At 34.3% G+C, this 72,089-nt stretch overlaps 2 protein-coding genes and 1 long non-coding RNA gene across 3 annotated transcripts in view; all 3 read right to left on the minus strand.

The window, feature by feature from the left end:
* Positions 1-60, minus strand: part of LOC143226971 (natterin-4-like) — a 3,939-nt gene extending 3,879 nt beyond the window's left edge. Inside the window, exon 1 of the mRNA XM_076458554.1 lies at positions 1-60. This exon is cut by the window's left edge and continues 97 nt beyond it. The gene's annotated coding sequence lies outside the window, so the exon portion shown is untranslated.
* Positions 61-22,796: 22,736 nt separating this feature from the next.
* On the minus strand, positions 22,797-27,307 carry LOC143227289 (uncharacterized). The gene is made up of 2 exons (XR_013014989.1): positions 26,978-27,307; positions 22,797-22,847 (listed from the first exon to the last, which is right to left on the minus strand). It is a non-coding gene; the product is annotated as an uncharacterized LOC143227289 (long non-coding RNA).
* Positions 27,308-37,602: 10,295 nt separating this feature from the next.
* Positions 37,603-51,290, minus strand: LOC143226150 (uncharacterized). Its single transcript, XM_076457118.1, has 2 exons — positions 51,181-51,290; positions 37,603-39,092 (listed from the first exon to the last, which is right to left on the minus strand). The coding sequence occupies exon 2, from the start codon at positions 39,075-39,077 to the stop codon at positions 38,649-38,651; it is 429 nt and encodes a 142-aa protein (XP_076313233.1). The 5' UTR covers positions 39,078-39,092; positions 51,181-51,290; the 3' UTR covers positions 37,603-38,648.
* Between the last annotated feature and the right edge of the window lie 20,799 nt (positions 51,291-72,089).

A 72,089-nucleotide genomic window follows, 5' to 3' on the forward strand; every position in this document is an offset into this window, starting at 1 on the left:
ACTACTCGTCTTATGTAATAATTAATGTGTTTCTTATCTTTATCTGTAGTTGAGAATGAACAGACTCCAAAGTTCAAGAATGTCGACCTTTTCAAGTTATCTGTAGATCCAGCATACAACCTTATCAGTATCTGTACATATTGAGCATGTGAGGGTAATGTATGGAATACTGAGCATGTAAGGGTAAGGTATGGAATAAAGTGTTAGGATAAATATAAATAAGTACCAACTGCAAGTAATTACAAAGTTTTAATATACAGTAATATGAACGTGTGTAAAACAACGTGTAAAGTTGTGTAAAAATGGACAAGTAATTACAAAGTTTTGATATAGAGTAATATGAATGTGCGTAAAACAACCTGTAACGTTGTGTAAAATGGACAAGTAATTAGAAAGTTTTAATGTAGAGTAACATGAACGTGTGTAAAACAACCTGTAAAGTTGTGTAAAAATGGACAAGTAATTACAAAGTTTTAATATAGAGTAACATGAACGTGTGTAAAACAACCTGTAAAGTTGTGTAAAAATGGACAAGTAATTAGAAAGATTTAATATAGAGTAACATGAACGTGTGTAAAACAACCTGTAAAGTTGTGTAAAAATGGACAAGTAATTAGAAAGTTTTAATATAGAGTAACATGAACGTGTGTAAAACAACCTGTAAAGTTGTGTAAAAATGGACAAGTAATTACAAAGTATTAATATAGAGTAACATGAACGTGTGTAAAACAACGTGTAAAGTTGTGTAAAAATGGACAAGTAATTACAAAGTTTTAATATAGAGTAACATGAACATGTGTAAAACAACCTGTTAAGTTGTGTAAAATGGACAGGTAATTACAAAGTTTTAATATAGAGTAATATGAACGTCGTAAAACAACCTGTAAAGTTGTGTAAAAATGGACAAGTAATTAGAAAGTTTTAATATAGAGTAACATGAACGTGTGTAAAACAACCTGTAAAGTTGTGTAAAAATTGACAGGTAATTACAAAGTTTTAATATACAGTAATATGAACGTGTGTAAAACAACGTGTAAAGTTGTGTAAAAATGGACAAGTAATTACAAAGTTTTAATATAGAGTAACATGAACATGTGTAAAACAACCTGTTAAGTTGTGTAAAAATGGACAGGTAATTACAAAGTTTTAATATAGAGTAATATGAATGTGCGTAAAACAACCTGTAAAGTTGTGTAAAAATGGACAAGTAATTACAAAGTTTTAATATAGAGTAACATGAACATGTGTAAAACAACCTGTTAAGTTGTGTAAAAATGGACAGGTAATTACAAAGTTTTAATATAGAGTAATATGAATGTGCGTAAAACAACCTGTAAAGTTGTGTAAAAATGGACAAGTAATTAGAAAGTTTTAATATAGAGTAACATGAACGTGTGTAAAACAACCTGTAAAGTTGTGTAAAAATGGACAGGTAATTACAAAGTTTTAATATACAGTAATATGAACGTGTGTAAAACAATCTGTAAAGTTGTGTAAAAATGGACAAGTAATTACAAAGTTTTAATATAGAGTAACATGAACGTGTGTAAAACAACCTGTTAAGTTGTGTAAAAATGGACAGGTAATTACAAAGTTTTAATATACAGTAATATGAACGTGCGTAAAACAACCTGTAAAGTTGTGTAAAAATGGACAGGTAATTATAAATTTTAAATATAGAGTAATATGAACGTCTGTAAAACAACCTGTAAAGTTGTGTAAAAATGGACAGGTAATTACAAAGTTTTAATATACAGTAATATGAACGTGTGTAAAACAACGTCTAAAGTTGTGTAAAAATGGACAAGTAATTACAAAGTTTTGATATAGAGTAATATGAATGTGCGTAAAACAACCTGTAAAGTTGTGTAAAAATGGACAAGTAATTACAAAGTATTAATATAGAGTAATATGAACGTGTGTAAAACAACCTGTAAAGTTGTGTAAAAATGGACAGGTAATTTCAAAGTTTTAATATAGAGTAACATGAACGTGCATAAAACAACGTGTAAAGTTGTGTAAAAATGGACAAGTACAAAGTTTTGATATAGAGTAATATGAACGTGTGTAAAACAACCTTTAAAGTTGTGTAAAAATGGACAAGTAATTACAAAGTTTTAATATAGAGTAATATGAACGTGTGTAAAACAACCTGTTAAGTTGTGTAAAAAATGGACAGGTAATTACAAAGTTTTGATATACAGTAATATGAACGTGTGTAAAACAACCTGTGAAGTTGTGTAAAAATGGACAAGTAATTATAAAGTTTTTATATACAGTAATATGAACGTGTGTAAAACAACCTGTAAAGTTGTGTAAAAATGGACAAGTAATTACAAAGTTTAGATATAGAGTAATATGAACGTGTGTAAAACAACCTGTAAAGTTGTGTAAAAATGGACAAGTAATTACAAAGTTTTGATATACAGTAATATGAACGTGTATAAAACAACCTGTAAAGTTGTGTAAAAATGGATAAGTAATTATAAAGTTTTGATATACAGTAATATGAACGTGTGTAAAACAACCTGTAAAGTTGTGTGAAAATGGACAAGTAATTATAAAGTTTTGATATACAGTAATATGAACGTGTGTAAAACAACCTGTAAAGTTGTGTAAAAATGGACAAGTAATTAGAAAGTATATACTTATGATAAAATATACAGGTATATAACAATCTGTAAAATTAAAGTAAAAATAATCAAATAAAGTATAAGTACATAATTATGGTAAAGTGTTATATAAGTAAAGAAAGACAAGTAAAAAAATAAGGAACAGTAAGGGACAGAATAAACAGTTACATGGTAAAGATGGACAGGAAAAAAAAATAAGGAAAAGTAAGAGACAGAATAAACAGTTACATGGTAAAGATGGTAGGCAAAAAAAAAATAGAGAAAAGTAAAAGACAGAATAAAGATTTACATGGTAAAATGGACAAGAAAAGAATAAGGAAAAGTAAGGGACAGAATAAGCAGTTACATGGTAAAGATGGACAGGTAAAATAAATAAGGAAAAGTAAGTGACAGAATAAACAGCTTCATGGTAAAGATGGACAGGTAAAAAAATAATGAAAGTAAGATACAGAATAAACAGTTATGGTAAAGATGGACAAGAAAAAAAAATAAAGAAAGTAAAGGACAGAATAAACAGTTACATGGTAAAGATGGACAAGGAAAAAATAAGGAAAAAGTAAGGGACAGAATAAACAGTTACATGGTAAAGATGGACAAGAAAAAAATAAGGAAAAGTAAAGACAGAATAAACAGTTATGGTAAAGATGGTAAGGTAAAAAAAATAGAAAAGTAAGAACAGAATAAAGTTACATGGTAAAATGGACAAAGAAAAAAAAATAAGAAAGTAAGGGACAGAATAAACAGTTACATGGTAAAGATGGACAAGAAAAAAATAATGAAAAGTAAGGGACAGAATAAACAGTTACATGGTAAAGATGGACAGGTAAAAAAAAATAAGGAAAAGTAAGTGACAGAATAAACAGCTTCATGGTAAAGATGGACAGGTAAAAAAAATAATGAAAGTAAGATACAGAATAAACAGTTACATGGTAAAGATGGACAAGAAAAAAAAAAAAGGAAAGTAAGGGACAGAATAAACAGTTACATGGTAAAGATGGACAAGTAAAAAATAAGGAACAGTAAGGGACAGAATAAACAGTTACATGGTAAAGATGGACAAGAAAAAAAGAATAACCATTGCAGTTGTCAAAATAGAGAAGTAAAGGATTTTTCTCACCTTTATAAAAAAGATTAAAAATGTTCTAAACTTATAATAAAATTAACAATGAATTGTTTGTTTGTTTAGAATTTCGCGCAAAGCTACACGAGGGCTATCTGTGCTAGCCGTCCCTAATTTAGCAGTGTAAGACTAGAAGGAAGGCAGCTGGTCATCACCACCCACAACCAACTCTTGGACTACTCTTTTACCAACGAATAGTGGGATTGACCGCCACATTATAACTCCCCTACGACTGAAAGGGCGGGCATGTTTGGCGCGACCGTGATTCGATCCCGCGACCCTTGGATTACGAGTCGAACGCCTTAACACGCTTGGCCATACCGGGCCCTTGAACAATCAAAGAATAGTCTTAATCCTTTTAACAAAATGGACAATGTTTGTTTTTTTTAATTTCGGGCAAAGCTTTTGAGAGCTATCTGATCTAACCATCCCTAATTTAACAGTGTAAGACTAGAAGAAAGGCAGCTAGTCATCACCACCCACCGCCAACTCTTGGGCTACTCTTTTACCAACGAAAAGTGGGATTGACCGTAACATTATGACGCCCCCACTCCTGAAAGGGCGAGCATGTTTGGTGCGACCGAAAAATGGACAATAAAAGAATAGTCTACAAACATTAATAAAATGGACACTGAAAAGATTGTCTCCACACTTATAATAAAACAGACAGTAAAGAATTTCTTTACTCACTTATAATAAAATGGACAGTGAAAGAATTGTCTTCACACTTACAATTAAACGGACAATCTTAGGATAATCTTCACACTTATAAAAATGAAAACAAAAGAATTGTATTCATATTCAATAAAACAGACAAGTAAAGGATTGTTTTCACACTTATAATAAAATAGGCAGCAAAAGGATTGTATTCAAACTTATAATAAAATGGACAACAAAAGGGTTGTATTCAAACTTATAATAAAATGGACAACAAAAGGATTGTATTCATTTTTATAACAAAACAGACAAAGGATAGTCTACCCACATTTTATTAATTGGACACTGAAAGAATAGTCCACTCACTTATAATAAAACGAATAATGAAAGAACAGTGTTTCAGTGATATCGAGAAAAACCACTTGTAGAGAAATATATATATAAAAATATATATGTTTACTGAAGACTTGTCTACATCTAATGTCTCTGTGGTAATGTATAATGATGACTCATCTACGTGTAAAACATCTGTGGTAATGTATACTGATAACTTGTCTATATGTAAAACATCTGTGGTAATGTATACTGATAACTTGTCTATATGTAAAACATCTGTGGTAATGTATAGTGATGACTCATCTACGTGTAAAACATCTGTTGTAATGTATAGTGATGACTCATCTACGTGTAAAACATCTGTGGTAATGTATAGTGATGACTCATCTACGTGTAAAACATCTGTGGTAATGTATAGTGATGACTCATCTACATGTAAAACATCTGTGGTAATGTATAGTGAAGACTCATCTATATGTAAAACATCTGTGGTAATGTATACTGATAACTTGTCTATATGTAAAGGAACTGTGTTAATATATAAATGTAAAAACGGCTCGTTTGGGTTGAGAAAATATTTTACGTAGAAGAGCGAACAACGTTTCGACCTTCTTCGATCATCGTCAGGTTCACAAAGAAAGAAAGAGGTAACTGACCGGAAGCTGACCAAATGTTTGAAAGGGGTTGTGTAACTGAGTGTCGGAATCTAGAGGGCGGTGTTAGATGTTTGAATTTTATTTTATTATATTTAATATAGGTATAAAGGCGTCTCTTTATATTGGTTTATTTTGGGTTTAAGTTGTTGTATAAGTAAGGCTTCTTTAATTTTGCGTTTGTTTATGTTTGTTTCTTTATTTGGTATTTGAGTGTTTTCTATAGTTATGTTGTGTTTATTTGCCTTGCAGTGTTCGAAAACGTGTGAAGGTGACTTTTATGTTCTTTGAATCTGGTTTCCATTTTTCTACTTGCTTCTCCAATATAGAAGTCGTGTAGTTATCACATTGTATTTTATAAATAATGTTGGTGTGGTGTTTGTCAGTGTAGTTTTTACATAGTATAGACCTCAGTTTTGTGCCGGGTTTTTGAATAAATTTGGTATTAACTGGAATGTCATATTTTGTTACTAATTTTTGCCAAATGTTGGTTATTTTTCTGCTGATGTCGGGAATATATGGTATGCAGCAGTATATGGTTTCGTGATTTTTTGATTCGTGAGATATATTTACTTTTGTTGGTTGATTTTGCTTTCTGTCTAGGTATGTGCGTATAATGTTTTCTACGGTTCGTGGAGGAAACTTATTGATGTTGATGAAGTATTGTTTTATTTTGTCTAATTCATCGTTAATTTTACCTGGTGAGCATAGTTTTATGGCTGTGTTTATTTGGTTTCTTAGTATGTTGAGTTTTTGTTTTGTTTCGTGTGCTGAGTCCCAAGGAATGTGTAGTCCAGTATGGGTGTTTTTTCGGTGGATTTCTGTTTTAAATTGTGTATCGGTTCTTGTAATTTTAAGGTTAAGAAATGATATTTGATTGCTTTCTTCCTCTTCACATGTGAAGTTAATGTTGGGATGTATAGCATTAATGCGATTGAAAAAATTAAGTGTCTGTTCTGTATATGTGAAACCTGCAATTGTGTCGTCTACGTATCTGTACCAATATAGTGGTGGATGTAATGCTGTGTTAATTGCTTATGTTTCAACTTGTGTCATAAAAAATATTGGCTAGAACTGGTGATACTGAGTTGCCCATGCTTAGGCCATTTGTTTGTGTATAGTTGTGGTTGTTGAACATGAAGTTTGCCTTTATCGTAGTGAATTCTATGAGGGTTGCTAATTGGTTGCTGGGAATGTCTGTAGTTGGGTTAGGGTCTCGGATATAGGGTCCTAAGGCTATCTTGCAGGCTTCAGTTGTTGGAACTTCTGTAAAGAGGGATATAACATCGAAACTGGCCATTAATGCTTTATGATTAAGTTGATTTAGATTAGACTTGAAATTAAAAGAGTCTTTGAGCTGGCTGATGTTGCATCCTAAAATTTGTCTAACCTCGGTTTTTTGATGATAAATAACATATTTCTCCAACATCGTAACTGAGGCGATATTTTATTACAATATATCAATTTTCTGGTGATTGAAATTCATTTCACCAACTATTGTTTATCATTGTAAAATCAATAACAAATGGGACACAATAGGCACGAGTATAATCCTATGAAATTCATTTCATCAGCTGTTGTTTATCATTGTAAAATCAATAACAAATGGGACACAATAGGCACGAGTATAATCCTATGAAATTCATTTCATCAGCTGTTGTTTATCATTGTAAAATCAATAACAAATGGGACACAATAGGCACGAGTATAATCCTATGCAACCAACACAAAACACAGATCTTTAACTTAATAAACTTACCACATATAATACTTCTGTAAAGCATTTTTGTTGTGTAATTAAGAAGAAATTAATGGTGGTTTGTATTTTATTCGATACAAACATTATTTTCTGAAAGAAGAACGATAAGTACAAACGTGTACTTCGATTAGACCCAGCTAGACAACATCTGACAGCATTTTTAGTAAATAGCTTTTATTACTTGAGTTGTAAAGGTGAATATATATTAAAATAAAAATATTACATAGGTTAACAAATACAGAGTGTAGAGTACTTTATAATAAAGCGATCTGGAAGATGTAACTCAATCGGCAACTCTAGGACTATTATACCTAAAACACGTAATGTTCTACTCGTGATAAGAAAAATTAAAATTGACTAATACATTGATTAGAAGCTAAAGCAGACCACGTGTCTCAAGCGAGAAAAAGTAAAAAAAATGTATCTCTGGAAGTGACAGAAAGTAATAAATATCTCTAGGGAAGCTACAGTAAATAATAAATATATCTTAGAAAGGGATAGTAAGAAATAAATATCTTTTTTAAAGCGACAGTAAGTAATAAAATATTTATGGAAAGAACAGTAAGTAATAAATATATCTGAAGAGGGCAGTAAGTACAGGGAAGCGACAGTTGGAATAAATATATCTCTGGAAGCTACACTAAGTAATAAATATCTCTAGGGAAACTACAGTAAATAATAAATATATGTCTGGAAACGAAAGTAAGTAATAAATATTTGTTTGAAAGCTATAGTAAATAATAAATAGCTCTCTGGAAGCAACAGTTGGTAATATATGAGTCTCTGGAAGCGACAATAAGTAGTAAAAATCTCTCTAGAAGCTGCAATAAATAATAAATATCTCTCTGAAAGCGACATTGAGGAATAAATAAGTGTCTGAGAGCAACAGTAAGTGCAAACATCTCTCTGGAAGCTACAGTAAATGATAAATGTCTCCCTGAAAGCGACAGTAAGTAATAGACATATCTCTGGAAGAGATCGTAAATAATAAATATTTCTCTGGAAGTGACAATTAGTAATAAATAAGATTCTCGAAGCGATAATAAGTAGTACATATCTCTCTAGAATTAACACTAAGTAACAAATGTCACTCTGAAAGCGACTGTATGAAATAAATATATCTGAAATCGAAAGTAAGTTATACGTATCTTTCTGGAAGCAACGGTTGGTGATATATAAGTCTCGGGAAGTGACAGTAAGTAGTATACATATCTCTGGAAGCTACAATAAGTTATAAATATCTCTCTGAAAGCGATATTAAGCAAAAATATCTCACTGGGGGTGACAGTTGGTAATAAGTACCTCTATGGAAGAGACAGTAAGTAATAAATATCTCTCTAGAAGCGACAATAAGTAGTAAACATTTCTTTGGAATGGATAATAAGTAATATATATCTCTTTGGAAACGACAGAAAGTAATAAAATATTTCTGGAAAGGAGATAAAATAATAAATATTTCTCTGTAAGCACAGCTGGAAGAAATATCTCTCTGGAAGTTAGAGTAAGTAATAAATATATGTTTGGAGGGTAGGATAAATAATACATATCTCTCTGAGAGCGACAATAAGTAATAAATATCTCTATCGAAGCTACAGTTGGTAATAAATACATCTCTGAAAGCGACAGTAAGTAATAAATATATCTCTAGAAGCGACAGTAAGTATAAACATCTCTGTGGAAACTACAGTAAATAACAAATATCTCTCTGAAAGCGACTGTAGGTAGTAAATATATCTCTAGAAGCGACAGTAAGTAGCAAATAAATCTCTGGAAGAGAAAATAAATAGTAAACATCTCTCTCAAAGTTACAGTAAGCAATAAATATCACTTTGAAAGCGATTGTATGTAATACATATATCTCTAAAAGCGACTGTATGCAATAGATGTATCTCTAAAAGTGACTGTAAGTTATAAATATCTTTCTGGAAGCAATAGTCGGTAATAAATAAGTCTCTGAAAGGTATAGTTAGTAATAAATATCTCTCTGGAAACAACAGTAAGTAGTTAATATTTCGTTGGAAGTGGCAATTGGTAATAAATAAATCTCTGAGAGCGACAGTAAGTAATAGATATATGTCATGAAACGACGGTAAGTAGTAAACATGTTTCTGGAAGCTGTTGTTTTGAATTAAGCTACACAATGGGCTATCTGTGCTCTGCCCACCACTGATATCGAAACCTGGGTTTTAGCGTTGTAAGTCCACAGACATACCGCTGAGCCACTTGGGGCCTTTCTGAAAGCTACAGTAAATAATAAATATCTTACTGATAGCGATTTGCATACATCTCTGGACGCGACAGTTGGTAATAAATAAGTCTCTGGAGCGATAATATGTAGTAAATACCTCTCTGCAAGTTACCTGTAAATAATAGATATCTCTCTGAAAGCGACTGTAGGAAATAAATATATCTCTAGCAGCTACAGTAAGTAATAGTTACCTCTCTGGAAGACATGGTAACTAATAATTATCTTTGTGGAAGCGACAGTTCATAATAAATATCTCTATGGAAGCTACTGTAAAATGACAAATATCTCTTTGAAAACGAAATTTGGTAATAAATATCTATCTGGAAGCTGCAATAAATAATAAATGTCTCCCTGGAAGCGATAGTTGGAAATATATATTGGTCTGGAAGCGACAGTTAGTAATACATAAGTCTCTAGAAATGATAATAGGTAGTAAACATCTTTGTGCAAGTTACAGTAAGTAATAAATATCTCTCTGAAAGCGTCAATAAGTGATAAATATATCTCTGGAAGCGATAGTAAGTTATAGATATTTCTCTTGAAGAGATAGTAAGTAATAAATATCTTTCTGTAAGTGACAGTTGGTAATAAATATTTATCTGGAAGCGATAGTAAACAATAAATATGTTTTTGGAAACGACAGAAACTAATAAATATAGCTCTGGAAGCGACTATTGGTAATAAATAAGCTTCTGGAAGCGCCAGAAAATAATAAATATATCTCTTGAAGCTACAGTAAATAATAAATATCTTTCTGAAAGTGACAGTTGGTAATAAATTGGTCTGTTGAAGCTTATAGTAAGAAATACATATGTCTCTGTAAGCTAAAGTGAATAATAAATATCTTTCTTGAAGCTGCAGTTGGTAATAGAGAAGTGTCTTGAAGCAACAGTAAGTAATAAATATTTCTCTTGAAGCTAAAGTGAGACTATGGAGGCTACATTAAATAACAAATATCTCTCTGGAAACTACAGTAACAAATAAATATATCTCTGGAAGCGACAGTTGGTAATAAATATTTCTCTTGAAACGACAGAAAGTAATAAAGATATCACGGGAAGCGAAAGTAAATAATAAATGCCTCTCTGGAAGCGACAGTAAGTAATTAATATCTTTCTGAAAGCGACAGTGGGTGAGAAATGTCTCTTTGGAAGGGATATTAAGTAATAAATATCTCTTTGCAAAAGACAGTAAGTAATAAAATATTTCTGTGGAAACGACAGTTGGAATAAATATCTCTCAGGAAGCGACAGTGTAATAAATATCTCCCTGGAAGCTAGAATAAATTATAGATATCTCCCTGGAAGCTAGAATAAATTATAGATATCTCCCTGGAAGCTAGAATAAATTATAGATATCTCCCTGGAAGCTAGAACAAATTATAAATATCTCCCTGGAAGCGACTGTTGGAAATAAATATCTTTCTGGAAGCTACAAAGAGTATTAACTAACTCTCTGAAAGTGACAGTTGATAATAACTCTGTCGATGTACGCGACAGTAAAGAATAAATATTTCTCTGGAAGCGACAGTAAGTAGTAAATATCACTCTGAAAGCAAAAATAAATAATAAGTATCACTCTCGGAATGACACTTGGTAATAAATATGTCTCTATAAGCTAAAGTAAATAATAAATATCGCTCTGAAAGCGAAAATAAATAATAAGTATCACTCTCGGAATGACACTTGGTAATAAATATGTCTCTGTAAGCTAAAGAAAATAATAAATATCGCTCTAAAGCAATATTTGGTAACAAACAAGTTTCTAGAAGCAAAAGTAAGTAATGAATATTTTTCTGGACGCTACAGTAAGTAGTAAATAAGTCTCTGGAAGCCACTTTAATAATAAATATCTCTGTGGAAACTACAGTAGGTATTAAATATCTCTGTGGAAGCGACAGTAGGTATTAAATATCTCTCTGGAAACTACAGTAGGTATTAAATATCTCTCTGGAAACTACAGTAGGTATTAAATATCTCTCTGGAAACTACAGTAGGTATTAAATATCTCTGTGGAAGCGACAGTAGGTATTAAATATCTCTCTGGAAACTACAGTAGGTATTAAATATCTCTCTGGAAACTACAGTAGGTATTAAATATCTCTGTGGAAGCGACAGTAGGTATTAAATATCTCTCTGGAAACTACAGTAGGTATTAAATATCTCTCTGGAAACTACAGTAGGTATTAAATATCTCTGTGGAAGCGACAGTAGGTATTAAATATCTCTCTGGAAACTACAGTAGGTATTAAATATCTCTATGGAAGCAACAGTAAAAAATGTTTCCTAAAGCAATAATTGGGAATAAATAAATCTCTTGAAGCGACAGTAAGTAATAAATGTTTTTCAGGAAGCGACAGTTGGAATTAAATAAGTCTCATGAATCGTAAGTAAGTTATAAATATCTCTCTGGAATTGACAATAAGTAATAAATACAGTCCTGACTTTTTCCTCAGTTAGAATATGCATTTTTGTAGAATTACATATACAAAAGATCTTGAAAAGTCTTTTCTTCAGTTTTAATTGTTTAGTTATATTCCTATAATCTTTCAGTATTGTTAAAATTGAGATTAAATATCTATATATCCAAAAACGTTACAAAAATACACAGGCTTTCCTAGGGTGTCCTAACTTTTTCACATGACTGTATATCTCTGGAAGAGATTGAAAGTAAGAAATGTATCTCTGGAAGCGACTGGAAGTAATAAATATTTTTGGAAACTCCAGAAAATAATAAATATGAGTGAGGAAGCGACAGTAAATAATAAATAACTTTCTGGAAACGACAGTTGGTAATAAACAAGTTTCTGAAAGCGACAGTAAATAATAAATATCTGTCTGGAAGCTACAGTAAGTAATAAATAAATGTCTCGAAGCTACATTAAATAATAAATATATCTCTGGAAGTTACAGTAAGTAATAGATATCTCTCTGGAAGTGACAGTTGGTAATAAACATGTCTATTGAAGCGACAGTAAGTAATAAATAACTCTCTGAAAGCGACAGTTGGTAATAAATATCTCTCTGGAAGCGTCTGTAAATTATAAATATATTTCTGGAAGCGACGGTTGGTAATAGATATCTCTCACGAAGCTACAGCAAATAACAAATATCTCTCTGGAAACTACAGTAAAAAAATAAATATCTCTCTGGAAGACCATTTAGCAATAAATAAATCTCTGGAAGCGATAGTAAGAAATAAATATCCCTGTGGAATCTACAGTAAATAATAGCTATATTTCTGGAAGTGATAGTTGGTAATAAATAAATCTCTTGAAGCGATAGTAAGAAATAAATATCTCTGTGGAAGCGACAGTTGGAAAGAAATAAGTCGCTCTAAGCGATTGTTGGTAAAATATATCTCTCTGGAAGCGATAATAAGTAATAAATATCATTAAGGAAGTAACAGTGGTAATAAATATCTCTCAAAAAATAAATGTCTATCTGCTGTGGCAATATATAATAAATATCTCTCATGACGCAAATATAAGTAATAAAATATTTTTGTAAGCTACAGCAAAAAATAAATGTCTATCTGCTGTGGCAATATATAACAAATATCTCTCTGGAAACGACAACTGGTAATTAATAACTCGGTGAAAGCGACAGTAAGTAATAAATATCTTGCTGGAAGTGACAGCAAATAAGAATTTGTTTCAAGAAGCAAAAGTTGGTAATAAATAAGCCTCTTCAAGCGACAGTAAATTATAAATGTGTCACTGGAATCGATAGTGAGTAATAAATATCTCTGTGGAAGCGACAATTTCTAATAAGTAACTCTCTAGAAGCGTCAGTAAATAATAATTATATATTTGGAAGAGATATTCAGTAGTAAATATCTCTCTGGAAGCCGCAGTAAGTATAAATATCTCTCTAGAAGCGACAGTAAGCAATCGACATCTCTCTAGAAGCGACAGTAAGTAACCGACATCTCTCTGGAAACAGGGCTAAGCATGACATACCACCCATATCCGTCAGATAACTCAACAGCTATAGAATGCAATGGATATTTATACTGTTTCATACCTCAACAGCTATGGAATGCAATGGGTATTTATACTGTTCCATACAAATATGTTCAGGTGGTCTAGTCGCCGGACGCAGTGCAATCAGTTTATTGAAACTGGTACTGAAACCAGTATTTAATATTCACTAGATGAAATATGGAAACCATGTTGGAGAGTGGCATACTTTAAACATGGTATTCTAACGAGGACCATTTGGTAATAGAAATTTCGCCGCAGGGAGATATTGTCAATAAACACGGTAGTCAGACAGAATATGACTAGACAAGAGCTGTGACAACATGAAAGGACTCCAAAGTTCTATCTGTACAACCGTGAATGACTTATTTCAAAATATGTTTTATAATAGACAAACTGAAAATGTTATTACTAATATTAATTTCAGATACGATTTATAATCAACCTTTAATAATGACCGATGAAATATTCCTCACAGATTTCAAAACAGTCTCATAAATAAAGAAAGAAGCAGAAGTCCATTCCTCTATGCGGTGACCCTAATTTGTAAATTATTTAACTATGAGAAACCTAAACATATTTTTCAATTATTTTCCAAATGAATATCATATACGTGAAGAAAAAAGTTTCAAAGATAACTGAATTTACTAATTAAGAGAGAAAACAACACACTCCTTTCTTAACTTGGACATCAAAACAACACACTCCTTTCTTAACTTGGACATCAAAACAACACACACCTTTCTTAACTTGGACATCAAAACAACTCACTCCTTTCTTAACTTGGACATCAAAACAACACACTCCTTTCTTAACTTGGACATCAAAACAACACACACCTTTCTTAATTTGGACATCAAAACAACACACTCCTTTCTTAACTTGGACATCAAAACAACGCACACCTTTCTTAACTTGGACATCAAAACAACACACACCTTTCTTAACTTGGACATCAAAACAACTCACTCCTTTCTTAACTTGGACATCAAAACAACTCACTCCTTTCTTAACTTGGACATCAAAACAACACACTTCTTTCTTAACTTGGACATCAAAACAACACACTTCTTTCTTAACTTGGACATCAAAACAACACACACCTTTCTTAACTTGGACATCAAAACAACACACTTCTTTCTTAACTTGGACATCAAAACAACACACTTCTTTCTTAACTTGGACATCAAAACAACACACACCTTTCTTAACTTGGACATCAAAACAACACACTTCTTTCTTAACTTGGACATCAAAACAACACACACCTTTCTTAACTTAGACATCAAAACAACACACTCCTTTCTTAACTTGGACATCAAAACAACTCACTCCTTTCTTAACTTGGACATCAAAACAGCACACTCCTTTCTTAACTTGGACATCAAAACAACACACACCTTTCTTAATTTGGACATCAAAACAACACACTCCTTTCTTAACTTGGACATCAAAACAACGCACACCTTTCTTAACTTGGACATCAAAACAACACACACCTTTCTTAACTTGGACATCAAAACAACTCATTCCTTTCTTAATTTGGACATCAAAACAACACACTCCTTTCTTAACTTGGACATCAAAACAACACACACCTTTCTTAACTTGGACATCAAAACAACACACTTCTTTCTTAACTTGGACATCAAAACAACACACACCTTTCTTAACTTGGACATCAAAACAACACACTTCTTTCTTAACTTGGACATCAAAACAACACACTTCTTTCTTAACTTGGACATCAAAACAACACACTTCTTTCTTAACTTGGACATCAAAACAACACACACCTTTCTTAACTTGGACATCAAAACAACACACACCTTTCTTAACTTGGACATCAAAACAACACACACCTTTCTTAACTTGGACATCAAAACAACTCACTCCTTTCTTAACTTGGACGTCAAAACAACTCACTCCTTTCTTAACTTGGACATCAAAACAACACACTCCTTTCTTAACTTGGACATCATCGGTTGTTAACAGTTAGTTTTGAATATGCAGGAATTCAGAACTTCGTAATAAAACTCATGGAACAGCACGTGGTATGTCCCCAAAAGATAAATCATAACCCATGGAACAGAATTTAGTATGTAATCAGAAGATAAAACATAACCCGTGGAACAGCATTTTGTATTTCCCCAGGAAATGACTTGATTTCAATCAAAATAAACCAAGAAACAGCTAATTACCAGCTGGTGAGGTTATGTTTATTTGTTTAAGATAAGGGAAGTTAATAGCTGGTTAGGTTATGTTTTGTTGTATTAGAATCAACAAGTACTTACAATAGCAAACATATTTTATTTTACACTTAAAAACACGTCTCTTATAAAATCTAGTTTTTATAACTACCACCTGATGGATTAGCATTCTAATCTCTGTTGAGGCTTCTTCAAAACGCTGACTCTCTTTGTCCTGAGAGAAAACTTCAATACAAGACACTAATCAGTCACTATCATTATGTTGTCAATTCAAGTATGATTTACATTTGATGATAAAAGTTCCACAATCAGAAGACGATGTGCAATGAGGGTCGTTACATTATCTAAAGCATTACTTTGTATTACACACGTATTACAAACATAAAAAAATTTAAAACTGTTCTTCTGGTCTTGAGAAACTTAATCTTCTTCATGGGTTACGTCTTTAAACAGACGTTTCTTCTCTTCAGATGAATCTGCCACAAATAAGAATTTTATTCTACAATAAATGACGGACGTTTTACCTTGGTAACAATTAGAAACTTCAGTTAAATCATAGTTTTACAATAAAATAAATACACAACTTTCTAAACTTTATAACTTCTTTTAAAGCAGAAAAATCTTTATTCATCTTGTAAATTAATCTCGCTTAAGATCACTGAATCAAGTAAGAATACAGACTACTTGATCAAGTAAAAATACAGACTAGTAGATCGTAAAGACTATTAGATAAAGCCAGGATACAGACTAGTAGATCATAAAGACTATTAGATAAAGCCAGGATACAGACTAGTAGATCATACAGACTATTAGATAAAGCCAGGATACAGACTAGTAGATCATAAAGACTATTAGATAAAGCCAGGATACAGACTAGTAGATAAAGCCAGGATACAGACTAGTAGATCATACAGACTATTAGATAAAGCCAGGATACAGACTAGTAGATCATAAAGACTATTAGATAAAGCCAGGATACAGACTAGTAGATCATAAAGACTATTAGATAAAGCCAGGATACAGACTAGTAGATCATACAGACTACTAGATAAAGCCAGGATACAGACTAGTAGATCATACAGACTATTAGATAAAGCCAGAATACAGACTGGTAGATCATACAGACTACTAGATCCAGTAAGAATACAAGCTACTGGATCAAGTAAAAATACAGACTAGTAGATCATACAGATTATTAGATTAAGCTAGGATATAGGCTAGTATATTATACAGACTACTCGATCAAGCCAAGATACAGACTATTAGATCAAACCAGAATACAGACTACTAGATCAAGCCACATTACAGACTACTAGTTCAAGCCAGGATACAGGCAACTAGATCAAGCCATGATAGCGACAAATATATTAAGCCAGGATACAGGCTACTAGATCAAGCAAGAGTACAAACTACTAGATCAAGTAAAGATACAGACTACTAGATCAAGTAAAGATACAGACTACTAGATCAAGCAAGAGTACAAACTACTAGATCAAGTAAAAATACAGACTACTAGATCAAACCAAATACAGACTAGTAGATAAAGCCAGGATACAGACTACTAAATCAAGCCAGGATACAGACTAGTAGATAAAGCCAGGATACAGACTACTAGATCAAGCCAAAATACAGACTACTAGATCAAGCCAAGATACAGACTATTAGATCAAACCAGAATACAGACTACTAGATCAAGCCACATTACAGACTACTAGTTCAAGCCAGGATACAGGCAACTAGATCAAGCCATGATAGAGACAAATATATTAAGCCAGGATACAGGCTACTAGATCAAGCAAGAGTACAAACTACTAGATCAAGTAAAGATACAGACTACTAGATCAAGCAAGAGTACAAACTACTGGATCAAGTAAAAATACAGACTACTAGATCAAACCAAATACAGACTAGTAGATAAAGCCAGGATACAGACTACTAGATCAAGCCAGGATACAGACTAGTAGATAAAGCCAGGATACAGACTACTAGATCAAGCCAAAATACAGACTACTAGATCAAGCCAGGATACAGACTACAAGATCAAGCCAGGATACAGACTACTAAATCCAGTAAGGATACAGACTACTAGATCAAGTAAAGATACAGATTACTACATCAAGCCAGGATACAGACTACTAGATCAAGCAAGAGTACAAACTACTACATCAAGCCAGGATACAGACTACTAGATCAAGCCAAAATACAGACTAGTAGATAAAGCCAGGATACAGACTACTAGATCAAGCCAAGATACAGACTACTAAATCCAGCCAGGATACAGACTACTAGATCAAGCCAGGATACAGACTACTAGATCAAGCCAGGATACAGATTACTAGATCAAGCCAGGATACAGATTACTAGATCAAGCCAAAATACAGACTAGTAGATATAGCCAGGATACAGACTACCAGATCAAGCCAAAATACAGACTAGTAAATAAAGCCAGGATACAGACTACTAGATCAAGCCAAAATACAGACTAGTAGATAAAGCCAGGATACAGACTACTAGATCAAGCCAAGATACAGACTACTAGATCAAGCCAGGATACAGACTACTAGATCAAGCCAGGATACAGATTACTAGATCAAGCCAAAATACAGACTAGTAGATAAAGCCAGGATACAGACTACCAGATCAAGCCAAAATACAGACTAGTAAATAAAGCCAGGATACAGACTACTAGATCAGGCCAGGATACAGACTACTAAATCCAGCCAGGATACAGACTACTAGATCAAGCCAAAATACAGACTAGTAGATAAAGCCAGGATACAGACGACTAGATCAAGCCATGTTACAGACTACTAGATCAAGCCAGGATACAGACTACTCGATCAAGCCAAGATACAGACTATTAGATCAAACCAGAATACAGACTACTAGATCAAGCCACATTACAGACTACTAGTTCAAGCCAGGATACAGGCAACTAGATCAAGCCATGATAGAGACAAATATATTAAGCCAGGATACAGGCTACTAGATCAAGCAAGAGTACAAACTACTAGATCAAGTAAAGATACAGACTACTAGATCAAGCAAGAGTACAAACTACTAGATCAAGTAAAAATACAGACTACTAGATCAAACCAAATACAGACTAGTAGATAAAGCCAGGATACAGACTACTAGATCAAGCCAGGATACAGACTAGTAGATAAAGCCAGGATACAGACTACTAGATCAAGCCAAAATACAGACTACTAGATCAAGCCAGGATACAGACTACAAGATCAAGCCAGGATACAGACTACTAAATCCAGTAAGGATACAGACTACTAGATCAAGTAAAGATACAGATTACTACATCAAGCCAGGATACAGACTACTAGATCAAGCAAGAGTACAAACTACTACATCAAGCCAGGATACAGACTACTAGATCAAGCCAAAATACAGACTAGTAGATAAAGCCAGGATACAGACTACTAGATCAAGCCAAGATACAGACTACTAAATCCAGCCAGGATACAGACTACTAGATCAAGCCAGGATACAGACTACTAGATCAAGCCAGGATACAGATTACTAGATCAAGCCAGGATACAGATTACTAGATCAAGCCAAAATACAGACTAGTAGATATAGCCAGGATACAGACTACCAGATCAAGCCAAAATACAGACTAGTAAATAAAGCCAGGATACAGACTACTAGATCAGGCCAGGATACAGACTACTAGATCAAGCCAAAATACAGACTAGTAGATAAAGCCAGGATACAGACTACTAGATCAAGCCAAGATACAGACTACTAGATCAAGCCAGGATACAGACTACTAGATCAAGCCAGGATACAGATTACTAGATCAAGCCAAAATACAGACTAGTAGATAAAGCCAGGATACAGACTACCAGATCAAGCCAAAATACAGACTAGTAAATAAAGCCAGGATACAGACTACTAGATCAGGCCAGGATACAGACTACTAAATCCAGCCAGGATACAGACTACAAGATCAAGCCAAAATACAGACTAGTAGATAAAGCCAGGATACAGACGACTAGATCAAGCCATGTTACAGACTACTAGATCAAGCCAGGATACAGACTACTCGATCAAGCCAAGATACAGACTATTAGATCAAACCAGAATACAGACTACTAGATCAAGCCACATTACAGACTACTAATTCAAGCCAGGATACAGGCAACTAGATCAAGCCATGATAGAGACAAATATATTAAGCCAGGATACAGGCTACTAGATCAAGCAAGAGTACAAACTACTAGATCAAGTAAAGATACAGACTACTAGATCAAGCAAGAGTACAAACTACTAGATCAAGTAAAAATACAGACTACTAGATCAAACCAAATACAAACTAGTAGATAAAGCCAGGATACAGACTACTAGATCAAGCCAGGATACAGACTAGTAGATAAAGCCAGGATACAGACTACTAGATCAAGCCAAAATACAGACTAGTAGATAAAGCCAGGATACAGACGACTAGATCAAGCCATGTTACAGACTACTAGATCAAGCCAGGATACAGACTACTCGATCAAGCCAAGATACAGACTATTAGATCAAACCAGAATACAGACTACAAGATCAAGCCACATTACAGACTACTAGTTCAAGCCAGGATACAGGCAACTAGATCAAGCCATGATAGAGACAAATATATTAAGCCAGGATACAGGCTACTAGATTAAGCAAGAGTACAAACTACTAGATCAAGTAAAGATACAGACTACTAGATCAAGCAAGAGTACAAACTACTAGATCAAGTAAAAATACAGACTACTAGATCAAACCAAATACAGACTAGTAGATAAAGCCAGGATACAGACTACTAGATCAAGCCAGGATACAGACTAGTAGATAAAGCCAGGATACAGACTACTAGATCAAGCCAAAATACAGACTACTAGATCAAGCCAAGATACAGACTATTAGATCAAATCAGAATACAGACTACTAGATCAAGCCACATTACAGACTACTAGTTCAAGCCAGGATACAGGCAACTAGATCAAGCCATGATAGAGACAAATATATTAAGCCAGGATACAGGCTACTAGATCAAGCAAGAGTACAAACTACTAGATCAAGTAAAGATACAGACTACTAGATCAAGCAAGAGTACAAACTACTAGATCAAGTAAAAATACAGACTACTAGATCAAACCAAATACAGACTAGTAGATAAAGCCAGGATACAGACTACTAGATCAAGCCAGGATACAGACTAGTAGATAAAGCCAGGATACAGACTACTAGATCAAGCCAAAATACAGACTACTAGATCAAGCCAGGATACAGACTACAAGATCAAGCCAGGATACAGACTACTAAATCCAGTAAGGATACAGACTACTAGATCAAGCAAGAATACAAACTACTAGATCAAGTAAAGATACAGATTACTACATTAAGCCAGGATACAGACTACTAGATCAAGCAAGAGTACAAACTACTACATCAAGCCAGGATACAGACTACTAGATCAAGCCAAAATACAGACTAGTAGATAAAGCCAGGATACAGACTACTAGATCAAGCCAAGATACAGACTACTAAATCCAGCCAGGATACAGACTACTAGATCAAGCCAGGATACAGACTACTAGATCAAGCCAGGATACAGATTACTAGATCAAGCCAGGATACAGATTACTAGATCAAGCCAAAATACAGACTAGTAGATATAGCCAGGATACAGACTACCAGATCAAGCCAAAATACAGACTAGTAAATAAAGCCAGGATACAGACTACTAGATCAGGCCAGGATACAGACTACTAAATCCAGCCAGGATACAGACTACTAGATCAAGCCAAAATACAGACTAGTAGATAAAGCCAGGATACAGACTACTAGATCAAGCCAAGATACAGACTACTAGATCAAGCCAGGATACAGACTACTAGATCAAGCCAGGATACAGATTACTAGATCAAGCCAAAATACAGACTAGTAGATAAAGCCAGGATACAGACTACCAGATCAAGCCAAAATACAGACTAGTAAATAAAGCCAGGATACAGACTACTAGATCAGGCCAGGATACAGACTACTAAATCCAGCCAGGATACAGACTACTAAATCCAGCCAGGATACAGACTACTAGATCAAGCCAAAATACAGACTAGTAGATAAAGCCAGGATACAGACGACTAGATCAAGCCATGTTACAGACTACTAGATCAAGCCAGGATACAGACTACTAGATCAAGCCAGGATACAGACTACTAAATCAAGCCAAAATACAGACTAGTAGATAAAGCCAGGATACAGACTACTAGATCAAGCCATGTTACAGACTACTAGATCAAGCCAGGATACAGACTACTAGATCAAGCCATGTTACAGACTACTAGATCAAGCCAGGATACAGACCACTAGATCAAGCCAAAATACAGACTAGTAGATAAAGCCAGGATACAGACTACTAGATCAAGCCAAGATACAGACTAGTAAATGAAGCCAGGATACAGACTACTAGATCAAGCCAAGATACAGACTAGTAAATGAAGCCAAGATACAGACTACTAGATCAAGCCAGGATATAGACTACTTGATCAGGTAAGGATACAGACTGCTAGATCAAGCCATGTTACAGAGTACTAGGCCAATCCATGTTACAGACTACTAGATCAAGCCAGGATACAGACTACTAGATCAAGCCAGCATACAGACTACTAGAACAAGCCAGCATACAGACTACTAGATCAAGCTGGGATGCAGATTACTGAATCACTTGTATGTAAAGGTTACAAGATAGAATGGACGAGAATTGCATTGCAATCAGATCAGTTGAGAGGAAGAGATATTTCAGTTGAAATGTCTGTTGGTCATAGCAGACAAATACATATTTATTATACTTTTAGTTAGCCTTTTCATCATTCCTATCTGTAATTCACTAAACATGTGATTCTCAATACGTAAATACCATTTTAGAATTTCCCACGATGGTTCATTTCTCTCTCTGGAGGTTTATCTTGTCTGTTCGTGAAAGACCAGAATGCACATCCTATGAAACAGCATCCGCCGAAGAGGAGTAAAGCGCCAAATACCATCATAATCGGACCGATAACACGCCTCGGATTCGAACCTTGATAGCGGTCATAATTTGGATCATCGAATGGAGGAGGTACTTCCGTATATGCTACTCCTGTGATTGCAGCGCCACCTATCATTAGGCATAGTCCAATGAAAGCCCCGACACATGTGCAGATTGCTATTGCTTGAAAGTTTTTTATACCAATAAATCCTTTTCCAGGTGCCATGTTTCCTAAAATATATAAAGAAAATTCATTTTCATTCAAAGAGTCAAAAGAGCAGGAAAATATTCTGAAACAAACAAGAAGACGTTTATTTCTATAAGTGTACCTGCAACACAAACGAAAAAATATTATGATAGTGTATGCGTACACGTTCTTAAAAGTACTGAGAAGAAACAATACAAACCATTGGTAATAACATAGATTATAAAGTTCGCTTGACAGGAACTAACGTATTAAAATGCTGAAGCGAAACAAATTAGAGATTCAGAATCGTTCATACGTGACAGTTAGCAAACACAAGTTCAAGTAACTATTATAAAATATCAATAGATCGAAATATCTACATGTAATCTGGAATTTTGTCTGAATCCATTAATCTATAAATATCTACATGTAATCTGGAATTTTGTCTATAGATGAAGTAAATATTTTCTTGAAACAAGTCATACATATGAAATAACGAAGGTTACTGTTTTTACTAGACCTAAAACAAAAAAGGGACGCCACTCAAGTTAATAGTAATTAGAATTTTTAGTGGTTTCAATTCCCCATTGGAAGACCTTTCTTAGACTTGGTAAGCAAAGAATAATAACAGACTGGAATATCAAGTTATCTTCTCTTTCGGGATATTTTGTAATCAGAGAATGTTCAACGTCTCTGAGTCTACATGTAAATTAATTGTGGTAATGTTTACTGAACACTTGTCTACATCTAATGTCTCTGTGGTAATGTATAGTGATGACTCATCTACATGTAAAACATCTGTGGTAATGTATACTGATAACTTGTCTATATGTAAAACATCTGTGGTAATGTATACTGATAACTTGTCTATATGTAAAACATCTGTGGTAATGTATAGTGATGACTCATCTACGTGTAAAACATCTGTGGTAATGTATAGTGATGACTCATCTACGTGTAAAACATCTGTGGTAATGTATACTGATAACTTGTCTATATGTAAAGGAACTGTGTTAATATATATATGTAAAAACAGCTCATTTGGGTTGAGAAAATATTTTACGTAGAGGAGCGAACAACGTTTCGACCTTCTTCGGTCATCGTCAGGTTCACGAAGAAAGAAAGAGGTAACTGACCGGAAGCTGACCAAATGTTTGAAAGGGGTTGTGTAACTGGGTGTCAGAATGAAGTGGGCGGTGTTAGATGTTTGAATATATAATTTTATTTATTTTGTTATATTAATATAGGTATAAAGGCGTTCCTTTATATTGGTTTATTTTGGGTTTAAGTTGTTGTATAAGTAAGGCTTCTTTAATTTTGCGTTTGTTTATGTTTGTTTCTTTATTTAGTATTTGAGTGTTTTCTATGGTTATGTTGTGGTTATTTGACTTGCAGTGTTCGAAAACGTGTGAAGGTGACTTTTTATGTTCTTTGAATCTGGTTTCCATTTTTCTACTTGTTTCTCCAATATAGAAATCGTGGCAGTTATCACATTGCATTTTATAAATAATGTTGGTGTGGTGTTTGTCAGTGTAATTTTTACATAGCATAGACCTAAATTTTGTGCCTGGTTTTTGAATAAATTTGGTATTAACTGGAATATCATATTTTGTTACTAGTTTTGCCAAATGTTGGTTATTTTTCTGCTGATGTCGGGAATATATGGTATACAGCACTATATGGTTTCCTGATTATTTAATTCGTGAGATATATTTACTTTTGTTGGTTGATTTTGCTTTCTGTCTAGGTGTGTGCGTATAATGTTTTCTACGATTTGTGGAGGAAACTTATTGATGTTGATGAAGTATTGTTTTATTTTGTCTAATTCATCGTTAATTTATTTGGTGAGCATAGTTTTATGGCTGTGTTTATTTGGTTTCTTAGTATGTTGAGTTTTTGTTTTGTTTCGTGTGCTGAGTCCCAAGGAATGTGTAGTCCAGTATGGGTGATTTTTCGGTGGATTTCTGTTTTAAATTGTGTATCGGTTCTTGTAATTTTGAGGTTAAGAAATGATATTTGATTGTTTTCTTCCTGTTCACATGTGAAGTTAATGTTGGGATGTATAGAGTTAATGTGATTGAAAAAAATAAGTGTGTTCTGTATATGTGAAACCTGCAATTGTGTCGTCTACGTATCTGTACCAATATAGTGGTGGATGTAATGCTGTGTTAATTGCTTGTGTTTCAATTTGTGTCATAAAAATATTGGCTAGAACTGGTGATACTGGGTTGCCCATGCTTTGGCCATTTGTTTGTATATAGTTGTGGTTGTTGAACATAAAGTTTGTCTTCATCGTGGTGAATTCTATGAGGGTTGCTAATTTGTCAGCTTTCAGTTAGTTACCTCTTTATATCTTTATGAACCTGACGATGACCGAAGAAGGTCGAAACGTTGTTCGATCTCCTATGTAAAATATTTTCTCAACCCAAACGAGCCGTTTTACATATATATTTCTCTACAAGTAGGTTTTCTCGACATCACTGTGTTAATATATGCAGATAACTTGTCCACATGTAAGGCATCTGTGATAATGTATACTGATGAATTGTCTATATGCAAAGGAACTGTGTTAATGTATGCAGATAACCTGTACACATGTAAAGCATGTATGGTAATGTATACTGATGACTTGTCTTCACCTAAAGAAACAGTGGCTATATATATACTGATGACTTGTCTTCACCTAAAAAAACAGTGGCTATATATATATACTGATGACTTGTCTTCACCTAAAGAAACAGTGGTTTTATATATATACTGATGACTTGTCTTCACCTAAAGAAACAATGGTTTTATATATATACTGATGACTTGTCTTCACCTAAAGAAACAGTGGCTATATATATATACTGATGACTTGTCTTCATTTAAAGAAACAGTGGTTATATATATACTGATGACTTGTTTTCACCTAAAGAAACAGTGGTTATATATATACTGATGACTTGTCTTCACCTAAAGAAGTAAGTAATAAATTAAAAGCGATTTTTTTTCTAACACAACAGCACTAATTGGTTTTTTTGAATAATGCGGAACAATGAAACTATTTTGTAACACAACAACACTGGTTGAATGATATGTTTAGTACGTTATGAAACTGGCTGTTGTTTTAATCAATAATTACAATTTGAGGAAGAAAATGAATTTTTTCTGGAAGTTTTGTTATTTAATAGTTTGATATTAGGTGTTGAATTTTTTTGGTAGTTTTGGAAGTTAATAGTGTGAAAAGAGGCTGTTAATTGATAACAGAATATATAACGAGAAAATTGGTTCATACTTGTGTAAATTAGATATAAACTATATAACAAGGGAATAGTTTTATATGTATTTAAATTAAATATAAACTGTTTAAGAAAGGAACAGTGTTATATGTGTTTAAATATAAACTATATAACTCGGGGATAGTTTTATATATATTCAAACTTAATGCCAGCTGTATAAGAAGGGAATAGTTTGTAGATGTGTAAATGTAATACATACTATATATTAATGGAATAGTTTCATACGTGTTCAGATTAAACTATGAAACAAGGTAATATTTTCATATATGTATACATTAAACTATGTCACAAGGGAACAATTTTTTACGTGTTTAAAGTAAATACAAACTATGTAACAAGGGAATAGTTTCATACTCTTTAAATTAAGTATAAATTAGTATAGTTTTTTTTCTAAACATTGGATAGTTCATTTAGAATTTTCGAAAGTTTCCAATATTACTTTCAGTGGTACTTTTGTAGACTTATAATGTTAGAAATCAGATTTAGATACCAGTGGTACTTTTGTAGACTTATAATGTTAGAAATCAGATTTAGATACCAGTGATGGGTAGAGTGAATTGTTTATGTTTTTTTCCTTAAATAAAAACAAACAAAAACAATATTTTTTTTCTTTCCTCTACGTGAAAAAGTAAGAAGTGATAGCTTAGAAAATATGACGCTAAATATAGCAGTCACAACCCAGTGATATAATACACTGGTATTAAAATAAAATATTGTATTCTTATTTATAACACAAGTAACGATTAAAAATGTTTATTTTATCATTTGTTCAATAATGTTAAGTTATTAGATGTTTGAACGTCATTTTTATCATCTAATTTGCTTTATGTTCATTTGTCAACCAATTGTTTAAAAATATAAAGATCAAAATATATTATATTCTTGATACTTACTGATTTTTTTTGGACAAAGCTCACAAAACTAACGTTGTGGTTCCAATATGGCGTTTAAGTGATATTAACCGTTGTATTGCTCAAGTTCAGGCTTGGCTGTTGATAAAAGAAGAACAAACAGACTCGTGTACCTGTAGTTTACAGATAAGGCTGGATTTTTGTTTGCTTCACGCAATACTGATATAAAATAAAAATAATATAAGATAAAAAAAAACAGAGTAGCGAACTTTGAAAACTTAAATATACGTTACTTACTGTATTTACGTGTACGATGGTTACAAAGTACAGTTAGTTTAGAGATTGTATTAAATAAAACTACGGTTGGCTTTAAACGGTGAATGTTTTATAATTATAAAGTAAACACTTTGCGCTTATTTATTACAGTATCGTACAAATATTTTAAATACGTCAGACTTTGTTACCATACCAACCAATAAATATATCGTAGTGATTGTTTAAACACTTTAAACTTATTTGTTAGAGCAAACTGTAGAATAATGAACAGTAAATGTTTTGTAACAATAAATTAGGTACACTGTACTTATTTATTATATCAATATATGGAATATTTTATTTGTAATCAGACAAAACGTTAGAAAATGGACTTGCCGTACTCTGTTCTTCACCGGTATCGAAACCCGGTTTCTCCTGTTATAAGTTCGTAGACATATCGCTGTGCCACTAGGGGGCGTGTAGAATAGAAGACAATGAATATGTTGTAATTATATTCTTAAGATATTACTTAATTGTTTTGGAATTTCGCACAAAGCAACTAGAGGGAAAGCAGCTAGTCATCACCACCCACCGCCAACTCTTGGGCTACTCTTTTACCAACGAATAGTGGGATTGACCGTCACATTATAACGCCCCGACGGCTGGGAGGGCGAGTATATTTTGGCGCGACTCGGGCGCGAACCCGCAGATTACGAAGCGCACGCCTTAACGCGCTAGGCCATGCCAGGTCTACTTATTTGTTACCGGACTATACTAGTCAAAGTACACTAGGTTGATATGTTTTAGTTAACAATATCAGTGTGTGTATTTTGAACATACTATAGCATAGTTAAACAAACAAAATTATTTTAAACATTTTTTTTTATTTTCCAGAAACATAAAAAATCCGTGAAGAAAATAGAGTAAATTAAGAATTATTTATCATCAAAGAACTTTATTATTGCACTAAATATATCACATTCACATTTGATGTAGCAAGTTTATATCATATTTTATCAGAATCTGTTACGGTTCTTTACCGTTACAGTAGGATGGATAATATTGATTGTTTTACCATCCAAGACGAAATGGATCTTATTATCACTTACCCTGGAGCATCCAACATAAAGCTGGCCATATAAAAAATATGGACTTTACAGATTGAGACTAACAACCTGGAGTGATGTTTCCTGAGCATTGTTTATACTCATGACAAAACCAGTCGAACTGGAGACGTCTCAATTGAAATGGCAAGTCAAATGAGATAACTGGAATGAAGATATTCTGGCCTGCAGTATGACCAGTTATACATCAACTATGACCAGTTATACATCAACTATGACCAGTTATGTATCTACAGCTTCTTAACAATGATAAATTCGTCTACATTGTGTACGTGACATTTCTATAGAAGTCATGTACACATTGTGGGCATGAGACAGGACACGTGGTGTACATCCAGCGCTGAGGAATACCAGATATCTTGCTCTCGGTCATTAAGGTCACCATAGAAAAGGAAGTCAGTCATCACCACCCAAAGAAACTCTTCGTCTGCTCTTTTACCAACGACTAGTGGGATTAACCATCACATTATAATGCCCCCACTACTGAAAGGACAAGCATGCTTAGTGTAACGAGGATTCGAACTAGCCACCGTCAGATTACAAGTCAAGCGCCCTAACTACCTGGCCTTGCCGGACCTCTATGAGAAAACCAAGCCTAGAGCCATGAGCATAACATTTAACATGGAGTAAGAATATCGATCCAACATTTAACATGAAGTAAGAATATCGATCCAACATTTAACATGAAGTAAGAATATCGATCCAAAATTTAGCATGGAGTAAGAATATCGATCCAAAATTTAGCATGGAGTAAGAATATCGATCCAACATTTAACATGAAGTAAGAATATCGATCCAACATTTAACATGAAGTAAGAATATCGATCCAAAATTTAGCATGGAGTAAGAATATCGATGCAACATTTAACATGAAGTAAGAATATCGATCCAACATTTAACATAAAGTAAAAATATCGATCCAACATTTAACATGAAGTAACAATATCGATCCAACATTTAACATGAAGTAAGAATATCGATCCAACGTTTAACATGGAGTAAGAATATCGATTCAACATTTAACATGGAGTAAGAATATCGATCCAAAATTTAACATGGAGTAAGAATATCGATGCAACATTTAACATGAAGTAAGAATATCGATCCAAAATTTAACATGGAGTAAGAATATCGATTTAACATTTAACATGAAGTAAGAATATCGATCCAACATTTAACATGGAGTAAGAATATCGATCCAAAATTTAACATGGAGTAAGAATATCGATGCAACATTTAACATGAAGTAGGAATATCGATCCAACATTTAACATGGAGTAAGAATATCGATCCAAAATTTAACATGGAGTAAGAATATCGATCCAAAATTTAACATGGAGTAAAAATATCGATCCAACATTTAACATGGAGTAATAATATCGATCCAACATTTAACATGAAATAAGAATATCGATCCAAGTTTAAATTTATATACAAATAAAATATATTTAATTAATTAAATTATATAATTAATTAATTAATTAATACACACTCTAAATTATACAACAACAAATATATTTTTTAATTTTCTTACCAATACGTTCAGTACAAACACTTTTTACAATATTAGGCTTAGCCACATGGTGTAAAAGCCACTGTTGGAACGCATTATTACCCCAAAACACTGGCTTTTTAGATTCTTTCCTCTTGGAGCTATAGCGGTCACACATGCACAGACATGAACAACCACGTCTTTTTTTTATAGCTGTGATTTATATCTGTGACATAAGAAAGCACTTCTTTTCTATGTGGTTTTCGTTAGATGAGCATGCACATACACAAGTGGATAAGATAATTAATAACACTCAAGTGCACACACTCAGGGTCCACTTAGCATGGGTGCAAAGTTTCAGGTTTTTAAGTTTGTTTCTCTAGGAGTTATGACAGACACATTTATTTTTATGTGGTATATTATGAGGCATCTCGAATATAAAATGCGTACGAGCGTAGGTAAGTAATAATATCCAGATGCACACTATCAGGGTCTTTTAGAAAGCGTGCAGAATTTGAAGTTTCTGTTGGAGCAATAGCGATCCCACATAGACAGACACATTAGTTTATTATTATATATAGAATTGAAAACAGTATATGTATTGTAATTATAATCTAGATTTAGTGTCTAAATCCACCTTATAGTATCTTTAACTGTAAATACGCCTAAGCGCTCGATATCCAATCAATATAGTAATAATAGTCTAAATTTATAAAAAGTACCCAGTAACACTGTAGTAAGAAAACAAAATCCACATTGAATCTTAAATATGATGTACTAAACTCAATTAATTAGTAACTTTGCTGTGTAATTAAACTAAACACATGGTGATGCATAATACTTGGAGGTAAAGGAGTCACAAACTCAGATAATGTACCATACACAGTGAAAATCTGTTACACTTAGTGGGGGATATTCAATATTTAAGTTGTTGGCCAACAGAAACATTATTGTAAGGGTTAATTTTAGAGTTTAGAATGATAGTATATTATAGAATGGCAGCAATACTCGTGTGTGTCAAGTTAACCAGAGTATTAATTATCTAAAATATACTTATTTGTTTCAGATTAATCAAGTGAAGTAAAACAAATCAGTCGTTTTCTTCACTAATCCATATCCTTGCATTTATCTCCCGTAATTACAGGAACCTTCATTAGGAAAGAAAGATTTTTAAATTTCTCAATATTAACGTTTTAAATTGTTGTTTAGTTGATGTTAGGCCACGTTTCGACACAAGAGTATCACTGTACAACGTAAACACTTATAATTACTTCCAGAAAGTATAAATAACTTTTATCGTTATTCACGTGTGAGTCAATTTAACTTTCTAAAGTCTCAGCCAGTTCATTTTCTTCAAATAACTTATTGTTTTTATAATTAGAACAACTACAGGCACTAAAACACTTAAATCTCTAATTTTGGTCTGACAAGCAGCTATTAAATGTTTGTTTTTCTTGTAACTGCAAGAAATGAATACAAGAACTGATTCTGGACTGGGCTGTTTAGCATGACATACCTTTTAGCTGTACTCCCATGGGTCGTGAACTAAGAGTTTTCTTGTTATAATTGCATCCATTCATAGCATTGTTGTTATTTTTTCTACATATCAGGTAAGGATTCGATGCATTTTTTGTTACTAACATCACTGAAGACCTAGAATCTATTTTCTACTCTGGTATAACTTACATCAGTAATCATTAATGCAATTCTCTCATTTCCACCATAAAATAGGGAAACATGTCGTTGAACGATTCCCTTGACTTCTTCTAGTAACAGAGGAGATTCCAATAACAACTTGGTTGTTTCAAAAACCTTGAGTGAGACATCATTACTTCAAAGCTATAAACGTTTCTTTAATGTGTAAAATACTGGGGTGGTCACATCCACTTCTTACAGGAATATCAGTAAGGACATACCTCAGACTTTTAGTTTCAATGTTTGAGTTATCAAAGTACTTACATTCTGCCCTATGCAAATCTCACGATTCTTAATTTATTTCTGTAATATAATGAGAGAGTGCCAGCTTCCATGCCGACAGGCACAATTCTAGCAGCATGAAAACCAAACTTGAAACATACTTTAAAATATATTTTTATCAGCTCTGTAAACTTATGCATCTCGCCCTTTTTCCAGTCTTTGGTTTGATCAGTTAGTTTTCATTATAACGTACCTTCTTCCAATACCTCAAGGATCCAATTGTCATGAGACCAACCATCACAAGGAACTAAACTGGCTCTTTTTGTTCTTTGATTTACAGAGGAACTTATCAAACTACTTTGACCTCCAACGCTGTCCTCTAGCTGTAACCTTTATTTGGAAGAAACAGTATTTCTCATTCTTTCATGATCTAAACGTTTAATGGATAGGTAATTATTAATGGTTAAAAAGACGGTAGGAATATCATTAGAGGTTTGAGAAAGTTCTTAAAATTTTAAGTTAAGGATTACTAATACAGAGAGCGCACGAGTATCTTTGCTCGAAATTTAGTAAATAGACGAATATCATCCCAATCTAACAATTTTATTAGGAGCAAATATTCAAGTGGGATTTCTCTTAAATCTAGGTGTTACTTGTGACTTCTAGTAACTCTTTAAGATGTTTGTAAATCCTAAAACAAACACGTTCTTAAAATTATTAGAAAAGATGCACCTCTTGACACTATCCAGTCTATTGTATTTAAAGATGGACCCTTTCAGACCATCCAGTCTGTTGTATTTAAAGTGCACATCTTTAGATTATCCAGTCGGTTGTATTTAAGATACACATATTTAGACCATACTGTCTGTTCTACTTAATGTTCACATCTTTGGACAATTTAGTCTGTTGTGTTTAAAGCGCACATCTTCAGACCATCCAATCTGTTGTATCTAAGGGATTATCCACTTCTAATCTTTTATGTTTAAAAAAAAATCATTGCAAAATTTAATCGAACAAATTATTTTGTTAATAATTTATTTTTAATTTATTTAAAAACAACAGCAAACAAACTTTATGAAATCAAGAGTTTTAGAGTTAAAGTAAAAACGCCTCTTCTAATAACATAATGTGATATCGTAGTAACGTATTGATTAAATAATTGGAAGATTGGAAACAGTGATTAAGGGTCAGACACTTACAGCAAAAACAAAATAAGATACAAACAACAGCCTACAACTTATTGTACAGTTACGTTTCTCAGTGGTTCAGCAATGTGAAGACGTATTTGGCTAAAAATCTGGTTTTGATACGAATTGTGGGTACAGTCTAAAACAGTGGTTCCCAACCTTTTTTATGCCCCGCACCCCTAAAAAAATTTAATATGTTCTCGCACCCCTCACAGTAATTATTTATTTAAGAATAAAGGCGAAGGTGGCCAAAACAAATTTTTATAATCAGTTTTTAATGATATATAAACAAAAACGAAACATTTGGAAAAGAAAAAATATTACAACAAACTAAAAGTTGTATAAACCCTACATGGCCTACAAAAAAATAAATTTTCATCCATGCATGAAATGAAATTTCTTTGAAATTGAAATGTTCAAATGTTTATAAGCCAATTTAAATTAAATGACTCTTTTGTTCCTGTTTATTTCTTATGAGTTTTCCAAAGCGTGACACTTTGTTTCTAATAGTAATCGACAAGTCTGCCTGTGCACTCAAGCGATTTCTAGATTTTGTCTTGATTGACAAAAGGGCACTAAATCCAAACTCGCATAAGTATGTCGTCACAAATGGGATGAGCACATTTAGTGCTTTTTCACAAAGTCTTGGAAACATGTCCATTGCCGAACACCAATATTGTTCCAAAATTTTGCTTTCAAACTGCATTTCGAGAACTCGATTTGTGCGCAGTTCAATAAGATCTTCCTCCAGTTCTTCATCATCCGACATATTATCCAAATTGAAGGAGTATGGATTCATAATCCATTCTTCAGAAGTTTCCAGTTCTCCTCCAAAATATCCATCAAATGACTTTGATAGTATTTCCAAATGACCCACAATTTCTTCACACACATGGAATTAGGGATTCATCCTCACCTACCATTTCTTCGAGTGATGGAAAATTTGAAAGATTCCTTCTTTTAACTCGTCGATACCAAATATATAACTTTTCTTTGAAAGCATTTAAATTTTCGCAGCATTTCAATATGCTCATGTTTTTCCCTTGAAGAGATACATTCAGGTCATTCATACGAGTGAAAATATTACTCAAATAGGGTAGCATTTGGTTGAATTCTTGTGATTCTATTTCTCCGGGCAGATCATGGTTACGTTCCTTCAGAGAAGTTTAGACTTCTTTTCGCAGTTCAAACAAGCGCGTTAAAGCTCTCCCACGTGACAGCCAACGGACTTCTGTGTGGAAAAGCAAAACTGAATGCTCACTTCCAAAACCTTCACAAAGCGACTTGAAGAGGTGGTGATTCAGAGCGCGACCCCTAATCCTGTTGATGGTCTTAACAGAAGTGCTTCACACACTGGAAGACATCTTTCCCTTTTGTGGTTGTTTTCAGGTCTTCACAGAACAGGAAATCTTCCATTATGGCACCATCATGGACATACCTCACTAGTGCGATTAGTTGACTGCAATTTGAAACATCAGTTTTTCGTCCAATTGGAGAGAGATTTTCAAAGGACTAGCCCTGATATTTGCGATAACTTGGTCCAAAATGTCCGAACTCAAATCACCAATTCGGTTTTGAATAACATTATTTGATAACGGCTTGTTTGAGGCTTCTTTATCCAGAACAATCGTTGCCATTTCTAATGCACATGGTTTTATCACCTCTTCTGCAATTGTATGAAGCTTCTCTGATTTGGCTACTTTATACGCCACGTGGTATGAAGCCGTGGTTTGTCAGCAGATATAAAACCTAATTTTGGAAGGGTTGCTCGAGAATCAAAGCAGGCACTTCTACATTTCAATGATTCAACATTATGGCCTGCAACAGCTGCTCCACCATGCAGGTTGTTGAAGTGTTCCTGCAGCTTTGATGGATTCAAATTTGCCTTTGAAAGGACAGCGTCACAAAGCATGCACTGGGGTTTTTGCAGATCCTCAGTTGTTCCGATGCAAGTGAAATCAAACTTCACATAATCATCATTCTATTTACTTTTCTTTAACATAATGAAGTTTTTTTTGCACAAACACAAAATCAACAATGCACTAACTACCATGGATTTATATACTCTGCGAAACTTTCTAGAACATTCTCGAATATATGTCACATGACGTCATCGATTAATTCTGGATACTTCTGAAAGTTTCTCGAGTCACGATCACGTGAATACATAACATTAATAAATAATAGACACTGTAAGACGGTGTTCACGAACGTAACCTAATTAGTTGTGCCAAGTATTTTGGTCACGTTTACGTTTCGTCTGTTGTTTGTTTACAATTGTACATTCAGATTTCGGTCTGCGACAGCGACGGTAGAAACGATAGTTTATCGTAACAAGGTAAAAAGCTACATCTGTAACAAGAAAATAAGAAATAAAAATCAAACGTAATTTTTGAATATATGGGACAGTAGCCTTAATATAAACATAAACACTATATAGGACAGCACCCTTAATATAAACATAAACACTATATAGGACAGCACCCTTAATATAAACATAAACACTATATAGGACAGTAGCCTTAATATAAACATAAATACTATATAGGACAGTAGCCTTAATATATACATAAACACTATATAGGACAGTAGCCTTAATATAAACATAAACACTATATAGGACAGTAGCCTTAATATAAACATAAACACTATATAGGACAGTAGCCTTAATATAAACATAAACACTATATAGGACAGTACCCTTAACATAAACATAAACATTATGTAGGACAGTAGCCTTAATATAAACATAAACACTATATAGGACAATACTCTTAATATAAACATAAACACTATATAGGACAGTACCCTTAATATAAACATAAACACTATATAGGACAGTAGCCTTAATATAAACATAAACACTATATAGGACAGCACCCTTAATATAAACATAAACACTATATAGGACAGTACCCTTAATATAAACATAAACACTATGTAGGACAGTACCCTTAATATAAACAATGAAAACTGAAATGTTATCTCACACCCCCTGGAACGCTTTCTCGCACCCCTGGTTGGGAGCCACTGGTTTAAAAGCCCATTGTGTGGTTAACAGTAAACAAACAATCTAATTATATATTCGTATATTTAAATACCAGGTGGCAAACAAAAAGTTTAGATTTACGACGCAGTTGGAATGAGGAAACACATTCTACACGTTTGCCTACATCAATAATCAAGCATTAAGGTGACATAAAATACTTCCTTTTATAAAGTATTCTTAAATTTTAATATATTATTGGAGACATGTGAGTAACATGATATGTTGTAGGCTTTATATTTTATAGCAAAGCCACATTGATCTATCTGCTCCATTTATCGCTGGGAATCGAGCCCCAGATATTAGCAACGTAAGTTCGCAAATTTACTGATGTCTCACGATGGACAGGAATCAAATAGCTATAAATAAAACTAAATAATTTACTAGATTTTTATGTTAAGTAAAATGTTAATTGAAACAAGTGTTACGTACTTATGTAATTATGTCATGATTTTGAAATATTTTGTTTGCTTTTTTTCTGTTTACTAAATAATTTCAACATCAACTTGTCTTTTCTTAAGCTATGAAAACGTATGCCTGTTAGAAAACACTATAACACTTTATTTGTTTGTTTTGAATTTAAGGCAAAAGCTGCTCGAAGGTTATCTACGCTAGCCGTCCATAATTTATCAGTGGAAAACCAGACGGGAGGCAGCCAGTCAACACCACCCACTCTTAAGATACTCTTAAAAACAAATAATGGGATTAAGCGTCACAGTATAATGCCTGGAAAGGCGAGAATGTTTGGTAATGGACATTCGAACCTGTGACCCATAGATTACGAGTCGAGCGCCCCTCTCCACACTTATAACAGATGGTCATGTTGACATCAAAACATTGTACTAAAATAAACCTTAATAATCAATCACAAATACGTATGGAATTGTATGTGGCCGATGACAGATGGTCATGTTGACATCAAGACATTGTACTAAAATAAACCTTAATAATCAATCACAAATACGTATGGAATTGTATGTGGCCGATAACTTTGTGAGAAGGTCAATTCTTAAAATCAGTTGTATAACCGGTTCAGAGAATTAACTCGAAGGTCAGCCATGTGTCCATATTAATAAATAATAATTAATAACATGCTCTGATGCTAAAATAATTTAATAATAAACAAATCTCACCCTAGTTCTGATGTGTTGCAAATAAAAACTGATGCAAAATTACACTTTAACATCTTAATCTATATCACATTTTTTGCTGTAATAATTAGCGTCTCAACCACTACTTTACCTGTTCTTTCTCATTTGACCTAAATAACCTTCACGTTTAACGGAAGGTTACGTCTTGGCTGGATATAGCAGGTATAGTGTAGTTGATGTATTATTCTACACAATTCACTTTCTTTCATTCATTTTTATTCATAATTAAATGTCCTTCAATAAGATATCAACTATAAAACTAGTTAATTTGTTGCCTTTCAATAAGATGTTGCTTTGTTGTTATTTTGAATTAAACACAAAGTTACACAATGGGCTATCTGTGCTCTGCCCACCATGAGTATCTAAACCTGGTTTTTAGCAGCGTGAGTCTGTAGACATACCGCTTTTCAATAAGATATCTTACGTCTATTCTAGCTTTTAAAAACAAATAATATGTCACAAAGATCTTCGGCCCTGCAAGGCCAAGCGGTGAGTGTCGCAGGTTCGAATATTCGTCAAACAAAACAGGCTCGCCCTTTCAGCCGTGGGCAGGGGCGTAGATCCTGGAAGGATAGATGGGATACATCCCCCTTCATTTTAGGTGGGGGGTATGGTGCATACAATCATTCCCCCCTACAGTTTGGTCTGTTGAATTGTTTTTTTGCACCACAGGCCTTCAAATTATGCGTTTGTTCTTGTGATTCTCGTATTCTTACCAATCGAATTACATAATTAGGCCTAGATGTAGGCTTTTTCAGTAGCCGAAATGTACATCTTTAATATAGGCGTGCTTCTAAGCTTTTCGATCTGAGCGATAGTTCGTAAGTATCAGTCAGTAGGCCTAAGTATACATGCAAGTATCGTGGCAACAAGATTACTCTGTGACTGCATGTTTACAGCTTTCAGGTTCACGTAATCAGAGATTACCAATTTGTAAATTGAACAGTCCACACAAGTGGTTGCAAAAATCATTCCCCCATCGGGTGTAAAAAATCTACGCCCCTGGCCGTGGGCGTTTTGTTATGTTCGGTCAATCCCACTATTCGTTGGTAAAAGAGTAGCACAAGAGTTGACGATGGATGGTGATGACTAGCTGCCTTTCCCCTAGTCTTACACTGCTAATTTAGGGCCGGCTAGAGCAGATAGCCCTTGTGTAACTTTACGTGAAAACACAAACAAACTAAGATCTTCTCTGTTTTAATTCCTGGCATGAAAATGTTATAAAATTTTATTTTTATACAGAAATAACTTTTTAGTTTTATGAAAACGTTTATTATTTCATGATCAAAGAAACTTGCTTTACAACTCTTTAGACACTGACAGTTCAAGCATTTTGTGGTTTTCACTGCTATCTTTATCAGTAATATTTCTGTAATTCTAATTTTTGTTACGAAAACTATGTTTGTTGCTACTGTTGAAGGTAATTGAATGATTATTATTTCATTTATTTTCTACGTTCACGCGTACAACTAACAAAAAACTTAGTTGCTTTGCGCCAATAAACACCAACCAACCAATCAAGTTAAAACACATATTAAAGTTCAGATCCCAGCTTGTTGTGCCATCTGTTGTGCAGATAAAATATCTACTTGTTCCGGCAGCCCATATCCTTGATGATACGGAGACCACATTTGTATGTGTTGAGATGGTTGTTGATACATGTGTACAGGAGGGGGAGCTACACCGACATAAGCAGGAGAAACCGGTAATCTGACTTTTGCTTCAACTTGGTTTCTTGTTGTTGACAAATGGCCAAAGAATGCGCATACACTTCCTAAGAAGCCAAGTGTCATGATGAAAAACCCACTCGCCATAACGCCAATAAGGAACCACCAGCTCAAGATGTCTGTCGTAGTTGATGAGTGAAGAACAATCAAGGCCATGGTGGCGACACCTGCTGCCACTACTAGAAACCCCGCCAGTATAGCCACAATGGAAGCTCCAATGCATCCTCGAATTTCAGGCTTCATTGTGACGCTTCTGACCTACAAGTTAAAAACATAAGTCTTTTAATAATTGCTGTGAGAAATAATACTTATGATAATGAGGCTCCATTTCATCAGATCTGTGGTTCTGTGTGTTCTCAGATAAGTTATTAAAACAAACAATTTTTATTTCCCAACTCAGTGATTTAAAATTACTATAGGTAATTGCATGTCCCAAGCTGACATGCTAATACGTACTCTTTGTATGTTCTAGCCCTGTGACTAATATTAACTTTCTGTGTGTCCTTACGTCAGTGGATAAATCATTTAAAACATATTTCTTCTACGTCCTCAGTTCAGTAGTTTATATCTTATCTAGGATTTTAAACTCGTATGTCACTTTAAATGTTCCATCTTTAAATACTAGTCTTAAATACATTTGTGAAAGGTTCTGCCAAAGACCTGACACAGTTTTGCACAGGCTAACACATTTGTGCTAATCTTGAATTTGGATGAAATTTTGCTACACTATTTCTGACTTGAAAACAGAAAAACGTGAAAGAAATGTCCAAGTGAATCAACGTGAAACGTTAATTCTATTTTTCTCAGGGTGCAGATGCTATACACGTGGTTAATTCTATTTTTCTCAGGGTACAGATGCTATTCACGTGGTTAATTCTATTTTTCTCAGGGTGTTATACACGTGGTTGTCCACAATTGCTATAGAAAAATCAAGAAAGTTGTATCCTCAATATATCAGCTAATATACCTGTGGAATAATAACCCTCATGCCATCCCACAAGTAATGTTCGAAACTTTAACAAAGAAAGTGCATCATGATTTCTGTCTTTGTAGAAGGCTTTAACGACTAAAATATGTGGTAGGACGTGTATAAAAATGTTCACACAAATAAAAGAATTTAATCTTACTCCACTTTTTCAGATCATTAATTAAATAAACTCTTATGAAGATGGATGTGTCTGAGGAGCACATTAGGTATATAATGCTTTATGAGTTTAAGAAAGGCAATAGTGCAGCAGAAACAACACAAAACATTCAAGGTGTTTATAATACGGAATCTCTTAATGAAAGAAAATATCGAAGATGGTTTCAAAAGTTCAGATCAGGTGACTACAGCTTAAGTGATGCACCACGTTCAGGTCATCCTGTTGAGTTTAATGATGACTTGTTCTCTGCACTTGATAAAGATTGGGGTGTAACAGTTAAAGAACTATCACAGAAGCTTAATTCAACCCATTTAACAGTTCACCGTCATCTGCAATAGCTTGGAAAGGTGTCAAAACTTGGAAAAAAGGGTTCCCCATGATTTGACAGAAGCCAACCTAAGGGCAAAAGTGGACATTTGCACTTCTCTGCACTTCCGTGAATGTAACTCACCTTTTCTGACAGGTTAGTGACTGGACATAAAAATGGATATTTTATAAAAATGTTAAACGCCACAGACAATAGCTCAGTGCAGGTACTCTGGCTAAAGCTCAGCCCAAAATGAACCTCTACCCTAGGAAAGTCTTGTTAAGCATTTGGTGGGATATTGTTGGTGTGATCCACTTTGAGTTGCTCCCATTCAATGTAACGATTACATCAGACTTCTATTGTCAATAGTTAGAGTGCTGCTTGCATGTTGCACTAAAAGAAAAGAGGCCTGCTTTGATCAATTGTAAAGGTGTTGTGTTACACCAGGATAACGCACAGCTCCATATAGCAAGAATTACATCTGTGAAGATTCAAGAACTAGACTGGGAAAAACTTCCACATCTTCCTTATTCTCCAGACCTTGTCCCATCTGATTATCATCTATTACAAAGTTTGCAGAACTATGTTGATGGAAAAGCACTTAGAACACATGAAGATGTCAAAACTACCCTCTCTACATTCTTTTCCTCCAAACCTGAAGACTTTTATAAAAGTGGCATTCAGAAGCTTGTGAATCATTGGCAGGAAGTAATTAATAATAATGGAACATACATTATTGATTAAATAACATTAAAACGTTTGAAATCCTTTCTCGTTTTCTGAACCTCAATCGGACATTACTTAATATTAATTACTTATATATATATATATCAGAAATTTCAGTAAATATAAGACAAGTAAAGGACAAGGTAACACAAAGCTTCTTTGCTAGCCCCAGACTTAATACAAATGTAATTTCAGTGGAGTTTAAAACATATTTTCAATAAAAACTGTTGTAAGCTGTGTTTTATCATAAGCTGCATATTTTTTGGCCAGAGGAAGGTATGACGTAACAGAGAATGTCTAAATGGTTATGAATTATTAGTTGTATGAAATAAGAGTTACACTACAACAGATCATTGTTCACTACTGAATTAGTGAGTTATTTAAAGAAGAAATAAAAGTATGAGAAACTACTATACTTATTACTCCCATCCCTTATGTACTTACACCGCTAAAACAGGGTTTCGATACCCGTGATGGGCAGAGCAGAGATAGCCCATTGTAGAACTTTCTTCTTAATTCTAAACACACAAACTTATTATTTTTGAACTTGGGGACACTAATGAATGTATACCACTAGTACAGGGGTAAGTCTACGGATTTACAATCAGGGGATCGATTCCCCTCGGTGGGCTCAGCAGATAGCCCGATGTGGCTTTGCTATAAGAAAACACACATACTAATGAGCTTTCGGCAAACTACTTTATAATGAAAAATAAATAAATAAAAATGTTGCTATCATTACAGTTTGTTTGTAGTTAAGAATAACACATCTATACGTACTCTGTCCACCACGATTATTTTAACCCGGTTTCTGGCGGTATAAATCCGTAGACTTACCTGTTACTGGGGTTGGGACGTCACGATATTTTTTTAAACATAATAATTCAAAATAACTGGTCTAACAAAACGAAAGATATAATATCTACATTGTCACATTGATACAAGTAGCATTTATATTAAATATTGTTGACTTTGGACAGAGGTAACATCTCTATTAAGCGTACGGTCACTTATTGACTTTAGCCTAAAGTAATACCTATATTAAGTGTATAGTGAGTTGTTGGCTTTAACCTAAAATAACATCTCTTAGTACTACATTGTAAGCTATAATTTCTTCCTTTTACAATAGGAATAGATTAGTCACGAATTAGCTTTTGAAGTATGAAAAACAGACTGGGTATGGTATTTGTAGGTACAAAAACAGACTGGGTATGGTATTTGTAGGTACAAAAAAAGACTGGGTATGGTATTTGTAGGTACAAAAACAGACTGGGTGTGGTATTTGTAGGTACAAAACTTGTAGACAAAACTTTAAATATTACTTTTTAATTAAACCCTCAGTAAATAAATATAAATAAAAATTGTCTTGCTATAGATATTGGTTTGGATGACTGCTGTGCTGTTAAACATATAATTTATGAAATGGTATATCCCTAGTGTGATGATAAATACATTGGTAAACTCTGTCGCTCAGTACACGAACGTGTTAAAACACATTCGTGTATTTTATTCTAAAGAAGTCATTACTTATCAAACATGGTAAAGCAGAACAACTTCGTTTCCTGATTCAGTTTTGTTATTGTTTGACATTAACTGTTGTTCTGTCTGTTTTTGATTATTTACATTTTTTATCAATTTGTATGTAACTCTTGAACAAAGCGTAAAACGAAACGTCAGGTTTAAATAAAATCGTTTTCTTTTCATAAAATAGATGCTATGTTCTAAATACTTTCCTCCTCAATAAAATTAGGTCATAATTTCCAAAAGTTGGTACATCCTTCAACATTTCCTTTAATTAGACTAATAACTGAGGTACTTCCTTCAACATTTCCTTTAATTAGACTAATAACTGAGGTACTTCCTTCAACATTTCCTTTGATTAGACTAATAACTGAGGTACTTCCTTCAACATTTTCTTTAATTAGACTAATAACTGAGGTACTTCGTTCAACATTTCCTTTAATTGGACTAATAACTGAGGTACTTCCTTCAACATTTCCTTTAATTAGACTAATAACTGATTTTCCTTAAACACTTCCTATCGCTACAGAAAGACATTTTCTAAAAATCTCATTTCTCTCTAGGAATGGGTGAAAATTTCCGAAATTGTCTTCTCATAGTGGAAGATACTTCTTGAAGATTCTTTCTTCTATAGAAATAAATTATACTTTTAGAAAGCTTTCTTCCAGCATCAAATAAGAGATGGATGATACTTCATAAGAATAGCATTCTCCTATAGGAATGTGAAATATTGGTACAAGTGTAGTTTCCAGTTACTTCCAGTTGCTAGATAAATAAGTAACATATTCTAAAACCGTGCTTTCTTTGTTGGACTAAGTTATAGTTTTCAAGAACATCCATTAACTATCGGTGAAGTTCCACTTCAAAAATATTCCCTCATTTATAGCAATAAGTTATGTTTTCAAAATACCTTACTTCGCTATACAATTAATAATTCCTTTTAAACACTTCCTGTCACCAAAGGAAGTAGTTATTCTTTACAATAGTATCCATCTATTGCAGGAATAAATTATGCCTTTCACTACACAAATAAGTTATAATTTTCTGAAAACTTAGTTACACTGCAGGGGGTATTTTATAAAATCTTACTTCGCTAAAGCAACAGGTGTTACCTTAAACAAACTTTATTATGCTTGTAGGAATGTGTCTCACATTCTAAATATTTCCTTCCTCAATCAGAATGTGTCACATATTCTAAATGTTTCCTTCCTCTATCAGAATGTGTCTCACATTGTAAATGTTTCCTTCCTCTATCAGAATGTGCCACACATTGTAAATGTTTCCTTCCTCTATCAGAATGTGCCACACATTGTAAATGTTTCCTTCCTCTATCAGAATGTGCCACACATTGTAAATGTTTCCTTCCTCTATCAGAATGTGACACACATTCTAAATATTTCCTTCCTCTGTCAGAATGTGACACACATTCTCAATGTTTCATTCCTCTATCAGAATGTGTCATACTTTCTAAATGTTTTATTCCTCTATCGGAATGTGACACACATTCTAAATGTTTTATTCCTCTATCGGAATGTGACACACATTCTAAATGTTTTATTCCTCTATCGGAATGTGTCATACATTTTATGAAAATTGCTTTCAATATAGAAATAACTTTTACCTTCCCAAAACTTCATTGGCTTGTTAGAATAAATGTAAATTTCTAAACACCACATTTGTTACACTACGATATTTTTTAAAACTTCTGAGTCTCTAGGAATGAGTAATACTTGATAAACCTGTTTATTTACGATAGAGATAAGTGCTATTTTCCAAACTTTCTTACACTTTTGAATAAGTTATACTTTATACAGAAACTAACTCTCCTATATTTGTGCAGTGAGTGGTACTTTACAGAGAAACTTCGTTATGCTTTTCGAATAAGTGGTACTTTCTATAGAAAATTTCTTATACTTTTGAAATAAGTGGTACTTTCTATAGAAAGTTCTATATACTTTTGGAATAAGTGGTACTTTCTATAGAAAATTTGTTATACTTTTGGAATAAGTGGTACTTTCTATAGAAACTTTCTTATACTTTTGAAATAAGTGGTATTTTCTATAGAAACTTCATTTTACTCTTAGTTGTTCCTCACTAAAAAGGCCCGGCAAGAGTTGGCGGTGGGTGGTGATGACTAGCTGCCTTCTCTCTAGTCTCACACTGCAAAATTAGGGACGGCTAGCACAGATAGCCCTGGTGTAGCTTTGCGCAAAATTAAAAAAGAAACCAACACCATTCCTTACTAAAAACTGTTTCCTGCACTAGAAATGATTGATTACTTTTATGGTCTTTCTTCCAGTTAGTTGATAAAAAACTGATTTATTTACGTTCCACAAGTAACACTTTTATTCTTGCTTGTCGTACAATATTGATAAGAAAGTCACATCGATTGTTCACGTGATACATCTAGCAGCACAAACCTCTTGTTGTGATTGTGTTGACTTGTTGCTAGGAGACGAGCAAAGATATAGAAAAAAATGTTAATGATTTTTTCAAGAAACAGAAACACGAGACCATTACATCAGCACAAATTTAATTGGAATAATGAAATCAGCTGAGTCCTAGACGTGGAAGTTAGCGTGTCCACACATCCATGGTTTCATTTTTTGCTCAGTCTAAATGTATTCCATTTTGATACTTGAAAACAAAGCATCTCCATCCCTACTTTTGTCTAGAAATTCGTGTCTTCAAAGAGATGTTTGGTGGGTACAGCAAAGCGAAGGAGTTACAACAGTAACATATTTATTGTACAGATGGAGTTTCTACTACACTAAAACTTATCGACATTTGATAAACCTAGATATGAAAAATACACTAAAAAGTAGGCCACAATCATTGAAAAAGAACACAAATTAACAAAATCGTAAAGAACTAGATACCGACTATTTATATCGTAAAGAACTAGATACCGACTATTTATATCGTAAAGAACTAGATACCGACTATTTATATCGTAAAGAACTAAATACCAACTATTTATATCGTAAAAAACTAAATAGGGACTATTTGTATCGTAAAGAACTAGATACGGACTATTTATATCGTAAAGAACTAAATAAGGACTATTTGTATCGTAAAAAACTAGATAACAACTATTTATATCGTAAAGAACTAAATACGGACTATTTATATCGTGAAAAACTAAATACGGACTATTTGTATCGTAAAGAACTAGATACGGACTATTTATATCGTAAAGAACTAAATACCAACTATTTATATCGTAAAGAACTAAATACCAACTATTTATATCGTAAAGAACTAAATACTGACTATTTATATCCTGAAAAACTAAATACGGACTATTTGTATCGTAAAGAACTAGATACGGACTATTAATATCGTAAAGAACTAAATACCAACTATTTATATCGTAAAGAACTAGATACCGACTATTTATATCGTAAAAAACTAAATACCGACTATTAATATCGTGAAAAACTAAATACGGACTATTTGTATCGTAAAGAACTAGATACCGACTATTTATATCGTAAAGAACTAAATACGGACTATTTGTATCGTAAAGAACTAGATACGGACTATTTATATCGTAAAGAACTAATACCAACTATTTATATCGTAAAGAACTAGATACCGACTATTTATATCGTAAAGAACTATATACGGACTATTTGTATCGTAAAGAACTAGATACCGACTATTTATATCGTAAAGAACTATATACGGACTATTTGTATCGTAAAGAACTAGATACCGACTATTTATATCGTAAAGAACTAAATACCGACTATTAATATCGTGAAAAACTAAATACGGACTATTTGTATCGTAAAGAACTAGATACGGACTATTTATATCGTAAAGAACTAATACCAACTATTTATATCGTAAAGAACTAGATACCAACTATTTATATCGTAAAGAACTAAATACCAACTATTTATATCGTAAAGAACTAAATACCAACTATTTATATCGTAAAAAACTAAATACCGACTATTTATATCGTAAAGAACTAAATACCGACTATTTATATCGTAAAGAACTAAATACTGACTATTAATATGGTAAAGTATTAAATACCGACTATTTATATCGTGAAAAACTAAATACGGACTATTTATATCGTAAAGAACTAGATACGAACTATTTTTATCGTAAAGAACTAAATACCAACTATTTATATCGTAAAGAACTAAATACGGACTATTTGTATCGTAAAAAACTAAATACGGACTATTTGTATCGTAAAGAACTGGATACCAACCATTTAAATCGTAGAGAAGTAGTGATCAACTCTTGAAATTATTTTTATTTAAATACAGAAAGAGAGAAGAACGAGACATTGATATAGTTTTATTACGTCATTAAACTAAACAGGTTAATTGTATAGTAATATTAATTTACTGGAATATCAAGATATTCATGTGAGAACAAATAAAATAGGATGACATGTTTCATATTCTCTCTGTAAAGAAGAGACGTATGTGATTTAATGAATTAAACGATTAAAGTTTAAAAGGTTTTCAGTCGAGAGGGTGATATTTAGAGCACATTTTATAATTTTGTACCTTCAAACGAATTGTAATGTATAAATAAGGTTACTACCACACTTTGGTCTAAGTGTATAAATAGGGTTACTGCCACACTTTAATCTAACTGTATAAAAAAGATTACTGCCACACTTTGGACTAAGTGTATAAATAGAGTTACTTCCACACTTCGGTCTAACTGTATAAATAAAGTAACTTCCACAATTTGGTCTAATTGTATAAATAGAGTTTGTTTTGGAATTTCGTACAAAGCTACTCGAGGGCTATCTGTGCTAGCCGTCCCTAATTTAGCAGTGTAAAACTAAAGTGAAGGCAGCTAGTCATCACCACCCACCGCCAACTTTTGGGCTACTCTTTTACCAACGAACAGTGGGATTGACCGTCACATTATAACGCCCCCACGGCTGGGAGGGCGAGCATGTTTGGCGCGACGCGGGCGCGAACCCGCAACCCTCGGATTAGGAGTTGCACGCCTTACGCGCTAGGCCATGCCAGGCCATAAATAGAGTTATTGTCACACTTTGATTTAGTAATTGAAATACTTCGACTCCATCCCCAGTAGTATTGCATCTTGTCAACAATCTTACAACGCTAGAACCTGGTTTCAATATTTGTGGTTGGCAGAGCACAGGTATTCCATTGCATTGCTTTCTGTTTAGCTTCACACAAACAAACAAACAAAAATTAAATTGTGCAAAACGATACCTGGTGGAGCAAAAACCTAATGAAGAGGAAAGAAATGAAAACCAGATATTTTTATTCTAGACAGCTTTTAGCATTAATTATGGTAGTTTTGGAATTGTTTTATTAATTTTGATTGTTTTAGGTTATTTTTAACGTATTCGATCGTTTTCTAGTGTTTTTTGGAAGTTTTCATTATTATTTTTTTTACATAGGCTTTATATGAAAAGTTTGACATTCTAGGTTTGGCGAAAACCCGTTCTTACCCTAGTTGTGTATTGTCTTAGTAAGTTATGGAGTTATAACTCTAGCGGTAACTTTGTCCGTAAGTATTTTCCTATAGTGAATGACGTCACGGTCACGTGTCACTTATACATATAAAAACTTGTATAACATATATCCTTACAGTTTGTAGCTATACATTTTCTAGTATAATTCATTTTAACAATTTTCAGCTCTGTTATTTATTGTTGTTAACGGAATTATAAAAATGGAGACTTGACCGTATTTTCAAACTGCAAATGTCACGTACCTGCAAGAAGAAATGAATTAAATAACCTCTAGGACTTGTTTTTTAAGAGTAATAATCTAGAGGTCAGGTGTTATATAGAATCACGTGACTGTCAGTAAAACTTTCCTTACTGGATTTGAAAGACATAAGATTTGTTTGTTTATTGTTAAACACGAAGTTACTCAATGGGCTGTCTGTGGTCTGCCTACCACGTGTATCAAAACTACTCAATGGGCTGTCTGTGGTCTGCCTACCACGTGTATCAAAACCTGGTTTCTACTTGTAATTACTTAGAAGTACTACTCTGCCGTTTCACACTTTTAATAACTTATATTTGATTTTGACTTCTAGGAATAGATTATCATCTTGTGAGATATAAACAAATTAGTTGATGTACCCCTTCAACGCACAAGGAAACCTAAGTGGACCAGAACTCGTTTCATCAGTAATTTGTCTTCTCTGTTTTTCAAGATCTGTAGTAGATCTTCTCAACTGTTGTTTTCTGTTTCTTTCTCTTGCAATGTTCTTGCGCTCTTTGTGAATTACATTTAGTTTTATTCGCAATTTTAGTTACAAATGATTTCATATTAAAAATGTGAAATTGAAATGAAATGCTCTGGTGAAGAACTGCGGCAAAATGAGCTGCAGGATGTCCGTGAAAGTCCATATCCTTGACCATCATCTTGATAAATTCAAGGAGAACATGAGAGCATACTCAGAGGAGCAAGGCGAACACTTCCACCAAGATATACTGGACTTTGGACGTCACTACCAAGGAGCGTATGACAAAAACATGATGGGAGACTATATTTGGGAACTGATACGTGAAAGTGATTTACATTACAGTTGCAAATCTCGAAAAATACTCACTTCAAAACATTTTTGTTCATTTTTGTATAACTTTAGTACAAATACATGTAAATCATGATTCAGACCTCATGTAAATAAAAATTTGTAAATTTGCCCGTTTATACATTATTCAGGTAACAAAAGCAGAGTTTGAAGCGAATAATGACCATTTTATGTACTTTCACAACACAAGCAATTAAGAAATAACACATACTATCCAGAAACAAAATTTGTGTTATATAGTGTTATTTCTAGGTATAAATTTTTCTGTACACAACATGTTCTACGTGTTTGTTTGTTTACATCCGTATTTATAGAACCTAGAAAAACTTCCCTTCAATACAAGTTCACAAAACCCCGATGTATAACAGTAACATCAAGAGGTAATACTACAGAAACAACAAACATATTGAAACAAACAAGCAACATTTATTCAATTGTATCGAACATTGTTACAATAAAAATACACAAATTGAAACAGAAAACACCAAGTACAAAACTATAAGAAATATTATTACAGTAGCAATACACACACTAAAACAGAAAAAAAAACAATTATTCGACTGATAGAAACATTGTCACAATAATAACACAGAGACTAAAATAGAAACAACAACAACTACTCTACTGTAAGAAACACTGTTACAGTAACAACACAGCTCAAACTAGAAACAAGAACAGTTATTCAACTGATAGAATCGTTGTTTCAGTAACAATACACAGACTGAAATATAAACAACAATTATTCAACTGATAGAAACGTTGTTACAGTAACAATACACAGAGTGAAATAGAAACAACAATTATTCAACTAATAGAAACGTTGTTACAATAACAATACACAGACTGAAATAGAAACAACAATTATTCAATTGATAGAAACGTTGTTACAGTAACAATACACAGAGTGAAATAGAAACAACAATTATTCAACTGATAGAAACGTTGTTACAGTAACAATACACAGACTGAAATGAAAACAACAATTATTCAACTGATAGAAACGTTGTTACAATAACCCACAGACTAAAATAGAAACAAGAACAATTACTCTGCTGTAAGAAATATTGTTACAGTAAAAATAAACTGACTAAAAAGAAAAACAAGAATTATTGAACTGGTAGACAAACTGCTACATTAACAACTCATAGAATGAAATACGTACAACAACAATTATTGAACTGATAGCAATAATGCTAAAGTAACAACACACAGACCAAAATAGAAACAACACCAATTGCTCTACTGTAAAAACATTTTTACTGTAACAACACAAAGACTGAAATCGAAACATCAACAATTACTCTACCATAAAAAACATTGCTGCAGTAACAACATAAACTAAAGTAGAAACAACAACAATTACTCTACTGTAAAAAAACATTGTTACTGTTGCAACATACAGAATAAAGTAGATACAGAAACACTGTTGTAGTAGAAACACACAGACTGAAACAGAAACCAATAACTACTTGCTATCTTGTGATAAACTGACATTTGACGTCTACTGAGATATAAATTAGGAACTAAACAAAACCAACAGTTTTTAGGCATGTTAAGTCTATTCATTGTCTATCTACTGATAAGCTGAAATTTGACGTTTACTGGAACATTACCGACAAGTTAAACAATGTTTTCCTAATCATAACAATGACAGTCTTAACATTATTTGATTAGACATAACTTCCTAATCTCTCTCTCAGTTTGTTTGTGTTTTTTTTGGTTAATTGTGCACGAAGCCACACAGGGGTGTATGTTATAAGCAACGCGTGTTGCGTTATAATTTATTAGGTACACCCCTTAACCATGAGGGGTGAAGTAGGTTTGTTTTTATTTTATTGTAGTATGAAGTATTTACTAAACACCTTCTTTACTTGGATTCACAAAAGTCGACTAGCACCCTGCACCCTATTTTATACAAGTCCAGAGTTACATGATGCTTGCAGGTAAATGATTATATATAAATACGTTGTTTAATTTTAATATCTAATGCACGTTACCAAGTTATAAGTAAACAGCATCCATATGAAATTTCAAAACTTTTATCTAAAATAAACAGTGAAAAATACATTATAAGAAATCCACTAACCTCGCGATCGTGTGTTGAAGTGTGACGTTCTTTCGAATTGCTTGAAGTTCATGACAAAAAACTCTGTTGAATGAAACATGACAATATTAATGAATTTTAGAATGACGTCACGGACGATATTTATCCCTCTGTCTCGCATACGGATTTTAAAATGTTATTTTTATTTGTTACCGAGTTCAGCCAAGCAGCCACTGCAAAAACTAATAATAATCCAATTACGTTATTTAACTAAAACATTAATTCATGAGTTGGGAAAATATACAAGAATAACTAAAATAACTACGTTACCATGACTACAAACAAATAAACATAGATGGATGTCTGCTTGGAGTGAAGACGATTCAAACCAAACTGGGTAAAGTATATTTACTTTTATCCCGAAACCGACTGCACCACGAGTGTACGGTTTACATGTCATCACGTACCTACTTCAACACATTAAAAATAATACTTTTCATGTTTGAAATCACCTTGAATAATTTGAAAAAAACGCTGATGGTGAAGAATCTTTTGATCTCATTCCGTAAGTAGGTTAATATCTTAAAGCAATGTGTGTTCTAACTAACACTTCTTGTAGAGTCAATAAATATCACTTTTGAAATTAACTACAACATCTAATAAGTACTAGGGTTAGCTATCACATCTAATAAGTAGCTATCACATTAAGGGTAAGCTATCACATCTAATAAGTAGCTATCGCACCAAGGGTAAGCTATCACATCTAATAAGTAGCTATCACATTAAGGGTAAGCTATCACATCTAATAAGTAGCTATCGCACCAAGGGTAAGCTATCACATCTAATAAGTAGCTATCACACCTAGAGTTAACTCTCACATCTATTAAGTAGCTATCACACCTAGAGTTAACTCTTACATCAGATAAGTAGCTATCACACCTAGAGTTAACTCTCACATCTATTAAGTAGCTATCACACCTAGAGTTAACCCTTGCATCTAATAAGTAGCTATCACACCTAGAGTTAACTCTTGCATCTAATAAGTAGCTATCACACCTAGAGTTAACTCTCACATCTATTAAGTAGCTATCACACCAAGGGTAAGCAATTACGTTTAATAAGTAGCTATCACACCTGGAGTTAACTCTCACATTTATTACGTAGCTATCACACCTAGGATTAGCTCTCACATTTTATAGTTAAATGCCACTGTTATGGTTAACTCTTACATGTTATAGTTAGTTATTACACCAGGTATTAGCTTTTACATTTAATAACACTTTGCAACAAATTTCAGGTTCAAAAAAAGTACAAGTTAAGTAAGGCTTTTTTCTGGGTCAAAAAATTGTCCTGATTCTGAATCTTACCTTTATTCCTCCAGATTAGGCACCGTTTTCCTGTACCATGAACCATATGTTTTATAATATACTGCAAAATATCACGTATTGAACACAACATTGCAAATACTGAAAGTTACAAAAAAACAAAACAAAAATTTAGTTGGTATAACAAAACATTTATTGGTTATGAATTAAAAACACACACCTGTCAGTTTAAACAACTTTTGTTTTTCTTGTGTGGAGTGTGATCTTCTTTTTTATACCCCAGCAGTAGTCTGCCAACATGCCAGGGTTCCATTTTCCTTTAAATCGTCGCTCCATCACAACAATATCCTGATGGAATCTCTCGCCATGTTCATCACTCACATCACCAAGATTTTCCGCAAAAAAATCCAAATGAGAGTGGAGCACATGAACTTTTAGAGACATGTTACATTTAATATCATGATAATGACTCAGCAGATCATTCACAGCTCTTCTGAACGATGGTTTCCCAGGAAGTTATCACAAACTTTCTTGAATGACTCAAAGGCAAGCTTCTCTTTTCTCTTGAGATGTGTGATGAAGGTTTCATCAAGTACCATTTGGGGACCTATGAAGATACCATCTTTAATTTTAGCTTGACTAAGGGAAGGGAACTTCTCTGCAAGATATGCAAATGTGTAGGATTCCTTGTCCAAGGCTTTCACAAATTGCTTAAACAAACCAAGTTTAATATGCAAAGGTGGTAAAAGAATTCTATCACTTTCCACAAGTGGTTTGTGCATGATGTTGTGTTTTCCTTGCTCAATTTCATCTCGGATCGGCCAATCCTTGCGTACATAATGTTCAGTTCTTGCTCTGGAGTTCCATAAGCACAGGAAGCAGCAAAATTTAGTATAGCCAAGCTGAAGGCCAGTAAGCATGGCCACAACCTTGAAATCTGCACAAATATGCCAGTTATGGTCATCATACTGTATGCTTGTTAGAATTGCTTTCAGATTTTCATATGATTCTTTCACGGTTGTGCTATAAGCTATGGGAACAGAAGGCAGAGTGTTACCATTGTGTAGCAGAACAGCTTTGATGCTGTCCTTGGATGCATCTATGCAAAGTCGCCAGTTGGTGTTATCATATGGTATTTCCAGTTGCTCAAAAAGTTCAGTGATGTCATTACAAAAGCATAAGTCATCCTTCATGGTGAATAATGCAAGCAGATCCTCTTGTACGTTTCCTGTACAGTGTTATCTTCACTCCTTTCTCAAGAAGATTACGTTATTGAAGCCTTGATGCCAGAAACTCACTTTTGTCTTTGGTTAAGTAGAAATCCCTGCACAAGTCATTTAGAGCCTCTTGAGAAAATGGTATTGGTTTATTCTCGCTTTCTGGATGATTGGGCTCCACATATTCACCACTGGAATGTTCATCTGCACTGCTGGAACTCTGCATTTCTTGATCTGGAGGTTTGGACACAGGTAAATTTTCTGAGTGCTCTACTGGGCGCATTGCTGATTGCAAATTTGGGTAAACAATGTGTTTCTTTTTCTTTGCTGTAGTACAGCCTGTTAAGTCTTGCTGACAGAAATAGCAATCATTAGAGTGATCTTTCTGCTCACGCCAAATCATTGGCACACCAAACTTCATGTGAACATTTTTTCCTGCATACCAGGCACTCAATGTCTTCACACATGTAAGGCAACACACATGAGGAGCCCATGACTTGTCCTGGTCTCCTAAGTCACAAATGAAGTACGCCTTGTACATTTTCTTGACATGGTGTGTAATACTGCGCTTTTCTTTAGCAAACGTTAATTCCCCACATATGTAACAGAATCTGTTTGGATCATTTTTCCACTGTCTTGCACTCACTTTTGAAAACAAATAAGATCTGAAAGAAAAAAAAAACATTAAACACAAGCTTTGACGTATAAAGTATTAAGTGATGAACTCAATTAAATATAAGCACACAATAATAAACCAGAAAATATGATTTTAAACTGTACTGTGCTATTTAATATATGATTTTAAACTGTACTGTGCTATTTATCATATCACATTGTAGGTGTTACTAAGATTGGTCTCTAGCCCTGGGTTGAAAACCATTTTACAATGCGATAGAGAATTTTATTTTTTAATAACGACAAAAGGGTATACATTGACAATTCTGCAAAAGCCATGCCTAATTCAACAAAAAGAAGGCCAGAAATGGATTTCCCATGTCATTTTGCATATAAAAATGGCCACAGATGTCTTGTACTTTTTTGAGTGCTGCACAGTGTCATTAGTTCTCACACCTAGGATTATCTCTCACATCTTATAGTTAGATGACAGAGTTATGGTTTAATAGTTAGTTATTACACCAGGTATTAGCTCTTACATTTAACAATGAACTAATACACCGAAAGTTTATTCTCGCATCTAACAGTTAGTTTTACATCTACGGTTAACTCTCACATATTATAAAAAGGTGTCACCTTTTGGAATTGGGTATGAAACCTGTGGTCAAACTGTTTCCTCTATAGATATCCTGTGGTTTGGGTTTGACTCAAAATCTTAGAATCACTGTTTCAATTCCGTGTAATACCAAACATGTTCGCCTTTTTAGTCACGTGGCGTTATTATGTGCGGTTAATCTTACTATTCGTTTTCAAAAGAGTATCCCAAGAGCTGGTGGTGGGTTCTGCTGACTATCTGCTTCCCTCTAGTCTATCATGATCCCAAGAGCTGGTGGTTGGTTCTGTTGACTAACTGTTTTCCTCTAACTGTCATGATCTCAAGAGCTGGTAGTGGGTTGTGTTGATTAACTGCTTCACTCTAGTCTATCATGATCTCAAGAGTTAGTGGTGAGTTAGGTTGACTAACTGCTTCACTCTAGTCTGTCATGATCTCAAGAGTTAGTGGTGAGTTAGGTTGATTAACTGCTTCACTCTAGTCTATCACGATCTCAAGAGTTAGTGGTGGGTTAGATTGACTAACTGTTTTCCTCTAACTGTCATGATCTTAAGAGTTAGTGGTGAGTTAGGTTGACTAACTGTTTTCCTCTAACTGTCATGATCCCAAGAGCTGGTGGTGGGTTGTGTTGATTAACTGCTTCACTCTAGTCTATCATGATCTCAAGAATTAGTGGTAAGTTAGGTTGACCAACTGTTTTCCTCTAACTGTCATGATCCCAAGAGCTGGTGGTGGGTTGTGTTGATTAACTGCTTCACTCTAGTCTATCGTGATCTCAAGAGTTAGTGGTGAGTTAGGTTGACTAACTGTTTTCCTCTAACTGTCATGATCCCAAGAGCTGGTGGTGGGTTGTGTTGATTAACTGCTTCACTCTAGTCTATCATGATCTCAAGAGCTAGTGGTGGGTTCTGCTGACTATCTGCTTCCCTCTAGTCTATCATGATCCCAAGAGCTGGTGGTGGGTTCTGCTGACTATCTGCTTCCCTCTAGTCTATCATGATCCCAAGAGCTGCTGGTGGGTTCTGTTCAGTAACTGCTTCACTCTAGTCTATCATGATCCCAAGAGCTGGTGGTGGGTTCTGTTCAGTAACTGCTTCACTCTAGTCTATCATGATCCCAAGAGCTGGTGGTGGGTTCTGCTGACTATCTGCTTCCCTCTAGTCTATCATGATCCCAAGAGCTGGTGGTGGGTTCTGCTGACTATCTGCTTCCCTCTAGTCTATCATGATCCCAAGAGCTGGTGGTGAGTTCTGTTCAGTAACTGCTTCCCTCTAGTCTATCATGATCCCAAGAGCTGGTGGTGGTTTCTGTTCAGTAACTGCTTCTCTCTAGTCTATCATGATCCCAAGAGATGGTGGTGGGTTCTGCTGACTATCTGCTTCCCTCTAGTCTATCATGATCCCAAGAGCTGGTGGTGGGTTCTGTTCAGTAACTGCTTCACTCTAGTCTATCATGATCCCAAGAGCTGGTGGTGGGTTTTGTTCAGTAACTGCTTCACTCTAGTCTATCATGATCCCAAGAGCTGGTGGTGGGTTCTGCTGACTATCTGCTTCCCTCTAGTCTATCATGATCCCAAGAGCTGGTGGTGGGTTCTGCTGACTATCTGCTTCCCTCTAGTCTATCATGATCCCAAGAGCTGGTGGTGAGTTCTGTTCAGTAACTGCTTCCCTCTAGTCTATCATGATCCCAAGAGCTGGTGGTGGTTCTGCTGACTATCTGCTTCCCTCTAGTCTATCATGATCCCAAGAGCTGGTGGTGGGTTCTGTTCAGTAACTGCTTCCCTCTAGTCTATCATGATCCCAAGAGATGGCGGTGGGTTCTGCTGACTATCTGCTTCCCTCTAGTCTATCATGATCCCAAAAGCTGCTGGTGGGTTCTGTTCAGTAACTGCTTCACTCTAGTCTATCATGATCCCAAGAGCTGGTGGTGGGTTCTGTTCAGTAACTGCTTCACTCTAGTCTATCATGATCCCAAGAGCTATGGTGGGTTTTGTTCAGTAACTGCTTCCCTCTAGTTTATCATGATCTCAAAATCTAGTGTTGCATTGTAATTAACACATAGATAATGTACAACACCCAGAAGTATCAAGTAAAACGTAGTATATTATCATTACTTTACCTTTATTTATTATAATATATATTTTCACTATATGTAAAGAATATCACAAATTAATAACATTTTCATACTGATAACAGTAAAAACTCTGTAATAAATAGCAGATTGTAAGTTTGTACTGAATATTTGATGTTTGAACCACTATGAATTTAAATTCAAACTAAAAGAACAAATAGTAGAAATACAATAAAAGATTGTGTGAACCAGAAGAGAGTAGAGAAGATAAGTCCTATATACACTGTTGGCGAAATGAAACAAACGCTAAGTTTTGTTTAGAATCAAGCACAAAGTTACACAATGTGCTATCTGTGTTCTGTCCACCACGGGTAACGAAATCCAGTTTCTAGTGGTCGAAGTCCACAAATAAACCGCTGTGTCACTAGGGAACAGAATGAAACAAGTCAAGTTATTTTACATCCAGAATGCCAGTGTTCACTTTTATGTATTTAATATTCAACTTATTTACTCCATTGCACATTTAAATATAAAATTTGATGATATTGTTTGTTTTGCTTGTGTTTGAACTTCGCACAAAGCTACTCGAGGGCTATCTGTGCTAGCCGTTCCTAATTTAGCAGTGTAAGACTAGAGGGAAGGCAGCTAGTCATTACCACCCACCGCAAACTCTTGGGCTACTATTTTACCAACGAATAGTGGTATTGACCGTCACATTATAACGCCCCCACGGCTGGGAGGGCGAGCATGTTTGGCGCGACGGGGATGCGAACCCGCGACCCTCAGATTACGAGTCGCACGCACTTAACGCGCTTGGCCATGCCAGGTCTTGATGAGATATTAAACTAGGAAAAGCACAGTAATGTATTGGTAGAAAAAAAGAGGGAACATTTAGAATTTGTCATAGTTACTGTTCAACAGCATTCCTGATTTACATTCACACATTGCTGTTCAACACACAAAACACAACAATATCTTTATGTTGGATCCTGTGTTCCCTGTCCACACGAAATACAATAATATCTTCATGTTGAGTTCTGTGCTTTTTGTCTCACACAAAATACAACAATATCTTTATGTTGAGTTCTGTGTTCCCTGTCCACACGAAATACAATAATATCTTCATGTTGAGTTCTGTGCTTCTTGTCTCACCCAAAATACAACAATATCTTCATGTTGGGTCGTGTGTTCCCTGTCTCACACAAAATACAATAATATCTTCATGTTGAGTTCTGTGCTTCTTGTCTCACACAAAATACAACAATATCTTTATGTTGAGTCCTGTGTCCCCTATCTCACACAAAATACAACAATATCTTTATGTTGAGTCCTGTCTCCCCTGTCTCACACAAAATACAACAAATCTTCATGTTGGGTCCTGTGTTAACTCTCTCATACAAAATACAAAACGGACATTGTGTTGGGTCCTGGATTCCCTATATTATACAAAATAAAATGACTTTCCTTTTTTAACAAAATATAACATAATGCTGGCTATTGCTTATTTTGCCCTACAGGAAATCAGAATGTCATGATTCAGGATCCTTCACACTTTGTCTCATACATTATCACTAGGATTGAATGCCAGGGTTAGTTAAATATATAGGGATGAGATAAAAGGCCGGTTGTATTTGTGGAATAATTTTAATTGGAATGTTAATTTTTTATAATGGATGTTTTTTACTTAAACAAAGCAGATTTCAACTAGGTCTAGACAGAGGTGAGGAGCTGTAATATTAGTAAATAGGAAATATAACTGACAGGATAACCTATACAACAAGCATAAAACATGAGCATATTTTTAAATCTGTGATTAACTGCTGCTATTGTAATGCTAGAAGTATTAGAACTAAAGGTGATTGCAGTTGTTGAAACTGGGGATTTTGATATTATGGTCGTCAATGAGACTTGGTTAGATTTTAACAATTTTGATGATATATTTTTGACAACCATTTACTGGAGTTAGAGTGAAGAGAAAAAAGTAGAAGTAGCTTTATGTTAAGTTGAAACATATTGAAGAGAATAGCACTGAGATTGAGCCAGTTTGGGTTAGTGTTAGTGGATGTAAAAAGAAATGTCTTATAATTGAGACTTTTAAAGACCATCATCGGAAACTATGTAATGAAATCAGAATGGTGGCTGATAATAATGTTGTTAAGATGAGATATTTTAATTTCAGGGCTAATGATTCCGAAAATGTCGACTTTGAGAGTGAGGGAAATACGTTGAGAGAAACTGTTCAGGATACATTTATACACCAACTGTAAACATTAGAAGTGAGAAGCGTTTTCACCAGTAGAGATGATATGCGCAAGAACTCCAGGACGAGGTTGTTATGAAAAAAGAACTTTTAGATTTCACTTGTTTAAATAAAGTAATTTTCAATAACTTAATATCTCTCGTGCTCTACATCATTTTCAATATCTCTCGTGATGTACATCATTTTCAATATCTCTCGTGATGTACATCATTTTCAATATCTCTCGTGATGTACATCATTTTCAATATCTCTCGTGCTGTACATCATTTTCAATATCTCTCGCGATGTACATCATTTTCAATATCTCTCGCGATGTACATCATTTTCAATATCTCTCGTGATGTACATCATTTTCAATATCTCTCGTGATGTACATCATTTTCAATATCTCTCGTGATGTACATCATTTTCAATATCTCTCGTGATGTACATCATTTTCAATATCTCTCGTGATGTACATCATTTTCAATGTCTCTCGTGCTGTACATCATTTTGGCGAATCCTCATTTGAAAAAAAACATGATGTCACATTCTGAGTACTCTGACAAGCCTAATGTGATAATATTTGTGATATGTCTAAATGTTCTAACATATTAAGAGTAAATTACTATGTACGAAACTTAAGGATAATTCCACAAACTGATTCGATCTAATATGATCATAAATTCTACGTGATATACTTGAAATTCCTAACTAAACTAGCTATTAACATCATGTTGGAATATTAAACAATAAATCTCTCACTCCTCTTGCTTATAGTCTGTCACTGCACCATGTTATTATGGATCACTTCTCAATTTTCGCAAAAATCTAAGAAACATACATTTAGCAAATTTCTAATCATAGTAACAACGTACTATGAAAGTAAATCGAAACATCTACTACATTTGTTACTTTTTATTACATATTTTGATCGTAAGATAAAAAATTATAATATTTGATATCTACATGTTTTTTAATTGTGTAATTTTTCAGGTTTTTAGATCAGAGAATATAGTTTATCGATTATTTTACATGTCAAAATGAACATATTCCTCACATAGATATTGAGATTTGAAAACAATGTTGTGGTAATGTGTGTCACATTATTTTTCACTTCACTCATAATTTGTACAAAGGTCATCAAATATATTAGTCGGTTTTTGTCAGTTACAATTCAGTGTTTTGTGTTCTTGTATATCAGATGAATTTAATAGTTCTAGTTTTCATAAGATAGAACTTGTTCATGAATCATAGCTCTCACACAACTTTTGTACATTTTTATATTATGTTTATGTTACTACTTATTAATTTAAGTACAGCATGTAAAATGTTTAATGTAGTGTATAAAATAAAAGAAACTGTTTATAATTCTTGTATTCTGTTGAGTTCATTCTACTTTACAACAAAAACACTTTCTACTCAGTAAGATTAAATTGTGCCTGATGTACATTAGTTGGTTAAAAGATTAGACAGAGTAAATCTATTAATATAGAAAGTATAAGTTAAGCTAATATTGCGTTAATAATTCTCTTCAGACTAAAGACCAAATGTCAGAAAATTACGCATATAGCTTACTCTTTTATGATAAATTACACCCAATGATTATTAGTAAGAAATAAATACAAGTCTTCTTGTGTATATAGATACAATTCATGTTTCACTATATCCTAACATGCCATGATTAACATATCACAAGTATTACATATACTGAAACATTTATTAATTTATTTCTATTTATAAGTTATTTGAGAAACCTATAAGCATTTTAGTTTGTAAGATAATGACTTACAATCCATTGCAAGAATACCTCTGATATATACTTGTTTTAGCATGATGTTAGTTAAATAAAATAAATTACCATAAATTAAACATAAGGGATATTCTTCAAAGTGATTCGAGTCAATATGATTAGAGAAAGTTTTCTGTATACAAGATATCATGCGCCTAAACTAACTTGACTGTCCCCTGTCGTGCCGGAATTTTGGATTTTTTGATCACACGTTATTACTCCTTTATCGCTTAAAACTGGCTTAAGCCTACAATCGATTACAGTTATTACATTTATTCACAAAACTTCATGTTTTAAAAAAAGACTTCATCCTAGATTTATAAAAAACAATCTGTATGTACCTATATATGAATAAACAAAATATGTAAAATAGGAAAATATTTCAATATTGTTGTTGTTACGGTGAAAATATTGTTTACTGTTGTTGTTGTATAAACCCTTCACGTTTACTATAGAATATTTATGATTAAATAATACACTTTATAACTAAATAGGTTGTATGTTTACTATAGTTTAATTGTAAAATTATTAATAGAGAATGGACTTTGTTTGTCACTGAATTTAACAATCAGTAAAAACGAGCTTATCCATTGTTTTTCTTTACGTAATGATATAAAACACAAACACACATTCAAGATATTTATTTTTAACATTAAAGAGTACATAAACAGGTTACTTTCTATGTTCAGTTACCACTTCACAACATGTGTGTTGTTTAACACTTCTAGAGTTTATAAATATAACTCACCAAAATGTGTACATATTATTTTATATTTTCTACTCAGCTATATTTCTAAAATATAGTAACGAAGCTTCGAGTGTTAGATAGGAGAATATAATCTTAGATCAAGTCTTTAGGTTTATATCAGAACATTTCCAGTAAACTTGTGAGATGACTTATGATTTGTTTTGTTTTTGGAATTTCGAACAAAGCTACTCGAGGGCTATCTGTGCTAGCCGTCCCTAATTTAGCAGTGTAAGACTAGAGGGAAGGCAGCTAGTCATCACCACCCACCGCCAACTCTTGGGCTACTCTTTTACCAACGAATAGTGGGATTTACCGTCACATTGTACACCCCCACGGCTGGGAGGGCGAGCATGTTTGGCGCGACGCGGGCGCGAACCCGCGACCCTCGGATTACGAGTCGCACGCCTTACGCGTTAGGCCATGCCAGGCCGTGATGACTTATGAAAGACAAAAAGAGGCCTCTGTTTTCTTATGAATCATCCATCCAAACATATAGCTTTTTTAAAATTGGATTTAGATTTCAATTTATTAATACGCATTGCTACTTTACCATCTATCTTCGTCCGTGAAAATATCGGGAACACAGGTTTGTGGTTAGTCTTGTTTTGTTAAAATATCACTATATACAGATTATAATGTTCATCACCATAAATCAACTCAAATACATAGTTCTGGTTATACATGGTCGAGGTTATACATAGTTCTGGTTATGCATAGTTCTGGTTATACATGGTTCAGGTTATACATAGTTCTGGTTATACATGGTTCAGGTTATACGTAGTTCTGGTTATACATGGTTCAGGTTATACGTAGTTCTGGTTATACATAGTTTAGGTTATACGTAGTTCTGGTTATACATAGTTTAGGTAAAACATAGTTCTGGTTATACATAGTTCAGGTTACACATAGTTCTGGTTATACATAGTTCAGGTTATACACGCTGAATCAAATCATAACAAAATTAATTCAAACAATTTTACTCGAATCGCATAAAAATGAGGTTAAGCCTTATTACTTTAATCACTTACCAGTACAATAAGATACAAATATAATTGATATATAAATCAGTTTACACGTCGGGACTCCGTACAATGACACAATACCTTGATGATTGTTCCAATATCGTGTAAAGTAATGTATTTCCGTACAGTAACGACTGTTTAGTAAAATAGCCCGTTGTGAAGTATGTTTTAATACAGTAATGATTGTTATAACATTACGCAGCATTATGGCTCTGTACAGTTGTAACCTTCTAAAATACACTATTGTACTCTACCAGTGTAACCTAATGTGAATGGGTAGTAACATGATTCACATGGTGGTACTTGTTGCAACATATCCTAATGAAAGTAACATGGCTGTATTACTCTATCAACTCAATCTAGTGTGAATGCAGAGCAGCACGGTTTAAGTTGATCGGTTGGTTGGCGTTTGTTGGCACAAAGTAACTAGACTCTCTACGCCAAACAACCGGGAAAATAAAATAAAAATAAAAGTAAAATTATTAAAATATGTATAAAGGAATCATGTTAAAACAAAACAAATGTAAATTTTTGAATAAAAATTTAAATAGTTTTGAAAAGGCCAATGGTATTTAAACGTTTAAAAACACAACTGAGGTGGACAGTGTCCAAATCGCCTATGACACTGTTTAACGTAAGGGATGAACCCATGGCAAAAATATGTTTAAAAAGGTGACGTCATTTATTATCGTAACGACAGCACGACAGTAAAATGTGGGCTCTTGTGTCTCACAGACCACACATTGGTGCTACAGTCCCAGACAAAAGTTTTAAGAATATTGAGATAAGTGCTGCCACCTGTAGTTAGGAATACTTTTTTTTCTGTACATGTGCTCTCAACGAATAAACACGTATCAACAGGTTATGGCCCCAGGAATGCTCTAATAGTGCTTAAACAGATGAAACTGTTTTAAAATTGTTAGTACAAGTAATCCAGGAGAGACTGAGGATTACTGTAGAACAGTTTTGGATGACAATTTTTGTTGGATAGCACAGGATTTACATGGATACTTTATCACAAGTGCTGGGTGATTCGATCCTTTAACTGGAAGCCATTGTGAAATACCAAGATAAACTGTAAGTAAAATATTGATTGACATTCTATTTTCTCAAGTCACATAAAGGGAGAAATAGATCTAAATTAAATAAAGGAATATTACAGTTGTGGTTGAAATAGTTTGACAATGGAAGATAAAATATCAATAAGTTGGGAGAAAATAATTGAGCCACATGGAAATTTCAAATGGAACATTTATTGAGAGGAAAAGGCCTATGGGGCCATGTGACTGAAACAGAGGTATTGGCAGAGACAGCCAATGATCAAACAAGGGCAGGTTTCAACAGGAAAAGGGAAAGAACATTTTCAACAATTGTTCTGAATATTCAAGGTGCACAACTCTATCTTGTCACCTCATGCACAACTCCTAAGGAAGCATGGAATGTACTGTGTACTCACTTTGATAGGAACACACTAGCCAATAAACTATTCAATGTGAAATGAAAGAAAGCATGACGGTCCACAAACATTTAAAACAAATGAAGGAATTAACGGATCAACTTGCTGCGGTTGGGGCGGAACTAGCAGAAGAAGATCACATTGTTACCTAACTTGGTAGTCTGCCAGCTAGCTATGATACAATTGTAACAGCCCTGGAAACCAAAACTGATGATATTTCATTAGAATTTGTGCAACAGGCACTGATTAATGAAGAACAAAAGAAGAAAAAGACCACATGGAATGAAACATCATCAACTGCATTAGCCACTCGTAGCAACTTCAAACCACATGGAACACAAGAAACAAAGAATAAGGGTACTAGTTTCAAGTGTTACAAGTGTGGCAGAGAGGGACGTATAAAATGCAATTGTCTAACTCTGGAGGAAATGTTCCACAAAGCTAAGAACGTGGATATTAATGTAGCGGAAGATTATACTGATGGAAACAATGGTGTTGCCTTTGTAACAAACCAGGATAAAGGAATAGGAAATGGGGATTGGTTGGTGGATTCTGATGCGCCTAGGCATATGATACATCAGAGGAACATATTATCAAATTACCACAGGTTTAGCACACCTCAGCAAGTTAGGATTGGTGATGGAAGAACTGTTGAAGCTCTTGGAGTTGGAAACTGTAAACTAGAAATGACATTTAAAGTCAGTAATTCAAAGCATATCACAATGCAGAGTGTCCTTCATATACCAAAATTAGCTAACAATCTATTTTCAGTAGGAGCTGCTACTGAAAATGAAAATATTGTGCAGTTTGGAGTTGATCGCTGTTACATCCGAGGTAAATCAGGACAACTCCATGGTATGGGTACAAGAAAGGATGATGATCTATACCAACTGGACTGTAAGACCAGTGTTATTGAGAATGCCTCAGTTGCCTCAAACAGCAGCATGAATGGCTTGGATATATGGCATCAACAACTAGATCATGTCAGTGTTTTACAGTTACAGAAGCTTGTCAGGAGTGGAAATGTAAGTGGAATCAAATTCCAGAAGTCTGATGAAGCCAGTTTTTGTGAGGGATGCACTGAAGGTAATATGTACAGGAAGCCATTTAAGTCAGTGGGAGAAATCATATCAAAGAGTGACTGCAACTGGTACACAGTGATGTCTGTGGTCCTATGCAAACTCCATCTGTTGGAGGTAGCAAGTACTTTGTTACATTTATTGATGATTACTCAAGATGCTGCAGAGTGTATTTCTTGAAACAGAAGTCAGAAGTCTTTGAAAAATTCAAGGAATTTGAAAAGTTGTACTCAAATGAATCTGGAGAGCGCATAAAAACCTTACGCACAGATAATGGCGAAGAATATACGTCAAATGAGTTCCAGCAATATTTGAAGTCAAGAGGCATTCATCATGAGATGTCAGTAGCATATTTTTCAGAACAAAATGGTGTTGCTGAGAGAAGGAACAGAACTCTTGTGGAATCAGCAAAAAGCATGCTGTCACATGCTAAGTTACTAAAAATGTACTTGGCGGAAGCCGTAACTACTGCAGCGTATGTGGGTAACAAAGTATCCACATCGGCAATAAAAGATGGTAGTACACCATATGAGAGATGGTATCGAAAGAAACCAGATGTAGAACACATGAAAGTGTTCGGATGTCTTGCATATGCACATGTGCCAGATGCGTCAAGACGGAAATTAGACATGAAGTCTTTGAAGGTACGTTTTATTGATATGATAACTGCACCAAGTGATATCGACTGTATGATGAAAAATCCAGGAAGATTTTCATACGGCGAGATGTTATCTTTAATGAAACATAATTTGGTCAAGAGCCTGTGACAAATGAGTACATCTCATCAAGTAAACAGATAGTGGACCAAGAAACAGAAGTTAAAACTAAAGATAAAGCTGAACGACCAGCAAGAAACAGGAAACCCCATCTGCTATGAATATGATGAGTATGCTGATATGGCAGCAGCAAATGAATCAGTTTGTCACACTGCAAACTTATGTAGTATGTTAGAGCCAAGCACATTAAGTGAAGCAATGTCAAGTGACAAGGAGTGGAAGTCAGCCACAGATCTGCAATTTGAGTCTTTACAAGAAAATGACACCTGGGTCTGGTTGAATTACCAGTTGGAAGAAAACCTATAGGTTGTAAGTGGGTATTTAAAGTTAAATATGGAAATACTGGAAATGTAGAGAGGTTCAAGAGTAGGCTGGTGGCCAAAGGTTACTCGCAGAATTGTGATGTGGATTACGAGGAAACCTTCTCCCCAGTGGTGCACCAGTTCACTCCTTGATTACATTTGCTGTGCAGAACATCTTGGAAATTCACCAGATGGATGTCATAACTGCATTTATTAATGGAAATCTGGATGAAGAGGTATACATGGAACAACTGAAAGGCTACACTGTTCCAGGGAAGGAAAACCTTGTGTGTAAACTGAATAAAATCACTGTATGGAATAAAACAGTCACCACGCTGTTGGAACAAATCATTTCATGAACAGATGATGGAACTGGAATTTGTTCAGAGTTCAGCAGATCCATGTGTTTACATATGGAAGGGTGGAAATCTAGCAATAGTTGCAGCATATGTGGATGATATTATTTTGGTTGCTGATAGTGATGATGAAATAATCACTTTGAAGGAAGCAATGAAGGAAAAATTCCGATGAAAGACCTTGGAAAGCTCCATTACATCCTTGGACTCAGTGTTGTTTAGGATGAAAAGAATGGCTGTGTATGGTTAAATCAGAGTAATTGTAAGTTTGTGTAAAACTTAAAATTAAGTGGGAATGTTAAGAATACTGTGATAAGTGCTGCCACCTGTAGTTAGGAATATTTTTTCTGTACATTTTTCTGTGCTCTCAATGAATAAACACGTATCAACATAAAGAATACGATGAGTTATAAACTGTGACCAATGTGTAGCCTAGTTGGGACAACTTCCTCCTTCCGATCCTTGCAGTAATAAGATGGCGAAGGAGCAACAGAGAGTTTAATCTGGAAAAGCTTGTTATCACGTTGCTAACTCCAAGTCGACTTCCAACTGGATTGGAGCCGAGCCTTGAATACAAGACTGTAGTCCATGTATGGCACGACAGTGATAGTACCAAAGTAGACATACTTAGCTGCAATGTCAGCAAGTTCGTGTCCGTGAATACTGACGTGTCCTGGTATTCAGAATAACTGGACAGAAGTACATGATAGAGAGAAATGGACCAGCCAGTTTTGAATACCGACAATAACAGGATAAGAACTGAGGTGAAGTGATTCCAGGGTCATTAGAGAGCTAAGTGAGTGGGTATAAGTAGTACAGTTCGTGTATTGCATAACTTCTACGTAATCCACAGCAAGAGAAATGACGTACAATTCGGCAGTGAACACAGAAACTGTAGAGAAGATCCAATGTGCAACCACTGAACCACAACATACTATGACAGAACCCACAGAGCCTCCTGATTTCGAACCACCTGTGTAAATGGAAATCGAAGGATGGTTCAAAAGATATTCGGCAAATAGAAGGACAGTACTTTTAATCAGTGACATCTGTCTTCTTCAGAAGACTCAAAGAAATGTCACAGGTGAGGATGATAAGGAACCATGGTGGGATGGGATGACCAGTGGATACAGCAATGTTGTCCAAGGACAGACCCAATTCAGCCAGCTGCACCTGGATATGAAAGCTAAAAGGAACAATGAGAGACCATCTTTCTGTTAAAACATGGCATGGCTCCTTATGATCATAACTGTATTAACACAGTCTAGTGAGAATGTGTAGGGATAAGGTTAAAATGGTGGTACTTGTTGCAACATGACCTGATGAAAGTAGCATGGCTCTATGCGGTTGTTACTTCATCAAGAATTGTAAAGAAACACTAATCCATGAAATATAAGTTTTTGTTAGAGTTAAGAATCACAGTTTCAATAAACTAGCACAAAGCATAAGCTTCATGCTGTGACGACCATTTCAAAATAACCTAATGTAAAATAACTTTGTCTGATACACCAATGAAATATTCAAACCGTTTTAATAAAAGCTAATGTAAATCAACGTGTCCACACAAACACTGTACTCACAGAGGAAATATTAAATCAGCATGATTCCACACCAACTATAGTGTAAAACACATGGGTCTTTAAGTGACGATTGTTTTAGTGTAAAACATCATGGGTCTTTAAGTGACGATTGTTTTAGAGTAAAACGACATGGGTCTTTACACTGACGAATGTTCTAGTGTAAAACAAAATGGGTCTTTACAGTGACGACTTTTCTAATCTAAAACATCTTGGGTCTTTACTGTGGCAACTGTTCTAGTGTAAAACATCATGGGTCTTTACTGTGGCAACTGTTCTAGTGTAAAACAACATGGGTCTTTACTGTGGCAACTGTTCTAGTGTAAAACAACATGGGTATTTATTGTGGCGACTGTTCTAATGTAAAACAAAATGGGTCTTTACAGTGACGACTTTTCTAATGTAAAACATGATGGGTCTTTAGAGTGACAAATGTTCTAGGGTAAAATAACATGGATCTTCACAGTGACGACTGTTCGAGTGTAAAACATTATGTGTCTTTACAGTGACCACTGTTCTAGTTTAAAACATCATAAGTCTTTACAGTGACGACTGTTCTAGTGTAACACATCATGGGTCTTTAAAGTGACGACTGCTCTACTGTAAAACATCATGAGTCTTTACTGTGGTAACTGTTCTAGTATAAAAAAAACATGAGTCCTTACTGTGGTAACTGTTCTAGTGTAAAACATCATGTGTCTTTACAGTGACGACTGTTCTGGTGTAAAACATCATGGGTGTTTACAGAGACGACTGTTCTAGTGTAAAACAACGTGAATCTTTACAGTGACGACTGTTCTAGTGTAAAACATCATGGGTCTTTACTGTGGCAACTGTTCTAGTGTAAAACATCATGGGTCTTTAAGTGACGACTGTTCTAGTGTAAAACATCATGGGTCTTTACTGTGGCATATGTTCAGGTGTAAAACATCATGGATCTTTACTGTGGCAACTGTTCTAGTGTAAAACAACATGGGTCTTTACAGTGGCGACTGTTCATTCTAGTCTAAAACATCATGGGTCATTAAAGTGACGACTGTTTTACTCAAAACATCATGGGTCTTTACAGTGACGACTGATCCGCTTTAAAATTCATGGGTCTTTACTGAGGTAACTGTTCTAGTGTAAACCAACATGGGTCTTTACTGTGGCAACTGTTCTTGTGTGAAACAACATGGGTTTTTAGAGTGACGACTCTTCTCGTGTAAAACATCATAGGTCTTTACTGTGACGACTGTTCTGGTGTAGAACATCATAGGTCTTTACAGTGACGACTGGTCTACTTAAAAACATCATGGGTCTTTTCTGTAGCAACTGTTCTAGTGTAAAACAACATGGCTCTTTACTGTAGAAACTGTTCAAATGTAAAAGAACATGGGTCTTTACAGTGACGACTGATTAATGTAAAAAACATGAAAATTTACACTGACGACTGTTCTAGTGTAAAACATCATGGGTCTTTAGAGTGACGACTGTTCTTGTGTAAAACATCATGGGTCTTTACAGTGACGACTGTTCTACTGTAAAACACAATGGGTTTTTACAGTGACGACTGCTCTACTGTAAAACATCATGGGTCTTTACTGTGGTAACTATTCTAGTGTAAAATAACATGGGTCTTTACTGTGGCAACTATTGCAGTGTAAAACATTATGGGTCTTTACAGTGGCGACTGTTCTAGTGTAAACATCATGGGTCTTTACAGTGAAGACTGTTCTAGTGTAAAACATCATGGTGTTTACAGTGACAACTGTTCTAGTGTAAAACATCATGGGTCTTTACAGTGAAGACTGTTCTACTGTAAAACATCATGGGTCTTTACAGTGACGACTGTTCTAGTGTACAACATTATGGGTCTTTACAGTGACGACTGTTCTAGTGTAAAACAACATGGGTCTTTACTGCTGCAACTGTTCTAGTGTAAAACATCATGGGTCTTTACATTGGCAACTGTTCTAGTGTAAAACATCATTAGTCTTTACTGTGGCAAATGTTCTAGTGTAAAACATCATGGGTCTTTAGAGTGACGACTGTTCTTGTGTAAAACATCATGGGTCTTTACAGTGACGACTGTTCTACTGTAAAACACAATGGGATTTTACAGTGACGACTGCTCTACTGTAAAACATCATGGGTCTTTACTGTGGTAACTATTCTAGTGTAAAATAACATGGATCTTTACTGTGGCAACTATTGCAGTGTAAAACATTATGGGTCTTTACAGTGGCGACTGTTCTAGTGTAAACATCATGGGTCTTTACAGTGAGGACTGTTCTAGTGTAAAACATCATGGGTGTTTACAGTGACGACTGTTCTAGTGTAAAACATCATGGGTCTTTACAGTGAAGACTGTTCTACTGTAAAACATCATGGGTCTTTACAGTGACGACTGTTCTAGTGTACAACATTATGGGTTTTTACAGTGACGACTGTTCTAGTGTAAAACAACATGGGTCTTTACTGCTGCAACTGTTCTAGTGTAAAACATCATGGGTCTTTACATTGGCAACTGTTATAGTGTAAAACATCATTAGTCTTTACTGTGGCAAATGTTCTAGTGTAAAACATCATGGGTGTTTACAGTGACGACTGTTCTAGTGTAAAACAACATGAATCTTTACTGTGGCAACTGTTCGAGTGTAAAACATCATGGGTGTTTACAGTGACGACTGTTCTAGTGTAAAACAACATGAATCTTTACAGTGACGACTGTTCTAGTGTAAAACATCATGGGTCTTTACTGCTGCAACTGTTCTAGTGTAAAACGTCATGGGTCTTTACTGTGGCAACTGTTTTAGTGTAAAACAAAATAGATTTTTAGTGTGGCGACTCTTCTAGTGTAAAACATCATGGGTCTTTACAGTGACGACTATTCTAGTGTAAAACAACATGAATCTTTACAGTGACGACTGTTCTAGTGTAAAACATCATGGGTCTTTAGAGTGACGACTGTTCTAGTGTAAAACAACATGGATCTTTACAGTGACGACTGTTCTAGTGTAAAACATCATGGATCTTTACAGTGACGACTGTTTTAGTGTTAAACATCATGGGTGTTTACAGTGACGACTGTTCTAGTGTAAAACAACATGAATCTTTACAGTGACGACTGTTCTAGTGTAAAACATCATGGGTCTTTACAGTGACGACTGTTCTAGTGTAAAACATCATGGGTCTTTACAGTGACGACTGTTCTAGTGTAAAACATTATGGGTCTTTACAGTAACGACTGTTCTAATGTAAAACATCATGGGTCTTTACAGTGACGACTGTTCTAGTGTAGAACATCATCGGTGTTTACAGTGACGACTGTTCTAGTGTAAAACATCATGGGTCTTTACTGCTACAACTGTTCTAGATTAAAACATCATGGGTGTTTACAGTGACGGCTGTTCTAGTGTAAAACAACATGGATCTTTAGAGTGACGACTGTTCTAGTGTAAAACATCATGGGTCTTTACTGTGGCAACTGTTCTAGTGTAAAACATCATTAGTCTTTACTGTGGCAACTGTTCTAGTGTAAAACATCATGGGTGTTTACAGTGACGACTGTTTTAGTATAAAACAACACGGATCTTTACATTGGCAACTGTTCTAGTGTAAGACATCATGGGTGTTTACAGTGACGACTGTTCTAGTGTAAAGCATCATGGGTGTTTACAGTGACGACTGTTCTAGTGTAAAACAACATGGATCTTTACAGTGACGACTGTTCTACTGTAAAATATCATGATTCTTTACAGTGACGACTGTTCTAGTGTAAA

The sequence above is a fragment of the Tachypleus tridentatus genome, chromosome 1, assembly GCF_004210375.1.
Source record: "Tachypleus tridentatus isolate NWPU-2018 chromosome 1, ASM421037v1, whole genome shotgun sequence".
NCBI lineage: Eukaryota > Metazoa > Arthropoda > Merostomata > Xiphosura > Limulidae > Tachypleus > Tachypleus tridentatus.

What these genes read in the sequence shown, in the direction of transcription:
- LOC143226150 (XM_076457118.1), bottom strand. Translation starts at nt 39,077, where the DNA reads ATGAAGCCTGAAATTCGAGGATGCATTGGAGCTTCCATTGTGGCTATA.